This window comes from Solanum lycopersicum, chromosome 8, assembly GCF_036512215.1.
Source record: "Solanum lycopersicum chromosome 8, SLM_r2.1".
Lineage (NCBI taxonomy): Eukaryota > Viridiplantae > Streptophyta > Magnoliopsida > Solanales > Solanaceae > Solanum > Solanum lycopersicum.
The window spans coordinates 40,306,965-40,379,053 of record NC_090807.1 but is presented as its reverse complement, the minus strand read 5'-3'; the positions used below and the strand labels follow the sequence as shown (position 1 = coordinate 40,379,053).

Genomic DNA, 72,089 nt, shown 5'->3' with positions numbered 1-72,089 from the left:
TTGGGTTTTCTTTTAGATTCTAGTGAGAGTGACTTGGTTGGTGAAATTTGAGCATATAAAGCTTATATACTTCTTCACTAGGGAAATGATAAAACAATATAGTATCAAATTAGGGAAATAACAAAAGACCATAAGACTCCCACTTAAAAAATGCAGACATGCACGTTTTAGCTCGCCAAGTTGCCCCTTGGCTCACCGAAGTTTCCAGCATTCTCATCATGGAGTCATCCTACTAGGCGATGGGAGGAGCCTTTGGGTGATGCGCCAACAGTGTCGTCAAGCCCTAACCTAGCTCCCTCAGTTTTCCAGTAACTAGGCCAAGAGGGACTGCCCGCTAGGCGATGGTGGCTCACTTGGCTAATTGCCAAGTCACTTTGGCGATGGCATTGTCCACTCATCGAGTGGCCAAAGGAAAAATGTATTCCTTCACCCTTCCCAAGGTAATTTAGGCCCTTTCCCTTTTTTATGGCTGGCTATCCCCTTCACACTTAGCCCTAGTCTAGCCTACTAGGATCTTGGGTGTTACAAAATACCCCTAATGTCAACTTTTTGCTTAAAATTGCCCTTACTTCTAACGGTTCATGCTTAAAATCTCATAGTTTTAGAGTACTTTAGTCTCTTATCCGTTAAAATAATTTAAAATGATTTAATATGAGCTCATAAGATTGACCTAATTTTGTATACGATACAAAAATCACCACCCCCACCTACCCTTTTCTTTAACTTCCTCTCTCTTCTACTTTTTTTCCTTCTTGGATCTTGTCCACTTTTAAATTTTAATTTTCTTTAAACTTATGACAATACTATGGAGAAAAAAAGAGGAAAATAACGAGGACATTCTATATAAAAATATTTGGTTCGTTAGAAGATAATTTAATATCAATCTTTTTGTCTGTATCCAAAATTCATAATATAAGAATAATCCTTTTTTTTCTCCCCACCCCACCAACAATGGTAATAATATTAATTAAGAGAATATGAACTTGTAAGTTCAATTTAATTTTGAGTCTCTGATATCCTAATTAAGAATAAGAGATAAAAAAAATAAAGGAGGTAATGAACAAGACAACTGAATAATTAATAGAAAAAAGAATATAAATTAAAAAAAATATGAACATTCATAGTCGCATTTTATATGAATCCCAAGTTATGAGTTCAGTGATAATACATTGGGCATTGATTTAAAATAGGCTAATAAAAATATCTTGAAATGGTAATTTTTTTAATATTATTTTCAAGGATATCGTGTCAAAATATGAATTATATATGGTATGTATTATTTATTTGAAAAGTATTTAAATTTGGATCAATCATATTAGACAACATAATAAATAAATATTTAATTATTTAATTTTAGGGGAACTTTTAAAAATAATGGAAAATATGAGTCAGAGGGTTAATATTGAGGGTATTTCTAAGCCTAAAAGGTGAACCTAAGGGTATTTGGAGGCTGAAAGGTGGATGAAAGTAGTTTTGTACTAATTAAATAGTAAAGGGGCATGTTAGGCACTTTTCCGTCAAAAAATTAAAGAAAATGGGTTAGAGGTTTTTCTTTCTACTTTAATAACGTATTAACACTTAAAGTTCCCGCTAAATGCAATTACCAAATGATTTCATTGAAATATTTGACTAAATTTTAAGAAAATAATTAAGTAGAAAACTTTCTTTGAGTGTTTTTCCTTAAGAAAAGGGGAAATACAACTTAAATATTTGAAAATAAAAAGAAATTAAGATAAATACTTCAAAAAAATAGATTAAGATTAAAACTTTGAAAATAAATTTATGTACGAATTTATTTGAATCACTTTAAAATCGTATGTAAAACAAATTTGGTCAATAAAGGCATGAAACTATCTTAAATTAATTGAAGATAAGTGAAAAATTGGACCAAAGATATTTGATCAAGTAAATAAAGAATACAAGAGTTTTTAAAATAGAATTCATCAAAGTAACCAACACAAATGAAATAGTTCATCTTTTGGGGAAGCTGATTAAGCTAACTAAAAGATTTAAGAGTTAAATAAAATAAGTCAAAAACATATACATATAAAACAATTAGAAGAGAAAAGCGATAATGAATTTTGGCCTTTTCTTGGACCAAATTGTTGTTGTTTTGGGGGGTTCAAGCCCAATTCTCATTTGTTTGTATACACTTGAAATATATCATTGTATATGAAGTACATTATTGCAAATTTCCTACATATAGCTTTGCATTTCAGCTTTCGAGGCATGTAACAGCTTCCCTTTATAAAGTGATGAGGCCAATTCAAGAGAAAAACAACATCTGAAGCCTCCCGGACCTATGCAAGTGTAAGCGTGAGTCCACATGTGGACTCATGGAAATTACATAAGAGAAAAGAGAGTTTATTAGTATTCTACCGCAAAGAAAAATAATTAACGCATAAAAATAACTTTTAAATACCATTACACAACCAAATCATATAAGAAAACGGAATAAGAGGGATATAAGGCACTCTAGTGAGTTGTTGAAATTCATAGACAACATACATACTTAACATCATGTAAATTGTATCAAAATTCAACATAAAGCATTGAGCAAATAGTTAATGTTATTTCGAATCCTACAAGCGGATGACCTTTAAATGATGATACTAAGAGTACTAAGGAGAAGAGATTTGATAAACTTCTAATGATAATGCATCAAACTAATTCAAATATTATTATCAATAAAACACTAATATATTCAATGTTATCATCAAACCATTAATTTAGAAGAAAGAATTGAATCTAACAAAAGGGAAAAGGATAAGTTTTGAATGAAGGAAACTAGCACATTCCATAGTGCAAAACTTTTCCATAAGAAAATGAAAGTAAAAATGAGATATACAAATAAAAAATATCAAGAGAGCATGTAACATAGTGAAAATAACCCAAATAAATCAAGAACTTAGGTAAGTTTTTCTTCAAAATATTTGAGTTATTTCTGGACAAGAGATGACTTGCATAATGTTAGATTGTGACATACTTATTTTTAAACTTATCCATTACAGCGAGTCGGAAGCACAAACAAGCTATTGAAAAATAGAAATAATAAGCTTACAATTTGAGACCTTTTAAATGACAACACATTAAAATAGAGGTCGACCTGATTCAGTAACACTTCATTTTATCGCAAACATGTTCGGCTAAGAACTTAGTTAGTCAAAGCATAAACACAAAGCTCATAAAATTATACCTACTCAAAAATCAAAATGAAAAACTATAGAAAGACACATACTAAATGTTTTAGGAAAGTGAATACTAACATTGAACTAGAGGAAATATGAAACAACTAAAAAAACATTAGTAAAAGAACTTGAAAGAAAATAAAAAATTTGAGGCTCATGTTGGGAAAGACAAGGCACTAACAAAGAATGCCTGACAGGATAACAACGGAAGAATACCCAAGTCTATACTTTCCCTTCTCGATTTGAAACAAGAGAAGACAAACAACCACAAGTAATATAATAGTAAGGCAGCAAGTAATTCAACCAAACAAATATAACAAGACAATAATAAACCAATCACACAAGACACCAAGATTTACGTGGAAACCCCTTCGATGTGAAGAGTCAAAAACCACGGGACCAAAAGCTCCACTATAATCACCAAGAGTTACAATATTGTTCTCAAAAATTGGCCACAAAACAAGTGCCAAACAATGAGCAACAAAAAAATAAGATTGCACCAAATCTAGAGAATTAAAGGAGCAAAATCACCAATTTCGCAGCTACTATTCACGACAGCAAAATTGAAGCTGCAGGCCACCAAATCCAACTCTGTCAGTTCTTAATCAAATATTGAGATGAATATAATATGCTGTCCAAAAATCAGCTCAATCAGACAAGAAACGAAGCGGGAATCGCAATTTGAAGTTGGCTGTTAGGGCTGAATTTTGACTGCGAAAAACTGCTCTTTTTCTCTCTTTTTGGCTGCTGAAAAAACTCTCTGTGTATATGAAAATAAGACCTAAATAGGCTTATATTTGCCTAATAATAATGGGCCTATGGGCAAAAATGGATTGGTCCAAATTGAGCTTTTATTTATCCACATAGGAAGGAAAAAAAGACCCATAACCCAACAATTCTCCCCCTCACGACTATGTGGAGGAGACCGCCATTCCGGCGACCATGCAACAATTTTCAAAATTCCCTCTTGACAAAACTTTAGTCATCATATCGGAACCATTGTCATTTGTATGAATCTTTTCAAGCTCAAGCAACTTAGAATCCAACATATCTCGAATCCAATGGTATCTCACATCAATGTGTTTAGACCGACCATGGAACGTAGAATTCTTGACAAGATGTATAGCACTTGGACTGTCACAATAAAGCACATACCTCTCTTGAGCACTACCAAGTTCCCCCAAGAATCTCTTCATCCAAAGCAATTCTTTACAAGCTTCAACGATAGCAATAAGCTCAGCTTTTGTAGTAGATAGAACAACACATTTTTGCAACCTAGATTGCCAAGACACAGCTCCCCCTGCAAAAGTAACCAAGTACCCTGAAGTAGACTTGTGAGTATCAACATCACCAGCCATGTCTGAATCAATATAACCACAAAGAATAGGCTTCCCTGTACCAAAACACAAACTCAGACTAGAAGTGCCACAGAGATATCTCATAACCCACTTCACAGCATTCCAATGTTCTCTTCCCGGATTAGAAAGAAAACGGCTAACAACTCTAACAACGTGAGCAATATTCGGTCTTGTACAAACCATCGCATACATCAAACTACCAACAGCTGAAGCATAAGGAACTTTCTTCATATCTTCCTGCTCAATTTGAAGTGCATAGCTAAAGGTGTACTGACAACCTTAGCTTTGTCCATGCTGAATCTGCGAAGTACTTTATGTATGTACTTCTCTTGTGATAATACCAATTTCTTGGCCTTTCTATCATGGACAATCTGCATGCCAAGAATCTGCCTTGCTGGTCCTAAGTCTTTCATAGCAAAAGACTTACTCAACTCTTGCTTCAACTTCTGAATCCTGCAAGTATTATGACCAACAACAAGCATGTCATCAACATAAAGCAACACAATAATAAAGTCACCATCAGAGAACTTTTGCACAAGAACACAATGATCTGAAGAAGTCTTCTTGAAGCCCTGCTGACTCATAAAAGAACCAAACTTCATGTACCACTGCCTAGGAGCTTGTTTCAAACCATACAAGCTCTTCTTCAATTTGCAAACATAATTCTCTTTTTCCTTGACTTCAAAATCTTCCGGTTGCTCCATATAAATTTCTTGATCTAAGTCACCATGGAGGAAAGCAGTTTTAACATCCATTCGCTCAACCGCTAAATCTAGACTTGCAGCCAAGCCTAGAACCACACGAATGGATGACATCTTCACAACTGGAGAGAATATCTCATCAAAATCAACTCCCTTTTCTGATTAAATCCCTTGACAACTGATCTAGCTCTGTACCGTGGAACTGGATTACCATCTTCGTGTTTCACCCGAAAAACCCACCTGTTTTTCAAAGCTTTTCTGTCTTTAGGTAACTTAACCAAATCAAAGGTATGATTATCATGCAAGGATTTAATCTTATCTTCCATAGCATCAAACCACCTTTCTTTTTCTTCACTTTCCATGGCCTCATCTAGACTCTCAGGTTCTCCCCCGTCAGTCAAGAGTACATACTCATTGGGAGAATAACGAGATGAAGGAATTATCTCTCTACTAGATCGTCTGAGAGAACTCTCTGGAGCATCTATAATTGGTTGTTGGACAACCACATCATCTTGCACTGGAGCATCAACAACATCATGCCGGTCATTTGGAACATGATCACCATCTTCATTATCAACTTGATTTTCATCATTATGAAGATTTTCTTCCGGTGCAATAGTCAAAGGAACTGGATCAACATCAACTAAGCTCTCACTACTCTGAAAATCAGCCTTGTCAGCTTTGTCAAAATCTTCAATTGTTTGGTCTTCAAAGAACACAAAATCACGGCTTCTAACAAGTTTCTTCTCAACAGGATCATAGAAACGATAGCCAAATTCATCTTGACCATAACCAATGAAGATACACTGCCTAGTTTTAACATCCAACTTTGACCTTTCATCCTTAGGAATATGTACAAAGGCTTTACACCCAAAGACTCTAAGATGATCATAAGAAACATTCTTACCAGTCCAAACTCTGTCAGGGACATCACCATCTAAAGCAACAGCAGGAGATAAATTGATAACATAAGCAGCAGTATTAAGTGCTTCTGCCCAAAAGGAATCTGACAGCTTAGCATCTGAAAGCATACATCTAACCCTCTCAACTAGAGTTCTGTTCATCCTCTCTGCTAAACCATTTCACTGAGGAGTCTTTGGAGGAGTTTTCTGATGCCTAATACCCTGCTCTCTGCAATATCTATCAAAAGGACCAATACTCACCACCATTATCTGAGCGGATGCATTTCAATGTCTTCCCTGTTTTCTTTCAACCAAGGCCTGAAAACCCTTGAACACATCAAGTACTTGATCCTTGGACTTCAAAGGAAATACCCAGAGTTTGCGAGAATGATCATCAGTAAAAGTCACAAAGTAAAGTGCACCACCATGAGATCTTACCTTAAAAGGACCACACAAATCAGAATGTACCAACTCCAGCAAATCGAGCTTTCTTGAAGGCGGATGACTCTGAAAAGAAACTTTTTTCTGTTTACCGCCTAAGCAATGAACACATTTCTTCAACTTTGCTTGTTTCACTCCAGAAAGCAAATTTTTCTGAGCCAAACTATTAATCCCCTTCTCGCTCATATGACTCAGCCTTCTATGCCATAACTCTGATGAAGTATCATTCTCCACCAAATTTACTGAGTCTTTGGACATGGAGCCCTGAAATACATACAAGTTAGACAACTTGTCACCACGGGCCACAACCATCAAGCCTCTAGTAAGCTTCCACTAGCCAACACCAAGTGTATTAACATAACCCTCACCATCAAGATATCCCACAGAAATCAAATCCAAGCGAACATCTGGAGCATGCTTGACATTATTGAGGACTAGTTTGGAACCATTGTTACTTCCCAAACAAACTGTTCCAATGCCAATAACTTCAACTTCATGATTATTGCCCATTTTCAACGTTCTAGAATTACCTAGAGTATAAAAAGAAAATAATTCCTTCTTTGGCGTGACATGAGAAGTAGCACCAGAATCCACAAACCAGCTAGACTCATCATGAACAAGATTAATGGCATTTGCATCACAAGAAACAAGAAGATCATCATTAGCAACAACAACAACACGATTTTTATTATCGTCTTCTCTCTTTTGTTGTCTCATATCTCTCTTGTGCTTGTAACAATATTTCATGATATGCCCATTCTTGTGGCAATAGTCACATGTAATATTCTTGTATTTAGACTTTGACTTGCTTCTACTTTTACCTCTATCATTCTGACCTCTGGACTTGTTTCTCCCCCGATCTTCAGTAACCAAAACATCGGAGTGTGAAGCTGAAGAAGATGAGGCTTGAGATCTTCTTCTCATTTCTTCATTCAAGACACCACTCTTAGTATATTCCATGGTTACAACACCATTGGGAGCAGAATTAGTCAAAGAAACTAGAAGAGTTTCCCAAGAGTCTAGCAGAGTATTAAGAAGCCAAAGTCCCTGTATCTCATCATCAAACTTTACACCAATTCCGGACAGCTGGTCAAGAACACCCTGAAAATCATTAATATGATCAGAAATAGGAGTGCCCTCTTTATACCTGATATTCATTAATTGTTTCAATAGGAACAACTTGTTGTTGCCAGTCTTCGAAGCATAAAGTGTCTCGAGCTTGTCCCACAAACTTTTGGCATGTGTCTCATTCACAATATGATTTCTAACATTATCTTCAACCCATTGTCTAATATAGCCACAAACCTGCAGATGCTCAAATTCCCATTCTTCATCATTCAAAGACTGAGGCTTATTAGAAGCAAACACAGGTAAATGCATTTTCTTGACAAATATAAGATCTTTCATCTTGCCTTTCCAAATATGATAGTTACTTCCATTTAAACACACAATTTTGCTCATATTTGCCTCCATCATTCAAAACGACAATCAACAATAACCAATGCCCTGATACCACTTTGTTGGAAAAGACAAGGCACTAACAAAGAATGTCTGACAGGATAACAGCTGAAGAATACCCAAGTCTATATTTTCCCTTCTCGATTTGAACCAAGAGAAGACAAACAACCACAAGCAATATAATAGTAAGGCAGCAAGTAATTCAACCAAACAAATATAACAAGACAATAATAAATCAATCACACAAGACACCAAGATTTACGTGGAAAACCCTTCGATGTGAAGAGTAAAAAACCACGGGACCAAAAGCTCCACTATAATCACCAAGAGTTACAATATTTTTCTCCAAAATTGGCCACAAAACAAGTGCCAAACAACGAGCAACAACAAAATAAGATCGCACCAAATCTAGAGAATTAAAGGAGCAAAATTACCAATTTCGCAGCTACTATTCACGACAGCAAAACTGAAGCTGCAGGCCACCAAATCTAACTCTGTCAGATCCTAATCAAAGATTGAGATGAAGATAATATGCTGTCCAAAAATCAGCTCAATCGGACAAGAAACGAAGCGGGAATCGCAATTTGAAGTTGGCTGTTAGGGCTGAATTTTGACTGCGAAAAACTGCTCTTTTTCTCTCTTTTTGGCTGCTGAAAAAACTCTCTGTGTATATGAAAATAAGACCTAAATAGGCTTATATTTGCCTAATAAGAATGGGCCGATGGGCAAAAATGAATTGGTCCAAATTGGGCTTTTATTTATCCACATAGGAAGGGAAAAAAGACTCATAACCCAACAGCTCAAACCTTCGTGGGTTTGATTTTGAGGAATACTATTCTCCAATCTTCAAATTTAAATCATTTGCCCTAAATGACCACTAATACCATGTATTTATAGCAAAAAATAAAGGTTAGAATCGTTTGAGGGGGAGATGAGAGATTAATTGAAACTATGGAGGAGAAAACAAGTATGAGGAAAACATATAAAAAAATTGAATTCGATGTGATAGCTTCAGATTCGCATTACATTTGGCTGATATTTATCAAATCTAAAGTGAAATAAGTGTGAGATCTGTGATCTTTCAAATATACAGAGAGGGACTGACGAAGGTGATAAAGACGATGTCGTTTGGATGAAGAACCATGAATTCTTTGTCTTGATTTTTGTGTTTGGGGAAGAGGAAAGGGGGAGAGGAACGTGTCTTTGGTTTAAAGTGTAAAAAGAATATAGTGAAGTGTGTGATGACGTGTATATGTATGTAAAAATTAAGAGGATGGTTTATTTTATTTTAAACTTGAATATTTAAGTTGTTATTCTTACCAAATTGAATCAAATAACTAAATTTGGCCAAAATGAAAAAGAGATAAATTATTATTGATTAATTATTTTAAATTTTTAATTTAACCAATATAAAATAATTATTAAGTTTCTGGAGTTTATGAGATATATCCTTTCAAGATAGAACAATCTTATTCACCGGTGTATCGATATCTAAAATTACGATGTCAGCGAATCACTCAACAACGTACACTTATAATACTATATTTAGTAGTATGATATGTGCTTAATTAATGTGCCTTATCGAAAATGTCACAATCCTTTCAAAAAAAAATAAAATTCAAAACTCTTCTTAAAAGTTACAACCTATACACAAAAGTTACAACTTTTCATATAAGTCACAATTCTTTTGAAAAGTCACAACTCTTTGTAAAAGATATAACTCTTTACAATAGTCACAACTCTTCATTTTTTTTCATTCACTTATTAAAACCCAATAAAAGTGAGGAAAAAATTAATTATTTAAACATATAGTTTACAGGACAATATGTTTTAATATTTAATAACAAAAACAAATCTCAATAGATCATGCTACGACATGTACGTAAAAAAAATACCTTAAAAGTAGTATCTCATATTTACCTTTCATGCATGTCATGTATCCTAAGATACAATGGATAAAATTATGAGGACTTGCTAAGATTTATTTCATCTAGTTTAAGTAATTTATGAAATGCATAAGAAATTACTGATTAGTGAGCATCCATATGTTGAATTGTGTACATCCTTATCAAATAACGGAATTGAGTTAATACTTTTATTCCCAATTTGAATCTTTATCATTGTAATTTAGTCATATATTCTCGTGAATGTTTTGTAATTCAATACAATGTAATATTTTCACTAGACTCTCAAATGAAAAAAAATGACGAAAAATAATTGTAAACTTAAAAGGAGAATCATGAAATAATCAGTCTTCTATCATTATTATCACAAATTTGATCCATTGAATGACCCTGCCACAAGACATTCTTTTCAATAATGTTGTATGTCGCTTTGCGACAAAACAAACAAAACGCCAACAAAAGCAACTGTCAATGATAATAATGCTTATTAAAACACCGCCTGTAGTATCTTGCTCCCACATTGTGGGCAACCCACTTATTGTTACTCACCAAGACAATATATTGTATTTCAAAAAAATTAATATCACATCGAATGATCTAATAAGACCACACTCTAATACACCTGTTGGAATTTTTGATGGAATTCACTCAAGATTATAAGTAAATTATTAGACATAGATGAATAAACAAATGGAATACTAACCTTGTTCCATTACAATAACTTTACTGAAGAACTTGGTCTTTTAAACCTAGAAAATTGTTTTCGTATTGTCCTATTTCTTAGATGGAGAGAAAGAAAAAAGAACATATCTTCTGGTTTAGGGGACCAAACCCTTTTAAGCATTCTAAAGCGTCTTTTTAAGAAAGGTATTTTTTTCAAAAATGGTACCTCATCAATAAGTCTCCATCAAACATAAGGAAAATGATAACGAGTCTATTAAATTATCTTCAGTTTAATAGATATTTACTTTTCTTTCTAAATATTTTATATTTTATTAAATCATAAGTTGGACTCTGCTCCTTAAAATGACAATATATCTATATACTAACATACTAACATGTGAGTCTATGAAATAGAAATTACTAATATACTATGCTTCATGCATGTTATAGACTCTATTCTTCAAGAACACTCGATATGAGCATTTGCAACTATATATGAAATTAAGTTAGGATCAACAAATACGTCTAACATTTAACTTGAATTGTATTTAAATGATGATCATATCAGTATAATTCTCAACATTTTATTTTCTCTATGACAAATAAAAGAAATTAAAACAAAGAGAATTTCTTATCAATCTTCAACAAAGCAACGAGTAACATAAAAGATAAAATATCAAACTCAAAATCATAGAGTAACGTGCTGATAACGTGTTATAAAATCATAAGAATAGAAGAAGAATAAGAAGAGAAGGGACAAAAAATTGGGATAGTTTCAAACATATACAATAAAGTAATTAGTTCACAACAAACATAACTGTATTTTATTTACACAAAATATAGTCAAAGTCATAAAAGTTTATACATTGACTATACATTATGATACTCGAAAATTTGAAGATATCTTACCTATACATAAGGTATACACTAATTATACATTATGATATACTCAAAAACCAAATATAATTATATATGAATATACACTAACTATACATAGTAACCCCTATATAAAAATTACATTCTTGACTAGACTGTATTGCCTAAACAACTCAACAAGATCCTTCTTAACCCACTTTGGTAAATTCCCAATAATGATTTTTACTTTTATCCTAAATTCATTTTCTTGCAGTACGTAAACTGTCCAGGTTACTTTCATTTCCTTCAGTAAGTGCTAACAGTGGGTGAGATTATGGTGGTAAGAGTTTATTAGTGAGGCTTGGTGGTGGTGAAGTGTTAGGAAGGGAATTAAGTTTTTTTTTTTTGGATAAATTCAAGAATTTGAGAATGAGAGGTGGTATTAAAGAACTTATTGGATGTGAGGCGAAAGAGGCGGGAGAAAGTGGCGGTTTTTTCGGGGGAGTTGGAGGAGGATTTGTGGGAGGGGATGGAGGCAAAGGTAGTAGAGGGATAGTGTTTTCTGACAAGGATGGAGGTGGTGAAGGCTGGCAGAGATGGAGAGTAATGTGTGGGAGAAGATAATGCTAAATTGTCACTTCCAATAATAAATGATTTATTTTTTTAATTGGACTTTTGTGTAAGAAATTTAATCTAATGGAAGTTTATCTAATTTTTTTCACAGTTTCAAATATATACGATAAAATAATTAGTTTACAACAAATTTAACCATTTTTTTGGAACCCAGGACAACCAACAACCATTACAATCTCTACCACAATCTTTGTCCTTTAGGTGAACACTCTATTGTCACATTCGGAAAGTACCCCTAGACACAAGTGGCGTCAGCGTCCTCGAAGAGGACTAAGACTAGCCTCTTAACATTCAGCATTACATTAATAGGTTAAAAACACATAAAATTTAAAACTTTTCATCTACACTACTTCATGAGGTTTACTTAGACCTCTCGCTTACACATAATATATTCATATCGAGTATACATAGACCCTTTGTATAAGAAGAATACATAGTCTTCTACTTTTATGACATATATATATATAGCATATTCTTAAAACGAATGTCTCACATTAAACCATCTAAACAAGAGTATAGCAATTGGGCATAGCCCATACATCAATACTAAAGCCACATATAGGCTGTACAATCATAGTACTTCAAATGAAAGAGAATGAACAAAGTGTCTTTCAGACTAATCAACATCCAATGCTAGAAAGTGGTGTTGTCCTTAGAGTGGTGAGGACCTACCCACTTGGAGAATGAGGATCCAAGTCTTCTTTAAATGTCGTCATGAACCCTTCAACGATCGAAACCTAAAATGTTGGGAAATAAGGGGAAAACGGGGTTAACACACCACTTGTACTAAGTATAGGACCATCTAAACATCCAACATAGAAATCATGCTAAAAAGGACAATTCATTAAAACATGTTAATTTACTTTGAAAAGCATTATGCACATTCAACAACCAATACGAGTCAATAGCACATCTTCATTAAGTCAAGACCATGTTCATCACAAGACCATCAATACTAAGTCTATTCAAGTCAACATGCATATCAACGTAATTGAGTACATAATCAAGACAACTATATCATCAAGTTATAATATCAACAAGCATGTATAAGAGTTCACAACACCATGATCAAAGCAAGACCATTACTCATTAATCCCTATTAAGTCCACTAGTACAATGACTAAGTAAGGCCCATAACCTCACTCAACCAAGTAAACCAACAAGAACCATAAGAAATGCCCAACTTCACATACTATGTCACTTAGAGTAAACATCATCATAATTTATCAATAAAGACCAACCATATGTTCATAAGTGAAACCAACATCACATAGTATCATTAACATGTAAGATCAAGATATACATATCATTTACAGTTATAAGCATATAAGAATATAAGATCATCCTTCTAAGATTCCCCTCAAGGCTAACTAGTGCAATGTGTAGGTAGAGCCCCATACCCCTACCTAGACGAAGTCAAACCCCTACAGTCATCCTAGTTAGAGTCCACTTTATTACTTCATTTTACTTTCGGGAACATCTTGCCTTAACTGACAAAGACTACATGAGATAATGTGGAATCCGGTATCATGGAACCTTACACCGAAAGAAGGTGGACTACTTGTCAAGGTAGTTGCAAAATATGAACATAGCATCTATGTGGATCCACTAGCTGATATTCCTATGGGGCAGCATAGTTCAAGAACTAGGAGATGTAGTTGGGACCATTTTTATGCTACATGCATTATAGTCTCCAATTTCAGGAGTACATTAGTGATCCTACCTTCCCTATGTGGGAAGGGACACTCCTCACTCTAGTTTACTCGGTGCTAAGCTAGCCCATTTGAAATGTCTTTAAACATTTATTAATCATCATATCTTAGTTTAGGTCATAGGGATCTCTTATATAGTCATTATCATAGCTCGATAAGAATTGCATGAGTATTGTCCTTTCATTACAATTCACCCATGTGAGGTTAGCACATTTAAACATCCACATTATGATAAGACACATAGGTAAGTCATCACCATCGTTATATCATCACATCTTAGCCAATACCTCACAAGTCATAATTTAAGACATTCCAATTCAACATCATACCAACCTTAATCAATCTTATCACAAGGTATACTTCAATATAAACTTCATCACCAAACACAAGTACTCATAATTGAAGTAAATGTTTGAGATCACAAGACTTACCCCAATCTCCTTCACAAGCCATCATCAAAGTTTTACTATCAACCATGTCATTCAACCCAACAATACGTGTAATATCATCACACAATAGTAATAAACACAATAATTAAGTCAATTGAATCACCATACCACAATTCATCACTAGTTCATAGCCTAGGGTTAGGGACTTATGTCAAATTCATGATCTACTTCACAACCTAGGTTAATTAATCAAGAACTAGAATAATTGAATTACAATATATCATAATCTACTCATAATTATCCAAAGAAATCATAAACAAAGCCATTTATAAGATTCAAATTTGTATAGAAGAAAACCCACTTGAAACTCTTCTTTTTGAAATCAATTTGAAGGAACCCTTTGGGGAAAGGAATTCCAAAAGTGAAAGGAATAACATACCTTGTAAATTGATGGAGAATGATGAAGAAAATCCCTTGTTGCATCCCTTAGACCTTGACATAGCCTTCAACGGAGTTCTTCTATTTGGGAGAGAGAAAGAAGAGAGAAGGAAGATCAATTGATTTTTGGGAATTATGAGAGTTGGGTTTAGTTTAATTAGGTTTGGGGTCTTTATAGAAGTCATTAACTAACTTAATTAAACCTCCCTTAACCCCTAACTAATTAACTAAATACTTAATTAATTAAATTACACAACTTAAAACTTAACAAAAAAATAGTGGCAGGACCTACGAGACCTCAATCGACGGTCCGAAGGTCAACCTACGCCCTTGCCCCCCTCCGTCCTGCACAACCGTCAATTGGACCACGCCCCGCCGATGGGCATCGTTGGTAGACATTGTCCATTTGACAACCTTATTCCAAAATGCAAGGGTCCTCCTCAAGGACCCTTTGGTTGGTCCTTGGGGAGTCGTACCCAAATGTTTTGATCCTAAAACAACTCTAATACGTGTTAGACACCTTACCACCAATTTTCATTAAATTCCGACAGCTAAAACCTTGTTAAATAGGCTAAGTCACACTAGCACCTCTTGATTCCGGACGTCATGGACGTTTCTTGACTTCTTGATTCTAAAACTTCCTAAATGACTTATATACATTATAATTGACTTTACAACAATGTTACAACTCTTAGACTCTCATTTTTGACTATACATTATGCTTTAGACTTTGGAGTATTACATTTATGGTGAGCACTTTGTGTATACTAGGTAAAAATCCCCACAGTGTACACCACATAGAGGATGTAAACCGCACTAGGCAAACCCTATAAAATATGCTCGACTCATAAGGCATTGAGGGGGATTGATCCTGAGTCATTCGTGTGAATAATCACTCTCCAAACCAACTGAGCCATCCCAAAGGTCATAATCGTAATTTTACTCGCATAAAAAATAGGAAAAATTATACAAGGCAAAAATGCCAACATATTTATGAAACATAGCTATAATTTAAAAATCACAATAAACCAATATATGTTGTTTTTATAGAAAACTCTCTCTTTGCCTCCCTCTCACCCTTGTCAATAAGAATAAATCAATTCAAATGTATTTTGTATCAATCATATTCAATCAAATATATGTGAGATTTCATATTTTATACCACTTGTATATAAAAATTATATTTCTATTTTGTATTAGCTGTATTTGTATTCATACAAATATAATATGCATTCATCCTCTTTGTGAATATATCATGTGCAATGGTATCCAATCAAATATAGGTTAGAGATTTGTATTTTATATTAATTGTATCAAAACAATTAAATTTTTATTCATCTGTATTTGTATTCTATATCAATTGTCTTTGAAATACAATGAATACAACATATATTCATCTTCTCTCCTCCGCTCTCAATCTTGCTCACCTCTCTATTCACTCTTCCGATCTCGCTCGCCTCTTTCTTGCTCCTCTCAATCTCCTTTAGCTCTCTCATCTTACTACGTACTCATTATGATACGAATCATATTGTATTTATAATTTTTCTTCAAAATTCTTGAAAAAAATATAATAAATACAAATGAGTATATATTGACTATTCAAGTTCAACCAACTCAAAATCACTTCCATACAATCTCAAATTTTAGATATGAGATCATGTTAATGTTTTGAATCTTCTAATATAATATCTACTCGAAATGATTCACATTTGTGGAACATCAAATTTTAAAGAAAAGGGAAAGCAACGATGCAGAATAAGAGACAAAAGAAGAACGCTGAAGAAGACACAGGAAAAGGTTGGACAAAAAAGAAAGAAGAAGAAAAAAAAACGGGAGGACAATGAAGAAACATAAGTAAAATTTTAAAAATATGGCAAGTAGAGATTATGGCTGAATAGCCATTTAAGTAAATTTGAAAAATATGATAAAAAATAAGATAAGTAGAGATTAAATATGGAGATTTTGCATAATTTACATAAAATACACTTAAAAGGACTGTATTATTTATAAGAAAAAACTAATTTGATCCCAAAATTTACTTTCCCTAAGAAACATACAAGATAGATAACTAGTAGATAATATAAATATGACATTTTGATCTGTATTAAACTTGATCAAATTTGCATAGTAACAAAAGGATGCAACTTGATCACTTAACAATACTTTAAGGGTATCATTTTGTCAAAACATAATGTTTAAGGACATAATTTAAATAGTGAGTATAATTTAGGGATGTTTTTGGCAAAAAAAAGAAGAAAAAAAAACTCCGTTTACTAACTTGGGAGCCAAAGCGGCAGTATCTGCCGAGATTTTAAGGGAAGAGGGAAGAGAATAATTTTATATAAATACGAAATTGGGGAAGTTGGGACACTGATTCTGAGCGTTGCCTCTCTTCTTATATATATATATATATACTTGTTACTTGGTTCGCAAATCGGTGCAGTCATTTTCTGTTTTGTGGCATTTACACAAACAAATAACAGGTACTTTCATTCGCTCAAATCGGTGTTGTTCGTTTTTTATTTGATTTTAGCATCTGAACGCGTTTATAGGGTTTTTGGTGCTCTTCTCTTGTTTACATTGATACTGATACTGAAGAGATACAAATATATTTGTTTTTGATTGAGTGCTGTTCAAACGGTTGATCTTTCTGTGTTTTCAATTTTCATTCATGATATTTGCTTTGTTCGTTTGTTTTGGGTGTCATGGAAATGTTTTTGTTGCACCATAGAAATTTCAATGTGTATAGGTTTTTGGACTTTGTTTGATTGCAGAAAATGGCTAGTTTGGTGGAGAGACTTCGTGTGCGGTCAGATCGAAAACCTATGTACAAGTTAGATGAGTCTGATGATGAAACTGATATGATGCCTGGAAAATCTGGGACTAAGAAACAGGAAATTGAGAAAATTGTTCGAACTGATGTGGTATGTTGTTTGTACATTAGGAATTGTCTTTTACTATTTATGTACTTGGCATTTTCTATAGTAGGGTTCCTTCTTTTTTTTTTTGTGGATGCTCTTTCATCCCATTGAATCTACAACTCTAAATTTCATTTATAAATTGCTCTTGTATATTTGGTTGATTATTGCTAATTCTTTTACCATCTCTTTGCTTGACTTTTTTATTCCATAGTAGGGCTCTTTCTCCCAACTTTAGTATTGATTTTCATATGTTTACGTGTATCGTTTCAAGAATCCATTTTCAGCTCCAAGATATGACTTAGACTATACACGACTTGGGCTTTAGCTTGGTCATCATGGGGAAAGCCGTACCTCTTTTTTTGTCTGCTAAGTTAGGTATAGATAACTTAATCAAGCTTGGTGCGTATGCCTGTTGGAAGATAAATACATTTTTATTCTTCTTTTTTTTCCTTTTCAAATTGTTGGAATGGCAACACCAGAGTTAAGCTCAGTTTGAAATTTAGCAATTTCAATTTAATATGCTCGTCCTTTGTTTCGTGGTGTTTGTGAAAGAATGGGATCGTAGATTGATCTCTGGTTGCTTCCTTTCGGATCTGGTAAATTCCTTCTAATTGTAACTATTGCACCTTGATCTTCTATTAAAATACATGTCTTTGTGGTGCCTCCTGATTTCTTTCAGAAGGATATGCACTAGGAGAATACATAAAATACTTGCAGTAGCATTAGGGAATGCATCCTATCCAGCAATAGCATCCTCCAAGATGAAGAGTTAGGATTACTCCCTCTTATGATAATGATATAGCTGAGGACTTTCATGAAGAGGGGAACTGATTTTGAGGAACCACGGTCGGCCAATCTATTAATTGTTTGGACCATCTGAATATCTACAGTCAAAAATAAAAGAGCAGGCGCTCTTTCAAGGTTCACGGTTAATCTTGAATCTGCCTGGTAGTATGAAAGAGTTTTTGGTTAAAAACATCCCTCAACTATACACCAAACTTAAAATACATCCTTGTAATATCATATTGAACAAGGAACATCCTTCAACTATTGAAAATCTAGCAAGTTTTCACCCTTCTGCCAAGAACTGCTAGACATCTAACAGAGCATTTCGAAACTCATGTAACACCACTATAATTCCCCCATTTGCAACTAGGTTCTTTTTTTTAATCATGGTCAGGTTCTTTTTTAATCATAGTCAATCTTCTTCCTCCTTAAGCTGGTTAACTAGAAGAATCAACATCGATCATCTCTAAATATTAGCACTTCGTCTTTTTGCGGACGCCATTGAGTGCTCACAGTCAGAGCAGAAACAAAATGATAGATAGAAAATAGGAGAGCTTGTAAATAGGTATTATAATTTGAATGAGACGAGAAATATGTTTGCAGCATTACTAGATGAAATAGCACAAGATGTTGGATTGACATTTCTGCCACTTCTATGATTTTTTTGCCAGAGCATATACATATACATTAGCATAATAACAATAAGTTGTTAGCTCTTAGCTAAATTTTGATTGCTAAAACTAAAGAACCAAATTGAGAGGGGAAAATATTTCATGTTTTAGTGGAGAATACGAACACTTTTACCTTCATTAGTTTTGGACCATTATAGAAAAAACCCAACTATCTTGCCATAGCCTTTAGTTTACCTTCTTCTAATTGAGAGTAAAGACAGTGTGAACAACACATGTACCACGTACGAAAGCAATCATTCTTCATGTTCTTGAGGGGTACTGGGTTTCAGTATCTCAGTTTCTGCATGTTTGCATGATGGCATCACAGATTTAACAATAACCGGGGAGGATGGGTATGGAAAAGGAAGCGTACTTTAACAAATGAAAGTTAAATTCATTTTTCTGAGAAATTAGAGAATGTGGGTGCCAATGAAATGTTCAAATCTGAGGAGTTTTTAGTGATTTTCACCCAATCCTTTAGATTTTTAACTGTCTTTAACTAATGGATGGGATTTGTTAATGTTTAGATATTTGAAGGATGCTTTTTGTTAACTATGATATTACAAGGACGTGCTTTAAGTTTTTAGAGCATAGTTCAAGGATGTTAAACTCTAATATGGGATGCATGTTGAGTTTTTTTTTTGGCGGAGATATCTTGTAATTTGTAACTAAAAAGTGAAAGACTAAATTCTTTATCACAAAAAAGTGGAATACTAACTTGTGAATTTTAAACAGTAAACAATACAATAACATGCATTCCAAAAAAGAAACTGATAATGTTGTTCTTTTTTCGACAGTGTGATCAAAGTGTGGATTCATGAAAGGAAATTTATTATATTTAGATTGAGCATTTTTCTTTCTCGTATGTTCAATTTCGTAATCTTAGCTTCTCAAAAGAATCATGTAGCATATCTTGGGATTTATTTGTAATATCTGCCAAATCCAGTTTTTGAGGTCAGATATTACAACAGAAACTCTTCTAAGCAATTCTTGTAAAGTTGATGAATGTGAGACTTAGAAGTCGTGCTTACCTAATCAAAAAAAAAGTTTCAGACTTAAGATGGTCATTTTGGAATTTGATTAAACTGCCTCCAAGAAAAGTTTGTTTCACCTCATAGCCTAGAGCTTTCTTATTTTAGAGAAATCACAGTCCAAAGCTCTGGCTGCAAAAGTTTGTGGTTTAAATCATCTCTCCTGAAGGTATAAAGTTTTTATTCTCTTAGCTTTTATTTGTGAACCATGAAATGTCTTCTAAAGAAACCTACAGTTATAGATTCCAGAAGCTAGAGCTGGAAACTAAAGGAAGCTACAGAGCTTTTTAGTTTTTAGTCAACCATATATCATGCATGCTCTGCATGATAAGACTGGCAGTAACTGTTTTGTTTAGATCCAGACACAAATAGGCTTCTAGTTTACTTATCATAAAACAAATGGCCTTCTAATCCGTGCTAGTGGAAGTCTAAGATGTACAAATTTGTACATGTGACCTGTACTCAAATGTTTTGGCTTTGGAAAGTAAAGTGCGATACTAAAGAAGTATAGAGAATGATTTGATTCAGAAGATGCAGCTGTCACAGGATCATCTAATCTTAGTGCTTGACATGCCAAGGTACATCTTCTGTGTGTCCATACGTTAGATTTGGTTAAACTCTTATGAAAAATATAGAGAAATTGGGAAAAAATAGCTACAGTGGATAGTGTTGGAGACTGAAAGTAGCTTGAAGTAAAGGAAATGAACAGTAACTTAATTTATTTATCTTGATATTTTTAAAAAAGTAGTGTCCATTTTAACCTCCAATTTGTTTTTATGATGGGTGTTATATGGATGTTATTGAAGAGAAACATAACAAGTTTTGTAACTGGGAAACAGCACGATTTTGTAATACTATATATACAAATTCAGATGGTTAGAAAAATCATTAAATGTTTCAGTTTCAGAAGTTCCAAGCATCTCTAGATACTGAGAAACAATAATGGATGTAGGACCATACATTTTGGATACAGTGAGATGTGAGTATATCTTTTAGTGTGTCATCTCTTACTATGTCCTCACTTTTTGTTAAATTTCTTTTTGTACCAATTTATCAATAGAAGAAACATTTCTTCACAAAGATAATTGATGTTACTCATTACTTGAGACTATCCCGCGTTCAATGCTTTGTGCACTAGACTCTTTCTTTTTTTCGTTTGAAGAGTAAAATGATTTTCTAATTTTCCATCGATATTTTGATTTATCAACATTTTACCTGAGATCTCACCACGTATAAATTTTTTCCACGCATAACAACGTATTTTTATGAGAAATTGATAATTAGTAAAAAGTAGAGTACTTTCTTTCTACGATATAAGATATTGTACAAGCAATACACCAATTAATGATACAATTAACTAATAAAAATGCATTTTTGTCATTCAGTGCATCTGTGAGACATTCCATATTAGGTTCATGCATACACAAATTATTTGTCTATTCTTATTTTGGATCTTTCTACCAACAGGTTATGCTTGTCACATAAAACATCTAATCTTTTTCGCTAAGACCTTTTTTATTTCACTTACATATATATTATATCGTGTCATGCACCTGCTATTATATATAGATTAGATAAAGTAGTAACTATTTAACTGTAATCTGGACAACTTTCTTTGTATAAACAGAGGACGTATTTAACCCAGGAAAAAGGATAAAGAACGAATATATTATAAGAGGATATTTAGTGATGAATCCACAAACCACTTACAAGCTATCATCACTTTACATAGATGAGTACCAAGTTTTCGATAAGAGTCCTCATAGCCGTAGGGTTTTCTTCTGCACCTCTAACGCTTCTATTCTTCCATTTTCGTTATGGCTACTAATGATCAAGTTAAAAAAGAAAGAAGAAAGTTTTTCTTTACTCATGGAATGGTAATGTACCCAAATAGGCCGATGAGGAGGAGTACTACAGAATATACCGCCTCTGGTTAAATCTACATCCTTTCCGTTTTTCCTTGATTGATTACTTCATATGTTAGTTTCTTTAGGGAGTTTTGCTCATATTTTAGGAATAAACAACGCAAGATCCATTAATCATAAACACGTGCCAGTACATAACAATACAAGTCTCTCATGGTTGCATTAGCAGCTTTCCGGAAACATGTTCTCTTTTGTAGTGTTTAGTTGTAATGACCTTTATTTGTTTTACTTGCATCAGAAATAATAATGCAAATTGCTTCTTTTGATAGAAAGACGACTCCTGTCAAGCTTGTGGAGGAGATAGTAATCTTTTGTATTGTAGAACATGTAACTATGCTTACCACCCCAAGTGTTTAGTTCCTCCACTAAAGGCTCCTCTTCCAAGCAGTTGGAGTTGCCCTGAATGTGTATGTGCCCATCCTCCTATCAAATTTATATATTTAAACATGGAATTCTGATATTGTCGTCAGTTCCCTTCCCTCCCACCTAGATTTACGCTAGATATTGCCATTTTTCTGTAGGTGAGTCCCCTGAATGATATTGACAAAATATTGGACTTTGAAATGCGCCCTACTGTTGCTGAGGATCAGGATGCTTCCAAGCTAGGGTCGAAGCAAGTATTTGTTAAACAGTACCTTGTTAAGTGGAAAGGATTGTCGTATCTTCACTGCACATGGTATTTATTTTTAACTACTACTTTATTTGCTCTAGATTCTCTTTACACCTATGACAATATAGCAACAAAGATCATCTTGTAGTGCTTATAACTGTCTTCTATGCTCACCATAATGCTTGTTTGTGTAAATGATCAGTTCAATATGTTATGTTATCTCTTTTAGACCTTTTGACATCTTGTATTTGAAGTCGTACTGCGCTTTAACTATTGCAGGGTGCCAGAGAAAGAGTTCGTAAAAGTTTACAAAGCATATCCCCGTTTGAAGACTAAAGTGAATAACTTCCATCGCCAAATGTCATCAATGACTAACTCTGAAGATGAATACGTCGCAATCCGACCTGAGTGGACTACAGTTGATCGAATTCTTGCTTGCAGGTGCTATTAAAGAACTAACTTGTAGATATTCAGTTGAGATGCTTTATTTAAAAAATATGGGGAGTTGAGCTGTCCTCAAATTTTTTTGTTCAATGCTTTCTTTTTTGCTTCCAAAATGTTTAGTTACTTCCCCCTAATGCATGCAAAATTGATAATATTAGTTAAGAGTTGTTATCCTTAGCTTAAGGTTGAGCTGATTTAATCATCAAGTGGAAATCATTGTTGAGAAGTAAGCTCCATGTAAACAGTTGAAACGTTCATGAGCTGTGGATGGTAGTGGTGTAGGATACAGAAGTCCAACCACCAACACTGCCATGACAAAACTACAAATCTCCAATCTCTTCTAGGAAGTACATGTATTGCTCCATATTTTCAATGACACTGCTTTTACACCAAAAATACAAATTCAAAAGACAACATTCCCGGGATATATGTTGCCCTTTCACTTTAAAGTAGATCTTATTCGTTTTTTGCCAAATTGTCCATAAAATGCAAAGAGGAATTGTTCTCCATACTGCTTGTTTACTTTTTGCCATTTTAGAAATAATGCCCCATGTCTTGAACAAGCTCCTAATATTGGGAGGCATTACCCATTTGATACCATACATATTTAGAAAGAGTTCCCAACATTGCTCTCCATCAAATATTTAAAAGAACTCTGTCAGTTAGATTTGATGGCAATTGTGAAAAAAGCTTTTAGCAGGAACTCACATTTGGAGTTGAATTATTTTTAGTTTTTTGCTATGTCAGGTGATAAGAATCCTATAGAAGTAGAGGGTTTTCTGGTGGGATCCTCACCGACAGATTAAGATTGCAGTCAGTCTGAAAATGATTGAGTGACATTGTGTTTTCGACCCGATCCAATAACTTGATAAGGAAAAGTCAAGAACTTAAGGAAAATTAGGAAATGCGATGAAGCTAAAAATAAATATAAAGATATGAAACCAAACTGAAATTAAAGATGGAACGATTTCAAGAAAGTGTTCCTGAATTCAAGTTGGATCAAGAAGGTCAAGAATGATTTCGAGAACTTCAGGATAATTCTATCTTCAAATTTTTTTTCCTAACAACACTTAATAGTCAGAAAAAATGCTTTTGGGGAGAAGTAATTTAGGAAATAGATAAAGGATCTGACCTCTTTTAGAGTAACAACAACAACAATAAGTTGCAACTTACACCTTTCTTGAATATCTAAACATGATCTAAGATTTAGTAAGAATATTCTTACTACTTTTAAGTTGATTCTTGAAGGTTGAAGAATAAATCCAAGAGTAACCCATACAAAACTTAAAGGAAATATTATTTTTAGATAAATGGTACTATCGTATTCCTCAACATTAAGGAATGCTGGCTACCTCAAAAAGTGTTACAAGGTGAAGTAAAAGTAGAATCTAGTTTACAGAGAGCCTATGGAATCTACTTAACAATTTCATTTACACCAAAAAACTGTGTGGATAGACAGTTCCCTTTCACAACATGGATGTACTTTGATTTGTTACTAGAAATATGAGTAACAGCACCCAAATCAAGAATCCATGGTCCAAATGAAGAAGATTGTGTGACACAGGCAAACAAGTTACTAGAGGTCTCAAACGCCTGAATCTGAGAATGAATGATTAAAATGTTGTAGATTTGAACACTGAATGATTAAAACGGTATGTTTTCAACATCTGAATGTACATAATCTATATATATGTACATAATAAAAATACAGTTTCAAATAAAAATTAATTAAATATTAAAAATTAAAAAAGAATCAATAAAATAAAATCATTACTTGATGAAAAAATGAAATACTTATATTTGCCAGTGATGGTGAAGATAGTTTGTAGTGGTGGTGGTAATGTTAGTAGTTGTTAGTGGCTAGTAAGGTTGGTAGGATAGTTGCGATGGTGGAGGTGGTTGGTGTTGTGTTGACTGTCATAATGGTGGCGCTTGGCAGTGGTGTTTGGTTGTTGTAATGGAGTTACTTGATGAGTAGTTTGCGGTGCTGATGGTAATGGGTGAAGAATGTGTGGTGGTTGGTGATGTGTTTGTGGTAGTTGGCGGTGATACTAGTGGTGATGATGGAGGTGGTTGATAGTAGAGATTGACCATAATGGTGGTAGTGGAGATGGCGGCGGTGGTTGTGGTGATTGAAGAAGTTGCCATTTATTGGAAGTTCTAAACTCACATCCAACTATATTTGTGAGACATGACAATCTAGATGGAAACTACACAACAAGGGGGTGTTCACAGTGAAATCATGTTATTGGAATCTTAACACACTACTAACAGAGCTAGACAGATGGCCTTGGAAGCTAGTTTGGAAGATCAAATGCCCTCCAAAGGTGGCTTGTTTTACATGGTTGGTATGTAGAAAGGCATGCCTAACTCATGAGGCTTTACAGTAAAGGGGCTGGCAGATTTGCTCAAGATGTGTCATGTGTGAGAAGGAAGAAGAAATCGATGATCATCACTGTAAAGCAGTTTTGAGCCTATGGAACATGTTTATTTTGTTTATTAGGAGTTGGTCATCACTGTAAGGCATCTTTGCGCCTATGGAACATGTTTATTTTGTTTGTTAGGAGTTAAGTGGGTGATGCCTAACATGACAGTGGAACTCCTAAGCAGTTGGAAAGGTATTGGCAACAGAGGAAGAAAAGGATTCTGGTGGAGAACTATCTCGGCATGCTTATGGTGGACTCTTTGGAAAGAAAGGAACTCAAGGTGCTTTGATGGACAAAAAAGCCTTGCAGAAAATTAGAATGAATTGTATAAGCCTTTTCTTTTTTTGGTTTAAACAAAATCATATAAGGGAGGTAGTAGAATTAGTTGATTTTATAGGAAACTTGTAAAGAATACCTTATGTGGGATGTAAGTCTCCAATTCATCATTTTTTGGATGATGAATCTTTTGGTTTGAATACAAGGTTGTTTTCTCAAAAAAAGTGTCCTAAAAAGTAAAGAAAAGTAATTGATATTCCTAATTACAAACATGATGTCGATTCTAGTGTCTTTTGGAACAAAAATAAGGTAAAAAACTTTTTGGCCCGAAATTCATTTAAGTTGGTGTTATTTTCCATGTTAACTAGAATATGCTCTTGCCATATTAACAAAATCCCTTATTCTAAATAATTTTAAAACTAGAGACCCTTATTAAGAAATATGATTGTGTTAATAAAGCAAGCATATACATGTCAACGGCCACATGGGGAGGGGGAGAGGGTATTAAGTGGCATGTTAGTATAGTAATTGATTGTTAAATACCTACTAGTTGAGTTTTCTATTCCTTAAATTGTTCATTTTATTTAAGATTTACTATTTTGGGCCTACAAATGAAGTACAAGTCTCAGGGTAAATTGCATCTAATAATAATATGCTCTGATGTTCTTAGGGGAGATGGTGAAGAAAAAGAGTATCTTGTTAAGTGGAAGGAGCTTCCGTACGATGAGTGCTACTGGGAATTTGAATCAGACATTTCTTCTTTTCTGCACGAAATTGAAAGATTTCATGTAGTTCAGTCTAGACGTAAAAAATCTTCAAGTAAGCAAAAGGGAAGGCCTATAGAGACAACTGAATCTAACAAGAAAGCCAAAGAGTTTCAACAGTACGAAAGCAGTCCTGAATTTCTTTCTGGAGGTATATATGGTACCATTTTTAATTAGTCTATGTATGTTATATTCATCTAGTGAAGTTCCTTAATCTTCTCTGTGGTTGAAATAAAGGATCACTGCATCCATACCAGCTTGAAGGGCTGAATTTCCTGCGTTTTGCTTGGTCCAAACAGACACATGTCATTCTTGCTGATGAAATGGGGCTAGGTAAGACTAATTTTGTTCTTCTACTGCTTCAATTTTTTTATTCTTGTCTTTTCTCTCATTTGCTTTATCATATACAACTGCATAATGGTCCTTTCCTGTATTATTTTTCTTTGTTGTCCTTATTACATATAGTATATTCTGCAATACTGCTAGTTCTTTTTTGCTGATGCATTTTCAATCTTGCAGGCAAAACAATACAGAGTATTGCACTTCTAGCCTCTCTTTTTGAAGAGAAGGTCTCTCCACATTTAGTAATAGCACCTCTTTCGACATTGAGAAATTGGGAGCGTGAGTTTGCCACTTGGGCTCCTCAAATGAATGTGGTAAGTTTGAGGTGATGTAATTCCTACTATGAATAGCAGAATAATAATTACTAAGATGAATATCAGATTGTTCTTCTCTGAGGAGAATTAACATCCATAGGTTATGTATGTGGGAGGCGCACAAGCTCGTGCTGTTATTAGAGAATATGAACTTTTTTTCCCCAAAAATCTTAAGAAGACCAAGAAAAAGAAATCTGGTCAAATTGTTGGTGAAAGCAAGCAAGATAGAATAAAATTTGATGTCCTCCTCACATCATACGAAATGATCCTCATGGATAGTGCCTCTCTGAAGCCAATCACGTGGGAGTGCATGGTAATTTCCTTCAAAAAATCCTTAATTGTGCCATTAGCTTTTGTTATTCCTTTTGCCTCTAAAAGATGCTTGGCATCTGCATTTAGATTGTTGATGAAGGTCATCGTCTTAAGAACAAGGATTCCAAGTTGTTTTCATCTTTGAAGCAGTACTCTAGCAGGCACCGTGTTCTTTTGACTGGAACTCCTCTCCAGGTTTGTTACAATAGGTTGCTTTCTAGTCCCATTTCATGTTTGGATATCCTGTTACATAGAATCATAAGGTGTATACAGTATACCCGTGTATTTATCCTGATGTTGCATCTGCCATATTAAAATAGTTGGTACAAAATTAAACACCTACTTTTCTCGGAATCTCATTATGGTTCCATTGGTTGGACAAGTATATGAGTATGCGTATTTGACTTCTCATAAAGAAATACACAAGTATCAGTAGTAGAAACTGCTTTGCATAAACATGTGAGTGCACATAACCACTTTGAATGCTACAGTTTTAGACGAAATTCTATGTTAATTTTCCATATCACTGCCTGCTGGGGCTTATTTAGGGGTAAATATGTTACTAACTTAGCTTGTGAAATGAAGTTTATTCGTCTTAAGACAACTTAGGAAGGATGTGTAATGGTTGGCTCGGAACTGAGGAGACACCAAAACACCTCTGGTGGGCTAGAATCTAAGTCAAAGGCCCCCCAGATAAGAGTACAGTAAGGAGATTTGATCTTTAAGATCTCTCTTTGGGTGGGAAAATACGACAGCTTTCAGTCCTAAAATGGTTGGAAAACCTCCTTCCAGATAGTGCGACCTGAATCTAGGATCCTTTGGGTACAACAAACTTGTGATGGGCATGCAGCGGTTGTGGGTAGGGTGGGGGTTTAATATTTGAATTTCAAAACGATAAAGTTAGGGAGATGCGTGGCAAGGATTTAAAGACATTGCAGCTGAAGCAGACGAAACATTATCGGGCTAATCCCTTTGGCCTCTGTTAAAATTACAAATGCGAGAGACAAAGGCAAAAGGAGGCTAACAGGTTACAGGTATATGGGCAATGCAAAACCTATAAATAAAGAAGGAAATAGATGTAAGCTGCCTGACAATTTTTATATAAACCCATGACCAGATTCGGGCCTTCAATCAATAAAAATAAAAATAACCCAAAGTTTGCTGCTGAGACTGCCCTTCCTGATTTTGGGTCGTCATCTTAACCTGACAAAGTCAGTTTCGAACAAATATTTTGGTTCTGACAAAATAGGCATTAGTCCTAATCTTTGTTGAAATCAAAGGTGCTACCAGAGAGCTTGACCCGTGCTTCCTAGACCTCTTCTCTTCTTCTTCTTCTTCAAAATTCTCCCCTTTTTTTTCCAGAAATTTGCTGAGTTTATGGAACCCTTACCTGCAAAATAGAAAAGAGATAATGAAGTTACTATTTTCAAAAAAAATAAATAATAAAAAATAGATAAGAGATGATGGGGAGGAGAAACCTGAATGATTGGGAGATGAACAGAATGATTTGAGTTTTTCAAACAGCTGGATAACTTCACATGAATCCAGGATGGAGAGGACACACTGAAATGTCAAGGACATAGCAGTAGAAGAGTCAGTGCTAATGCATCTTATAAAAAATAAATCAACCTCAACCTCAACCTCAACCTCAAGTAAGTAATTGCTCTGGAAACATATCTGAAGAACAAAAGATCTTTTTTTTTTGAACTGGTAACTTTTTCTATATATGTTAGAATCCGAATCTTACAAAAGTTGTAGCTGCCCCATATTTACAAAGTACTACCTACATCTATGATTCTATGATCCTATGTCTATAATGAGTCTAAAACATCAATGATAGAGACAGGATCATTTAAAAGTAACTGATTACACCAAAAACACAGTAGCAAGATGCAATTAAGCTTAATCTGTTGCATCTTGTTCTCTATGCTCTCAAAACACCTAGAATTCCTCTCCTTCCATATTGTCCACCAAATGCTTGCTGGGAACGCAGCTTGTTCCCACCTTGTTAAGGCCACTGTAATTTTCCCAGGCATGCTCCATGCTATTCCTCTGAGGTTCAAAAACAATCTCCATAGTTGTCCTGTGATTCTACAATATAGGAATAGATGATTCACAGTTTCTGCCTGCTCCCCACAGAATAAGCACCTGGGGCTTAAATTATCCCTCTTTTCATTAGGCTCTCTTGGGTAAGCACTGCTGCCTCCTTTGCCAAATGCCACACAAAGCATGCCACTTTATATGGTATTTTGGTTTTCCTAATGTTCTTCCATGGCCAACTGTTTGGCTGCTGGTTGTGGTTCATTTTCCTGTACGGTTTGCTCACTTTGTATGTGCCTTTTTCATTTCCCTTCCGCCATAGTTCATCTTCATCTGTTCCCAACCCACCCACTGAACTGCTCAATCTTGTTGATGAAATCTGCCATTCTTGGTATTTCCCAATCATCGAATTGCCTTCTGAAGTTGAATCTCCATCCCTCTATTGTCCATAATTCTGCCATGGTACTCTGTTGGTGTAGAACTAATGAGTAGATATCTGGAAATAACCTTTCTAAATTGCCTTCTTCATGCCATTCATCTTTCCAGAGCCTAGGTTTAGTCCCATTGTTCACCTTGATCAAGCACAGTTCATTCCAGAGATCTCGGGTGGATCTCCATAAGTTAATCCATAAGGAGTTGTAATTTCCTTAGTCATCCATGTGTCTTCCTCCTCATACTTAGCTTCTATGACTCTTGCCCATAGAGTTGTAAGACCAAAAGACCTTTTAAGATTGCATGTTTCACATGGTTACTGGCAAAAGAGGCTGAGCTCACACAAGAAACTCTAATCAAGACAAATAGATTTTATGTTAAAGATGTTCTTTTTTTTTAAATGTAAAAAGGAACTAGAGACAGTGGGACATCTGTTTTTACTCTGCAATGCAACTGATCAGTTATGGAAGATCTTCATTAATCTCAGAGGCATAGCATGTGCAAAGCCTAGAAAGATTACTAAAGCTCTCTTTAGTTGGGAAGCAGCTGGAGCTGGAGCATATGATAGAGGCAGATGAGGATGGTCCCTGCATGCAGTTGGTGGACTATTTGAAGACAAAAGAATGCTCTGTAAACAGCAGCAATACAGTCAAAAAATCAAAGTCAACTGTATTTTCGTTTTCTGTTTTTGGTGCAACCAAACCTACCCGTAAGATGCAATATCTATCCTAGACAGATTAGGTTCATGTTAGGAAGGAAGATTTGTTTGCTGACTTTTGCTCACAGCTCACTTGTATATAAGGTTTCAGTACTGTTTTGTAGTCAATATATACAAAATGTTTTCTCAAAACAAAGTTAAATAGAGGAGCCGTAGGTCCAACAAGTCCAAGAAGGGTTGGGAAAGTTGAAGTACAAAAACTAGTGATAGGTAAACTTTATGAGTAACAGTGGGAGTTGCAAGGGAAGATTACTGACTTACAGGGTAACCATGGAGCTGAAAATATTTAGCTGGAATGTGAGGGGGACTTAATAATAGGGCGAAAAGTACTGTTCTGAAGACATTGATAGTGGAATGGAGGGGTGATGTTTATTGCTTGCAGGAAACAAAACTGGATGTCATGATTTCATCATTAATCAGATAACTATTGCCAAACAGATGGTGAATTTCACATATGTAGGGAAGCTGAAAGTAGCAGTGGTGGTATCCTGATTATGTGTGATATACAATTATGGAGTCAAATATTGTGCATCAGGTCAATATAGTTTAACTGTGCATCTTCAAAAACTTTTTCAGAACTATAGCTGGTAATTAAATGGGATTTACAGACCCTACTGTACTAGAGTCTCGAGATAAATAGTATGTGTACTTTGAGATGGATGCAACAAGGGTTGTATGTCATGGTCCGTGGGCAATTTTTGGTGATTTTGATATCACCAGATATGTGGGAGAAAGAAAGGGCAGCCAGAAGAACTAGTGACATGTTTAACTTCTCTAGATTATTGATGTCAGTATGTTTTGATTCTGCCATCTATCTGAAACAGTCAACTCGCTTATAACACTTCGTATTTCCGAATAATTGTTTCCTTCAAATAGACAAGAACGAGCTTTTTTGACATGCAAAAATTGACTTGCACAAGGACACGACTTTATTCTTTCTTTCTTTTATTTCTGTTGGCTGTAGTAATTATTCTTTCTATGCCTTTCAGAACAATCTGGATGAACTTTTCATGCTGATGCACTTCCTTGATGCTGGGAAGGTCAGCCCACAACATGTTTCTAGCAAAATATACAGAACTTATTTACTTGTTGAGTTATCATGTGCTGTTTTGTGAGACCTGTTGTCAAATGCAGTTTGGTAGCTTGGAGGAATTCCAGCAAGAGTTTGCGGACATTAGTCAGGAGGAACAGGTTTCAAGACTTCATAAAATGCTGGCACCTCATCTGCTCAGAAGTACGATTATGAAACTTTTTCCTGTGCTTGTCTTTGAATATTTACATGATATCTATTGGTGAAATGTACATTTTTGCTACTTTTCCTTGGTATAGTTAGTCATAATTTCCATTATTGATTTCTTGATGAATACTAGCTATATTCTTGTAAAAGCCTCTTTCCAAATTGTAATATAGATACTGTAGTAGCATGAAGCTTTTCAGTGTGAACACAAACTTCTGGGGTTTGTCTTTACTGTAAACTATGCCTTATTGTGTTTACATCCTCCCAGGGGAAATAGTTGGTAATAGAATAAGCATTGGCAATTTGTAATTATTCAAGTAGGATATGTCAAATTTCCCCTTTATAATGTCATTAGAAATTCTACTTTGGTAGAGCTTTTGCCTCCTCCTAAATCAGCTGCCTATATTCATATGATTTGAGGTAGCACTCTCTCTTGATTATCTTTATTGGTCCAACGTACACAACTGATGGGACTATATGAGTTATGATCGAGCTTCTTACAATTCACATATATTTTCAACAAAATGGAGGGAACTTATGACGAAAAAAAGTAATCCCAGCATGTAAATTATTTGTTGGTGTTGGCCATAGAAATCAAAGATTGTTTACTTCATTTGAAAATTTTGAAGATGGTATTGTGTTTTATCTTTTTGATCAGAGGTTGAATCGATCATCAGAAGAAGAATTAGGCCAAAAACTAGGATACATTCTGGGAAAATCAAACTTCCATCTTTGGTTATATTTTTTTTACAAAGGAGAGGAGGGCATTTTATTTGGATTTATAAAGATGGAGTTGGAAAACAGGTTATAAGTTTTTCAATTTTGGAATCCAACTTCAAGTTGAATTTGGAATTTTCATGGCCAAACACTGATTTTCCATGAAGTGGAAATTATTCCTGAAAAAATGAATAATTTTATGATTAAACAGGTCCTTAGTGTAACTTAATTTGTTTTTGTAGAGATTCACGAGGCAGTCGATTGTTTCGAGAAACATGAATTTAGGTAACTTACATCTATTTAAAATAATATTGTTGCATGTTTGATATTTCAGGACTCAAGAAAGATGTCATGACAGAGCTGCCTCCTAAAAAGGAACTCATTTTACGTGTGGAACTGAGTAGTAAGCAGAAAGAATATTACAAAGCTATTCTGACTCGTAACTTCCAGATACTGACTCGCAAGGGAGGTGCTCAGGTGGGCCAATTTCTTGTCTGAGAAACCTTTATGCCACAGTAGGAATTCTGACCTCACTGGATGTTTGCGTATCAGATTTCGCTTATAAATGTGGTGATGGAGCTGCGCAAGCTTTGCTGTCATCCATTTATGTTAGAAGGTGTTGAGCCAGAGGACAATGATGAGTTTACCAAGTATGTCATGATTCTTGATAGATCTATATGATTGTTAATACTTGTTTCTGAAGATTGAGTTGTCGAGATTTTTCGTAAGGGATCTTTTCTTTTTGAGCATCTCTTTTGGTTATGCAAAGTTTTGTTTTGTCATCTGTAATTCTAGTCACATTAAATATCACATGCCATGCTTCAAAATGGCTCTTTTAAGTCCATTGGTGGTAGAACTGCACATAATCTCTTACACTTAAAGGTAAATTAAAGTTCATTTTGACAAAAATATTGAATTTTAATTTCTTACTATTTCTCAAAAAGGGAAATTCCATGGGTGAGTGAGATGTTGATAAAATCCCACTTAAGCCCTGAAGCTAAGGTGCAAACACACATTGAGTTTGTCTCACATAGATGGAGCGTTAGGATAGGCACCACATCAATTATTGCTATGCCCGTGAGCTCCATGTTGCAGAGTGAACCATTAAGCAGTAAGTATAACTAGCAAAGCAACAGTCCTTGTTAAGGCCAAGTTTTGGATGTATATTTAGTGAAAGGAATGAAAACTAAACAATTTACTATGATAAATACAGTGATTAATGTGTATTAGAAAGCTAAAACCACATCTTTGCATATAAAAGTTTTGAGATACAAAATTGTGTTTGAACTTGATTGTTATAGTTTTGCTTCATGTATCTTATTTTTTGTCGACTTTTCAATTCCTTGATCCATATAATTATTGTATATGTATCGCTTCTTCCATTTCCTTTTATATGTAGGTGTTTGACTAGACATGTAGTTTAAAAATAATTTTTTTTGGCACATACAAAGACTTGTGTCTTAAGCATGCCATGCCACTTTTATGGTATAAAGAGCATGCTATTAAGGGTAAGATGAGAAGTTCAAAATACATGAGTTTCCCAATTAACCGAAGTATCAATTCTCTTGGAATAGTCTAAAAAGGAAAAGAGTACTATATATATAAAACACAGGGAGTTGTTACTTTTTTGTTATCTTTTTATATGTTTTCTTCATGTACATCTTTCTCGATTAAAGTGCCTTCAAATGCACTTTGTGTTTGAAGTTTCAATAGAACATTGATGCCTTTGGCAACACTTGGTGAGTGGAATTTGGCATTGTTAGTAAGGGTTGAGAGTGGAGTAGGGCTGATATGAGAGGAGGGGAAGGTTCTACCTTGAACTATAGAAGGGCAAATGTAGAAGGAGGCTACAAATTTTTGTAGATGTTCACAAACCTCAAAAACATTGCCAAATTAGAGAGGCTGATAGCAGCCCGGGAGGGGTGAAAGACATGCAGGGTTTGAGGGTGGGGGATCATGAGGAGCTGTGGTGGGCTAATGATTGGAAAGGGAAAAGTTGGATGGGATGAGGGTGGTGAGGAAAGTGAAAGGTCGTCCCGCAGGTGGTGGTGCCAGGTGGCTGCTTTTTTGTAGGGGAAGAGAAGATGAGTGGAAGTTAAACTTGAGAAAGTAGATTACTATGAATTTTTTCTCGTTCTATTTCTCTATTATTTCTTTTTGGGTCATGTTAGAATAAGTATATGAATAGTATATAGAATCCTACTTGGATATAAATTTTAATATAATGTCTATACATAGAGACTAGAGTTCGGTGTGGTAATGTAGATACACAATTAAATAAACTATTTTTCTTTAATATTTCTCAAATGGTATCAGAGCCAAGTTGAGAAGCATCCGAGACAAAGAAAGCCATTATCGTGCATCTTTCTGCTGACCCCTAAGATCTGATGTGCATAGTTCCGCTTTCATCAGTTTTGTGCAAAAACCAATACCACTAAGTGGTCTAGTATCTCCCTGTGACATAACCCAAATAGTGCTGCCGCAAACTGACCTCCCATGCGCTACCCAAAGGGTTGTCACCTCCAGCGAGATCTGATTGTGCACCAACAAGTGAGCCTTTTCTAGCCATTCATACGATCTTCTTTTGGAGATTTACTTGTCTCTTGATTTCGAGATGACCTATATAATTAATACCAAATTCTAAGCACATCTCGACGACAATCACTTTTCTGGATGCCTTCTTATAATTGGAAATTTGGAATGCTTTTCTCCACGGTGATCTTGAGGAAGAAATTTATATGTAGCAACCACCTAGATTTATTGCTCAAGGGGGAGTCTAATATCTTTGTATATCTGCTGTACTGGGCACTCTATGGTCATAATTATCCTAAAGCATGGTTTGGGAAAGTCCAGCACCTTAATTCAAGAGTTCGGCATGACTCCTTGTGGAGTTGATTATTCTATGTTTCATCAACATTCTGCACCAAATTTTGTGTATTTATTTGGTTACTTATGTTAATGATATTGTTATCACCAGCAATGATCAGGATGCAAAAGCAGAATATAGTTATCATGTCCAATGATCTAGTGTCTTAGAAGAGTATGAAACAGTGTGGTTGCTTGATCCGATGCAAAAGCAGAATATTGAGTAATGCCTATAACACTTGTGAAAGAGTAAATGCCCTCCAAAGGAAGCTTCTTTTACCTGGTAGGTAACTTGGTATGCATAAAGGCTTGCCAACTCATGAGGTTTTATAGAAAGGGGTTAGCAGTTTTTCTCAAGATGTGTTGTATGTGAGCAGGAAGCAAAAGTTAATGATCATCTATTCCTTCATTGTAAGGCATCTATGAGCCTATGTAACATTTTCTTATGTTTGTTAGGAGTTAACTGGGTGATGCCCAACACAATGATGGAACTCTTAAGCCTTTGGGAAGGTATTGGTAACAAAGGAAGAAAAGAATGCTGATGGAGAACTATCCTAGCAGGCATGTGGTGGACTCTTTAGAAAGAAATGAGTTCAAGGTGTTTCGATGGACACAAGACTAATTTAGAGAAGAGTAGATTTGTATAAGCCTTTTGTTTTTTGGTGTAAACAGAATCTGATAGTGTTGGTAGTAGAATTTGTTGATTTTATAGGAAACAACAACGACAACAACATACCCAGTGAAATTCCACTTGGGAGGGTAGAATGTACATAGACCTTATCACTAGCTCGATAGGTAGAGATGTTGTTTAAAGACCCTCGACACAAAGGCAGCAATCACATATACAAAGAAGAAAATATAGAAAGTCACAAGGAAATAGTGCCAAGTCTACTAAAGGGGAGCAACAACAAGGAAGTAGTGCAATAATCGAAACACAATAAACAACATACTAGGATAGAGTATTAAAACAATATTAAATAATGATAGATATCAAAAACAAGAACTACAATGATACAACTACTATACTGGTAGACACCAAACATCTAGTCTTATCACTTCTCTTCAATACTTTTTCGGTCTACCATTGCCTCCTCTTGTATGCTCTACAACCAACCTCTCGCAGCTCCTCACTGGTGCATCCATATATCTCCTATTCACATGCTTGACCATCTCAGTCTCTTCTCTCATTTTATTTCAAATATCCCCATTTTTAATATTATCTCTCCTAGTAAGACCACTCATCCAACTCAGCATCCTTATATCTGCAACTTGCATTTGCTGAACATGTGATCTTTTAACTGGCCAACACTCCACCCCATATAACAATGTTAGTCTAACACTACTTTATAGAACTTACTTTGAGTTATAGTGATACCTTTTTATCACACAAAATTCCAGAGGCAAACCTTCTCTTCATCCATGCTGCACCAATATAATGTGTGGTATCTTCGTCGATGTCCCCACCCCCCTTGGAGTATAGATCCAAGGTACTTGAATCCATCTCTATTGGGGTACTTTTTGTGTCAAGCCTCGCTTCCACGCCTTCCTCATGCGTCGCGTCACTAAATTTACACTCCACATACTCTGTCTTGGTCCTGCTCAACCTGAACCCTTTAAGTTTGTCTCCACACCTCCAGCTTCACATTAATTCCATTGTTCGTTTCATCAATCAGTACTATGTCATCCACAAATATATGTAAATAAGAGGCCCTTCATGTCTCATCAAATCTAGTATTTAATGAGAGGACTAAGCACATTGAGATTGATTGTTAGTTTTTCAAAGAAAATATACTCTTAGCAGATATTGTTATAAAATTTGTGAAATAGTGTGATCAACTTGCAGATATCTTCATCAACTCCCTCGCCGGTCCTCATATTACTTACATCTCTACCAAGTTGGACACTTATGACTTGCATGCCTTAGCTTGAGGGGGAGTGTTGGAATTGAAATAGTATAAAGAATCCTACCTTGACAATGATGGTAATGTACTGTCTATAAATAGGGCTCGGTGTAATAGTGTTGATACCCCGTTCAATAATACTTTTCCTTTATATTTCCACAGGTCAAAATGTTCTCTCTTTATTATTCAGTCGCTTACTTTCTATGGATTCTGATGTTCCCAATCTCCCTTAAAGTGACATTTAAAATTCTTGTATTTCCTTATGATACCATCAAGACTGTGACTGAAGTGCTACCTTTGGAAGAAGAAAATCCTTTTTTCTTCTGACCTTGGGTATCAAAATGGAGTTACATGTTGTCAGTTGCCCTTAAGTGGAATTATCCATAGATTGAAATTGCAAGTGTTCTACGAATTCTCAACAGTGTGACTCTTGATGACCTGGGGAACATGAAAGGTTCCTTCGTTTAAGAAAGTTCAATGTGCTCTTTCTGTTGACCTTTTATAAATCTGCTCTATGGCTTATTTTTATTTGACAGAGAGCTGCTGGAATCATCTGGAAAATTACAACTTCTTGACAAGATGATGGTTAGGCTTAAAGAACAAGGACACAGAGTTCTTATATATTCTCAATTTCAGCATATGCTTGATTTGCTGGAAGACTACTGTAATTATAGGGTATGGACTCAAACAAGTTCACTAAATTATATTTTAAATCTAGTTCAATGTCTGTCTTCACTATTTGGAGTTTGACACACCTGCATGTTAATTTTTCAGAAATGGCAATATGAAAGGATTGATGGAAAAGTTGGCGGAGCTGAGAGACAAATCCGAATTGATCGATTTAATGCTAAAAATTCTTCAAGATTTTGTTTCCTGCTTTCAACAAGGGCAGGGGGTTTAGGAATAAACCTGGCAACTGCTGATACAGTAATTATTTATGACAGGTAATTTTATTGTTCCACTGGACCATCTCTATACCTCAAAAGTGGCTGCTTTTTTGCTTTAGATTGAAATCTTTTCATAATTGTGGGAACCTAGATACACCCATGTGAGGTTTTCCTCCTTGGGTCATTGAAATTAGCTATGAAAGAAGCATCATCCTTGGATGATGGCTTTTGTCCCAAAATAAGAAAATTTATTTCTTTACCTCATGAATAAACTCTTCGTCAATTTTCTGAGGGCTAACAGGTAACACTCTAAATCTTATAAAACTTAATCGTGCTGAGCAAGTCTCCTATCTTTCTCTCTTTATCAGCTGTTTTGTAGAAACGGAAACTACCTTCTTCTCCTTCTTCATATCTAACTTTTTCTACAAACGGTAGTTCTCTTAATAAAGATTTTCAGTCTCAGGGCTAGAAATGCAAGAGATACAACATTATTATCCTTTCCTTAAGCTAAACAATTCTGTATCTTGTTTCAAAAAGTATTATGAGTGACCACTATAATTGTACTTTCCATTTTCAATCTAACAACAACATAATGAGTGTAATCCATTTGCATTCCCCTTTTTTAATTGTTATATTGTAATTGGCCTATATCATTTTTTCTTGTATATTTGATTCACCCTTGCCATGCCAATTTGACGAGCTTTTTGCTTGTAGTGCTGTGGATCAAAAGTCATGTTACTCATTTCGTAATCTAGGATCATATGTGCATTTCCAAAGTTAACTGAGACAAACTTTCTTATGCCTCTTTGGTGAAGTTTTTCGTCCACTTTGCTAGAAATGAACTTTGATTCAGTGGTGTTCATTTAAATCTTGCTTAGTCAATGGGAGAATTAGTTCCACATTATGGGACTTTGGGAGCACCTCATTAATAGGAGAATACTGCATGCACCAAATTGTTCCATTATTTTTGATAATCGAGAAATCCCAATTAGGCACAAGTCAAAATACGATGGATAATTCCCCCTTTTATATTCTTCTCAATTTAAACTCTAGGCTTTTGTTTGTGTTAAGATTCGGACTCATGAAGATGCACTCAAACCACACATCGCTCATGCTCATACCACTAGGCCAAACCCTTGTGGTCGTTGCACCAAATGGTGTGTGGTAGGCTTTTGTTTTGGTTCTTGTTATTCTTCCCAAATTTTGTCTGAGAAACTAAATATCATGTGTTTCCTTGAAAACCCTAGGGAGGCATGACCAAAGCCATTTTCGACCAACTCAGGTAAAGAAGCAAGTGGAATCTCGCTGATTTACTTTCTTTGTATTACCTTACATCATCCATTCTTGTCCTACTATCCCCTAGCTAGTAAAAACACTATATTCTACCTTCTTCTTATATATATATATATATATATATATGTATGTATGTATATATAAGAGAGAGAGAAACCTAGGCCCGCCTACGAGGTGTCATCACAAACCTGGATTTTCTTTTAATTTATTTATTTCCAAAACTTGCCTTCGCATTTCTTGAAAAATTGCGACTTCTGTGAAAACTTGCGACTTTTATGAAAAGTTGTGACTTTTATGAAAAATTGTGACTTATAAAGAGTTGTGATTTTTGTGAAAAGTTGTGAGTTTTATGAAAGGTTGCGACTTTTATGAAATGTTGTGACCTCGTCGATGGGTTGTAACTTTTCCAAAGAGTTGTAACCTTTTCGGTAGACACAATACTCATATTTTTACACTACCCTTTGTCCTTTATAAATAGAGGACTACATTGTGCATTTAGTGGGCTTGATTTTTTCATTCAGCTATTGTTGCTTATCATGGTATATTTTTTACAATCATTAGTTTATGCTTATATTATTAATTGTTGTTTTTGAATATATGCTTTTAACTTTGTTGTTTATATTTATGCAAAGTTATTTATAAGTATTTTTTAGTTCAAATAAATAACAAATGGTAATTGAATTTGCTTTTTAGTACAAATTAAATAACAAATGGTAATTGAATATCCAAGCAAACTTTCTCTACTGAAATTGTTGAAGGTACATTAAAAAGCCCTTACAAATCTCAATTTCTTCATCAACAACATTATTTCTTCACAAACAAGGATGTGATTTTGTGTTCTTTAGTAAATCCTCTGAGAGTTAATAACTTTGCATGTCTTTTTTTCTTTTTGGTTTTTATGTTGTCTATATTTACTAAATTTTATCAGTGGATATTATGTGTACTTTAAGGATTAAAAGTTGATTGAAGTGTTGGTCAATTTTTTGAGGTATCTTATTTCAAAACATAGTAACTTTTCTGGTTCGAATGATTTGTTATCATATCTCATAGTTTACTCCTTTTAATGTATTTTTTTCATGCTCTTTTGTTGTTTCCTTACAATTGTATTGATTATTTTTTGTTTGGTATGTATACGATCTCACTATGACAAAGATCTTCATCCTTTTAATGTTTTCTTTTCTTTTCTCATTCGGCTCTTCTAAATATTTTTGGTGTAAGTTATGGCTATTTTAGTCAAGCTTAATTTGAAGAATATGAAACAAAACCTACTCTAAATAAAAGTAATATCTTAAGCTACAAAAGATATGTCATAACATAGATTTGTTGTCCTTCATGTCCTAAGTCATAACTAAGCGTTTGAATTATGTAGGTTAGACTCATTTTTAATTTTATAGTGTTCGAGATTAGAATAACAAAGTAATAATAATGAAAAGTGGTGATATTTGACCTCAGACAAGTAGATTGTCTCTAAAAAATATTATTTATGTTGTTGCGGTGTACATTTTTTAACGGTCTTAACTTATTTATAACTAATATTGATTATAAAAAACTTTCACATAAATTTTTTTACGCAAGGAGTTATGATAAACCATAAAATTATCAGAGTTTATATTTTTCATGTATAAAAAAAGAAAAAGTGATGTTCAATCGCTACATAAAAACATGACTCAATTTTAACCAGACAATTATATATATAATATGATAAATTATGTAAAAGATAAAAAGAATTAGATATCAAGATATTCAACATATCCTTAATGGTGAAGAATACAATGTTTACAAATTCTCAAAAAAATAAATAAATTAGATATCAAGATATTTTTAATCATTACAATTTTTGAGATATGTGATAATGTCAAATCATTTAATTTCTCTAGAAATGTTCTAAAAACCTACAAAAATTTACTTTTTTTCTTCTTATAGCAGTCGATGATTGGTAAAGATGTCCAAAAGGTTAGAAAGATTTCGCGCGGGTAAATTACCTAGTACCTTCAATAAAAGTGTTGCTCAAGAATATTAGAGCTATTTGAGCAATTTTTATTGCTTTACATTCACTTGGTGATCTTTTTAGTCGTTAAATTAGGAATATGGTTGTGAGAAGAATGATAAGATTCTATTGGTAGGTGTGTTGTTTATTGTGATAAATGTCTATTTGGTAAGCATGTACAAAGTGAATCTGCACGATAGGATTTAACCATGGGGGGGGGGGAGCAGGCAGCGAAGAAGAGGTAGAAGACCAAGGCACAATGAAGCAAATAACTCTCCTGGGGGATCCTACTCCAATTTGTTCTGATGCCTCTGGGTGTAGCAAATCAGCAGGGGGAAAAGCGAACTTGTGGGTTCAAAAAAATATCCTCAGGTTAAGTCAAGAATTTGGGGTTGCTTTCGATGGGTGTATAGAAAGAGGCCACAACATTGTTCCTCAAAATTGATCAAAGGAGAGAGAAGGAAGCTCCAACAATTGAACTCTCAACAAAAAATTACAACAAGCAGATGGTCCCAAAAGAGCTCAAAAACCTTTTCTTTGATAGAAAATTTAGGGATGCGGAATCAAGGAGCGACTCACGACGCAGAGGGAGGACTCAATCCATTCAGTTGTTATGAAGCTGAAAATTCTAGCATGGAATGTTAGGGGGTTAAATAGGGAGGAGAAAAGAAATCTAGTCAGGAGCAGAATCCAACAGGAGGGAGCAGACATTATAGTCTTGGTTGAGACAATACTAAAAGGGACAGTGGGAAGCTATATTCAACAATTGGGTGGGAAAAGATGGATGGGGGGAGTATGGATGGTAGCTCTAGGGACCAATGGAGGAATCATTATCATGTGGGAAGGGTTTGGAGGGGGGAGGAAGTAGAGAGTGGCAGCCAGATGATTACTTGCAAACTGTGTGGGATAAATCAAGACTTAGACTGGTTTGCCGTTTGTCACAGGTGTCTACGCATCTTGTGATAGGATTGAAAGAAGAGATTTATGGGAAGAACTAGGAGCAATGAGGAGTTTGTGTGAAGGGCCATGGGTGGTTTGTGGAGATTTCAACACAATAAGAGATTTTCTTCTGAGTAAACTAATTGTGTTAACCTATCTGGAGCAATGTCTGATTTTACCAGCTGCATTAATGAGCTGGAACTCATAGACCCTCCTCTTTTCGGGGGATCCTATACTTGGAGAGGAGGGGAAAATTACAGGAATGCTTCTAGAACAGACAGGTTTTTGTATTCTTTTCCTTGGGATGAAATGTTCACTCAAATTAGGCAAAGTTCTCTTCCTAGCCTGGGGTCCGACCACAACCCCATTCTTTTGACTTGTGGAGATGGTAATTTCAAGAAGTCTTACTTTATATTCGAAAAGTGGTGGCTTAATGTGGAAGGTTTCAAAGAAAAAGTTCAAGAATGGTGGCGTTCCTTTATCATATCTGGTACCCCTGACTATATTCTAGCAACAAATTTAAGCATGTTAAAGGCGAAACTCAAAGAATGGAGCAAAGAGCACAAGGTGAACTGGAAGGCAAGAAAATACCACATCCTAGATCAAATAGGGAGCTTGGAGACCTTGCAAGAAAGCAGACCTTTCAATGATGTTGAACAGTTAATAAATTCTCATTTAGCCATAGAATATGACGAAGTAGCCAGGAATGAAGAAATATTTTGGAGGCAGAGATCCAGAGTCCAATGGATCAAATGTGGTGATAAAAACACTAAGTTTTTTCACAGAATGGCCACTGCACATAAAAGATTCAACACTATAGATTCCTTGTTGATCAATGGAGAACTAATTAGTGATCCTGTGGCTATCAAGGGCTCCATTGTGGATTTCTATCAAGATCTCTACAAAGAATCAGAAAATTGGAGACCTTTTTTGAATCTTTATGAAGTACAAAGCATTTCAGCAGAAGAAAGAAACAATCTTGAGAGAGTTTTTGAGGAAGAAGAGGTACTGGCAGGGATAAAGATGTGTGCTGCAGAAAAAGCACGTGGACCAGATGGCTATATCATGACCTTCTTTCAAGCTTTTTGGGAAACAAAAAAGGAAGAACTGATGCAGACGTTCCACAGATTTCACTCTCACTACAAGTTTGAGAAGAGCTTCAATGCCACCTTTGTATCTTTGATTCCTAAAAAGGTTGGAGCGAATGATCTAAGAGATTTCAGACCCATTAGTTTAATCTCCGGGGTCTACAAAATCATAACAAAGGTGTTGGCTGAGAGACTAAAGAAGGTAATAAGCAGAGTTGTAAACAACCACCAGATGGCTTTCATTAATGGGAGAGAAATAATGGAGGCTGCTCTTATTGCTAGTGAATGCATTGACAGCAGGATTAGAGGAGATGTGCCTGGAGTTATGTGCATGTTAGATATTGAAAAGGCCTTTTTTCACCTGAACTGGAGTTTCTTGTTGAACATTCTCAGGCAAATGGGATTCAGAAGAAGGTGGATTAAGTGGATAGAATTCTGTATCAAAACTACCAGGTTCTCTATTCTAATAAATGGAGATCCTGCAGGTTTTTTTCCAGCTGAAAGGGGTCTGAGACAAGGGGACCCCTTGTCACCTTTCTTGTTTATTATAGCTATGGAAGGGCTAGGCAATCTGATGAGAACGGCTGCAACGAACAACTGGATAAAAGGCTTTAGCATTAAGAACAGGAACAATGAAATCATGGAGGTGACTCACTTATTATATGCTGATGACACTGTGATTTTCTGCGGAGCTGAACAAGAACAAATATGCTACCTAAGGGTGATGCTGGTGATCTTTGAAGCTTGCTGTGCGTTGAAGATTTACTGGAGGAAAAACAATATTTTCCAGTGAAAGAGGTGCAACAAATTCAACCTCTGGCAGGTATTTTGAGGTGCAGGATAGAGGAGTTGCCCACAATTTATTTGGGTATGCCATTGGGTGCTAATCATAAAGCTTTAAATATATGGGATGGAATAATAGAGAAAACAGAAAAAAGACTAGCTCTTTGGAAATCATAATACTTTTCCTTGGGAGGTAGAGTTGTTTTGATCAATGCAGTCCTAGATTCTCTGCGAACATATGTAATATCTTTATTCTCCATCCCTGCTGAGGTGCTGAAAATCTTAGACAAGTTGAGAAGAGATTTCTTATGTCAAGGAAGCAAGATTTAGAAAAGTTTCAAACTGGTAAAATGGAGCGCAGTTCAGCAAAGCAAGAGTTTTGGAGGTCTGGGAGTGAGGAACTTAAAGCTTCATAATAAGAGTTTACTTACCAAATGGCCATGGAGATTACTCAAGAAAATCAGTCCTTGTGGAGGGAGATTATCCTTCATGAGTATGGTCCGGACGGGAAATAGTGCACTAAAAAGTGACTTAATACATATTGGGTTGGGGTTTGGAAATCTATCAGGAATCTATGGACGACTCTCAAGCTAAACACCAAAGTTAGAGTTGGTAGGGGAGACAAGATACTTTTTTCGAAAGAGGACTGGAGTGATCATGGCACACTTCAATCCATTTTTCCTAGACTATTCTCAATAAGCTTGAATATTGGATGCCGTATACAAGGAATGTTTTCCCTCAAGGGTGGAACCTCACTTTCAGAAGCCCCTAAATGATTGGGAAATACCATGGTAGTAGATTTTCTAAAACTAATAGAAAACTTCCCGGGCATTAATACAGATTCAGACAAACTCATTTGGAGGCACCACAATGATGGAATACTCACTGTTAACAGATTATACAAAAGGGAACTGAGTGTTGCTGGAGGCAGGTCAACTGGACCTTGGAATACTATATGGAAAAGTGTGGCTCCTAATAAAGTGAAATGCTTCACTTGGCTAGTAGCTAGGAAAGCATGCTTGACACATGAGGCACTGCAAAAAAGGGAGTTCATCATAGCATCTAGATGCCTCCTCTGCAAGGAGGCACTAGAAACCAACAAATACCTATTCATGCATTGCAATGTAACGACACAAATTTGGGCTATGTTCACTGCCATTGCTGGAATCAATTGGATCATGCCTGAACATACTGCAGACTTGCTTAGCTGTTGGATCAGAAAGAGGAGGAAGCAAAAGCCAAAAATTATTGTGGAGGACAGTCCCAGCCTGCATCTGGTGGACCATTTGGAAGGAGAGGAACCAGAGGATATTTGAAGGAAAAGAATCCTCTATTTTGAAGATTAAGTGGAAAGTAATTACCTCACTAGGTTTTTGGTGTAAAGAACGGAGTATAGAAGATGAGATCCAATTAGTGGATTTTATAGGCTTATTGTAAGTATCTCTCTTTTCTTTTTTGTAAACTATTTGGAGGTGGCCAGCATAGCCTTAATGCTGAAGGAATACAATTCAACAATTTTTTTTTTAAAAAGATCTGCACGAAGCTAAAACAGTATGGACAATTGTTTCTAGTCCATTTCAGGAATTCTCCCTGAAACAGAAGAGTTAGTGGAGGAACACATTCCTGCCACTTTAATTTCCTGATGCCTCCGATTACTAGCTGATCTCTTACTTGGATGTTAATTGCAGTGATTGGAATCCCCATGCTGACCTACAAGCAATGGCCAGAGCTCATCGGCTTGGACAAACAAATAAGGTTATATGTCTTGCTCCCCCAAATCCCACCTCACACCCAAGTGATTAATAAGCCCTTTAGCCCTCATTTCCATGCCAAAATGGAGATGGTCTGAATATGCTTATTGAATTCTTGACCCATAGATGAATTGATAGCTGATACTTGTCTGTTGCAGGTGATGATCTTCCGACTCATAACAAGAGGAACAATTGAAGAAAGAATGATGCAGATGACTAAGAAGAAAATGATTTTGGAACATCTCGTTGTTGGACGGCTTAAAGCTCAAAACATCAATCAGGTAAAGCTTGAATTAATGTACATCAAGACTACACAAATATGCATTGGTATATAAGGTTGATAGTCTTAGATACCTTAGAATAAGATCCTACGCTCCCTCTCAGTGAAGCTGTGATTTTCAGTACCTGCTACTATTGCAGTCTGATCTTCACCAGTCACAATGTGCTGAGGGAAGTTGTATATCATCAATCAGGTAAAGCTTGAATTAATGTACATCAAGACTACACAAATATGCATTGGTATATAAGGTTGATAGTCTTAGATACCTTAGAATAAGATCCTACGCTCCCTCTCAGTGAAGCTGTGATTTTCAGTACCTGCTACTATTGCAGTCTGATCTTCACCAGTCACAATGTGCTGAGGGAAGTTGTATATCATTGTAGCTCAAAAAGCTCTAGTTTTTTTGCAAAAGTCTGTTTTGGTGGTGGTGGTGGTGGGGATACAAAGACACCTTTGGCCTTGTTGTCAATGAAGTGGATTGAGAACTATGAGGCCTCATGTTCAAAGCCAGACAAAAATAACATAACCAGGTGATTTCTTTTTATGTGTCCTAGTCTTGTTCCTTGTTTGTGGGAGGTGATAGGTATCCCACAAAATTATTTGAGGTGCGTGAAAGCATGCCTAGCCACCAGTCACCACGAGTATCAACAAAGAAGAAAGGCGCCCATAAAGTAGTTGCTTTTCTGGTCCTTGTTAATCAATCAGAATGATATTTTAATGCAAAGTTAGTACAACGGAAGTTATAAAGAGAATTCTGGGGCAGTAATGAAATTACGTGGAGTAACATGCAATTCGCATTCAAACTGAGTTGTATTTGACATACTAAGTATGAGGTTTTCCTTTTAGGTTTGTCTGAAAGATTAAGCCCTGACTGTAATTCTTGTATTTTTTGTGGTACCCAAACACTTCAGAAACTAAAAAAGTTCTTAAAAGCCAAAAGTCACTAAAAGTTATTCAATCCAAACACCCACTAAGTCTCTTTTGTAGTTCTTTTTGTTTCTGTTGAAAAACCTTCGCTTTGCATGTCTTATGATCAGACATCCCCTTTCCTCTCTCAAAAACTGTAGAATGTTCTTCAACGTGGTCTCCTACTTCTCTTGTTTTTGGATGGGAGATCGATTGCCATGCAGAAACTGTGAGTTTCTAGTGAAGCTGTAATGTATTGGAGACAATTAAAACTTATTGGAGTCGGCAATAGATATGCTGCTGAAACTATGCAATCTTAACACCTAAGCATAACCATTTGAGGAAGTAGTGCAGTCCTTATTTCAGCTTTCTTCTTTCCCCTTTTCTGTGAGAATTTTGATTCTTTATTGACGAAAAATTTGGGAAAAGATTGGGAAGTGATGTAAAAACTTGATTAGTTCCTTCCCATGTTTAGTTTAGTCCTACTCCTTAAGCTTTCCCTTCGGAAGCTTTCACTTTACTAGTCAAGATGTAGTCTAGTCTGCCATCCACCTCTATAGAGTCCCACTAAATTTTCACATTGAAACCATCACTCTTCCTAACCACCAATTTTAAAATTTAAAGTAGGATTTGCTGTGGTCCAAACACTCACTCTACAATGATAAAGGGAAGTGGTCTGAAGCTATCCTCTTCAAAATAGACTGCATGCCGCATTTGAATTCCTCATCCCATTTAGCGGAAGATCCACAATCTCAATGTCATGTCATCTATGATTTGTGATAAGTCAGTCATATGCCGGAGAAGGAAGTGCAATTCTTCTTTTCTGAAATGAATGTGGGAGTGCTAAAATCTTTTCTGAGGTCCTGGATGCTCCAATTTCCTCCTTGTTAGAACTGGAATAGGTTTATAGAATCCTAGTAGAATAAGAATAGGTTTATGCAATTCTATTTGAATAGTAATAATAATAGTAATAAAAATAGGAATACTAACAACAATTCAATAATGTTCTTCTCCCATATTTCTCACATTGTATCAGAGCCTCTACGATCTTTGTAAACAATCAAAGAGCTTCCGTTGACGAATATTATCCATATATATATATCATCTGTCCAACCAACGATTATGTTAGCAAAATTTGGTCACCGTGTATCTTTCCAGTGACTATTTTCTCATATCTATTTTGTGTAGCACCGTGCCATTATTCCAGTGACTACTTTTGTATATCTAATTTGTAGCGCTATGTCATCATTCTGGTGACTACTTTTTCATATTTAATTAGTGTAGCACTGTCCCATCATTCCGGTGACTTCTTTTTCATATTTAATTTGTGTAGTACCATGTCATCCTTATGGTGACTTGTCTTTTTTTTTTTGGCATATCTTATTTGCTTTTTTTTTTTGACGACAAGGGAAACCCTCAGCCGCTACCCTTTTGGGTGCGCACAGGGTAAAACCCCGCTCCTATGCAATAGCTCGCAAACCACATAGGAGAGGTAACCCGATTAGGTAACCCGATTAGGCAAGCCTGGTGCGACGAGCTCGACCCAGAAGGCAAACTCATTGCTTTCGCTGGCAATGGTTTCAAACTTGAGACTCCAACATGGAAGTCCCAAGCTCAAACTACTGCGCCACCCCGAAGGAAGCATATCTTATTTGTGTAGCAAAGTGCATCTCTCCTGATTACTTTTCATATTTAATTTGTGTAATATCGTGGATTTTTTTTTTGAACTATTTTCTCATATCTGAGTAGTATAGCATCATGTGTCTTTTCAATGACTCAGATTTGATTTGTATAGTTCCATTCCTTTTTACGGTGACTCTTCAAATCTGATTTACGTAGGTCTGTGCCATCATTCCAACCCTACCCATATAATTTTTCTTTTTTCAGTAGGGTCTTGCCATCATTCTGACCCTACCCATATTATTTCTCATTTTCAATGGAGTTGTTCCATCAATTTGAACTATATTATATAATTTCTATTTTCTAGTTGGGTCGTGACATCATTCTGACCCTACCCATATAATTTTATTTCTTAGACTATGACCACTTTTAATCATCAAAACTAATACTCTGGCAGATGAGTATGTTTCGGCCAGTTTTTCTTGGACTTGTTTAGTATGATTCCAACATGATCCACATACTTATAATAGATTTTCAGCACTTACAATGACCACTCCATTGTGAAGAAGTCTATATGGAGCAACCACCTAATTTTGTTGCTCAGGGGAGTTTAGTAGTCTTGTATGTTGATTAGGTAAGTCACTCTATTGTCTGAAACAATATTTGCAAGCTTGGTTTGGAAGTTCCATCATTGTAATTTATCACTTTGTGTTTTATGGGCATTATACATCAAGTTCAGTATTTCAATAAAAAGACCAACCACATTGAGATTGATTGTCAATTTCGTGAAGTCGAGTGATCAACTTGCAGATATCTATCCAAGCCCCTCATCGATCCTCGTGTTAATTACATTTGTAACAAGCCAGGTACATAAATTGTACGCACTAGCTTGAGGGGGATTGTTAGAATAGGAATAGGTTTATACAATCCTATTAGAATAAGAATAGGTTTATACTATTCTGTTTGAATAGTAATAGTAATAGAATTAGGAATACTAAATATATCCTACTTGGTAAAGGATTGTATTCTAGGGTCTATACATATGGTTTCAATGTAATAATTTAAACAACAACAATTCAATAATATTCTTTTCCAATATTTCTCGCACTCCGCAATATTATGTCTTTGTTTTCTGTTGTTTGGTCCATATACCCTTGTTATATTCTATGTAAAATCTTGAGTCAGTGACATAAGCTACCAATTAGGGAATGGAACCCAGTGGAACAACTTTCCCTTTTCCATTTTCTCCTATCCGCATTTTGCTAAAATCCCCCGTTAGTGCCACTTGCCTGCCAATATTCATACTTCACCCATCTATTTGCTAGAAGTTGCTTCACATATTCATCTATATTCTTTTTTACTTTACTTTCTTGTTGACAGTAAATATCATCCACCCCCTTGTGTATTTAACTATGCAAAATGCTCTTTTCTTCTCTGAAGAAATGGATCTTGGGCCTAATTCAACCACAAATGCTAGCTCATGAGGGGAAGATTGCTCAAGATCATATAAGGAGACCACTCATCCTATTAACCACAAATGTGGGACTTCTTCAGACCCCCCTCAATGCAGGGCTGAACATTTGGAGTGTGATATGGGACCCAACATCAGGTGAAATGAGTACTGTTCTGATACCCACGTAAATAAATTAATTATGGGCCTAACTCAACTCCTAAAGCTAGTTTGATAGGAGGATTACCTAAGACCATAAAATGAGACCATCCATCCCATTGACATGGTTATCAGCCAAAGGCTTTGTTCTATTACCTATGTTGTGAGCTTTCCAGTCATTGAAGTAATGTTCAATGCTAAGGAAATGGTGTTTAATGACTCCGCTTAGATTTTCTCTTTTTTTAACAATTACTACACATCACTTGCCTAGCTTGGCCGCTTGGGTTGGGTTCAATTTACATTAAGTGTGGCACTTCTTCATATCCTCCTATTTGTTTATCCCCCGAATGTTCCATGAGATTGTATTCATCTTCATGGACCAAGACTGTAACTTCTCCCTGTTGTGGTCCCTATTGCTTCTGAATTTGACATTAAGAGCAACTAAAGTCATACGTTCTTGTGAACCTTTCCATCTTGGAATTGTAAGCATCTTTGGCACTAGATTGTTAATCTTCTTGTTGCTATCAGTTTTCTGGAAAAATAGCAAAGGCCTCTTTTTCATATCCCTTGACATCCTCTCGAAATTGATTGATCAATTTAATTATGTCGCTATGCATCCTGAGAGTTGCATCCATCTCAACAACTACAACAACATACCCAGGGAGACCCCTCGTAGGGTAGAGTGCACAGTCTTGCCAAGAGGCTGAGGGTTGCATCTGTCTCATCATCTTGAAAGTTGAAATTAAAAATTTATTGGTTCTGCATGTTCAATCACCGTTGGATGTTCCATCGTAACTTTAATTAGTTGCATTATTGATGTCGCCTGGGTGTTTCTGTGAGAAATATTTCCTTCTTCGATGCTTGTTACACAGTGTGATCACCTTTGCTCTCGTCTTGTACTGTCCCTGAGGAATCGAAGGTAGAAAAGGTTGAATTTGAGTTGTGATGTTTCCTGTACTGTTCGCAGTGAGAATAATGAATACTTATATAGATATTTGGTGTGTTTATATCTCAAGAAGCATGGAATCAGGCTCATATAAGATGTCAAGAGGGTTTATTAGTCCTAATTATCATAGGATCAGTCGGGCCTGATAAATAATGGCCCAAAGACTTGTGGTTGAGTGGAGCATCGGGTATTGGCGACTTCAAAATGTTATGTGCCTCCTCACGTCGAAATTGTTTGCTTCCTTCGATGTGGTTGCGTGATCTAGGGTCTATATTTCGTAGCTACTATAGAGATTTTATCACCAAGTTTGTCTCCGACTGCTACTCATGTCTGAATTTGCTCACCAAATCAGAACAGTGTAAACATATCCGTCGCTTTCAACCTCCACTTACTTTTGGAATGTTTCCTCCATCTCCCTTCAGTTTTATTCTCACCCATCGCAAATGATTGTCTAAGCTGGTTTCTTTTTCAGTTTCGATACATCCACCACAAAATTTCTTTTTCTTGGAAAACCTTTAGAGACCACAGATTCTGAGGAAGCCCCAAAAGATGAATCCATATCCAGCTTCTATCTGTCGTAAGTATAGCATTAATGAATCTTTTGAATCTATAATGCAATCTTACCCCATCCTTTTTTAAAGTCTCAGGAATAATTGTTACTGCTCTGCTTCCTCCCTGTACAGCAATAATGCTGATGTAGGAAGTTCATCAAAAAGATCTAGTCTTCGATTCCTGGTTGTATTTTCATCGTGTTTGTGGATAGAGAGAAACAAAAGGTGTTTTGATGGCATCCCTACTTCCATTTCCTCTCTAAAGGCTAGGTCTTTGATCCGTCTTTTTAGTTGGGTTAACAACTCCGTGGTAATTACTGTTGAATATTTCCTAGAATTTATGAGCTCCATCGATCTATGTTGATAGTTGTGATAGCTTTTTTTTCCCCCTTCCTAGGAGCTGATGATCTCTTTGTAATGCTTGCATATTCTTGATGCTTTTTGTTAATGATTTCCTTCTTATTTCATCAACAAATAAAAATGCTGATGTACCTTCCTTCTTGAGTGGTTCCCTAATGCAGGAAGAATTAGATGACATCATAAGGTATGGATCAAAAGAATTATTTGCTGATGACAATGATGAGGCTGGAAAATCCCGACAAATTCATTATGATGATGCTGCAATAGATAGGCAAGTTTTGTTTACCCAGAGATTCCTTCTTTAGTTCCTCTTTTTAAACATAACTAGTGAAATCGTTCGCACTTCGCGCGGCAATACGAAATATTTATAAGATAATAATATGTATTATTTATATTTATGTTAGTATCAGATATATAAGATTATTAATATTCAATTTGAAACTAACACTTTGAGTTGTTTCTCCGTCATATTCCTATTTTCACCTTTCGTTCCAAGATGAGCGTAATAGTTTATATTGCTTCTAACTTTCTATATTGATTCTACAGTATTCTGTACTGCTTGGTGTTTCACATTTTAAACTAACTTTTAGCATGACTTCACATTCAATGTACTATTTTTTTCTCATGCAATTTATTCGGAAATTACACACAGGTGAAACTGGGTCTGATTATTTGCGTCAGTAGAGTATCTAAGCACTACTCCCTTTGTTCCAATTATGTGACACCCTTTCCTTTTTAGTCTATCCTAAAAAGAATGTACCTTTTCTATAACTAGAATATTAAACTTTCAGATTCTCACTTACCTTTAATGAAATGATTTATAGTCAAGCAACCATCGGAAGTTTGTATTGGATCACAAGTTTCAAAGTCTTCTTTTTTCCTTGAACTTTGTGCCAAATTGGGACAGAGGGAGTATATGTTTATAATAATATAAGTCAAGTAATTTATTCATTCTATTATTTTTTAGACTTCTTGACCGTGAGCAAGTTATAGATGAGGATGCTGCAGCAAATGATGATGAGGAGGATTCATTTCTGAAGGCTTTTAAGGTTATTATCTATTTATCATTTTATGACTGGAAACTGATTTTGTGAATCTTTTCTTGCAATATACTCGAATTATAGCAAAATTCACTAAGGGTCTGTTTGGAATGCCACCTGGTAATTGGAATTGGTGGAATTACTAGGGTAGTAATTACCAACCTAGTAATAACACAGCTGGTAATTATGCTGACCTGTTTGTTTGCCACAGTGTAATAGTGTAATTCCCTTTGTCATGTTTGGTTTGACGAATGTAATTACACAGTTAAATTTTAGTATAAATCAGATTTTAAATAAACAATATTACTACACAGTTAAAGCCACGATTTATAAGAACCAAACAGATCCTGTTACATAACCAGATAATTGTCATTGTAGGAAATATGTATAACTGATTGTTAAAATCGATTTTCTAGTTTATTATTATTATCAGAAATTAAAGAAAAAAAATTCAATTCTCATATTTATTTTAATCTCAAGAGCTAACAGGAGAAAATACAAAGATCAAATACATAATCTAACTAGGCATCAAAATTTGAAAGTAAAATAAATCAAGAAAGAAGTCTTACTTGAAAGAAGACGCACACGGTTTGTTGTTGTGCCGTTGTATGGACAAAAAATGCCCAGACAAAAAGAAAGAAGTGACTTTTGGTAATTCAAATTAAAATGTATTAAAAAAGATAATATTAAATATTTATGTATTACATGGTGTAATTACACTCAATTACCCTCTTACCAAGTAATTACTTGGTCTACCAACAGGACAAAGAGAGTAATTACACCAATTCCCAATTCCATTGTGGCCTCCCAAACAGGCCCTAAAGTAAAGTGTTGCGCCTTTGTTAGATGCTTGAAAAGCTTATGAAGGTAAATGAGAAAGAAAGGAAATTGCTACTGGTAATAGATCGTGCAAGTATCTTAAACACAGTTTACAACCAATATATTTGTCGAATGAAGTGAACAAAACACCCAGAAACATATATCCAATCCTCCTTATAATAATTCTAACTAGGTATTTGTACGATACATATTGTCTACAACAAACAACTAGAAAACTGCATTACTGTAAAGCCTAATCTGATAGTAGTTGTAATATTGGTAAGTGGTAACTACTGGATAATATCTAGGTGGAAGGTCCTTAATGTTTGGCTGACTCTTTCCATTTGCAGTTCCATACTCTCTAATTCCCTTTTCACGCTTTCTTTTTCTAAAATGTGTCCCCAAAGGTGGGGTCGTATCAGTGCCCCCCCCCCTCCAAAAGATGCCTTGTCCTCAAGGCAAAAGGAAGGAAACTGACCAGCTAGCAAGTCATACTCTTCCCAACTAGATTCTTCAATAGGATGATGACGCAATTGAATGAGTAATTTCAAAGTTGAAATCCCAGGTAGTGAGGAGACAACTTCTTATTAGGACGTTTGGCCAAACCTTTTTGACGATAAAGTTGTAGACTAAATAGAACAACATCGCCCATATTAAAAGACAATTCACGTTGCTTTTAATCTGCTTGGTACTTAATACGAGATTGAGCTTTTAAGAGATTGGACTGCAGTAACTTTTAACATCTGGTCACCTGCAAAAAGTTGCACTTCAAGATCAGCAAGTTTAGTTTCACCAAGAACAAAATGAGGCAACGGTGGTGGCTCCTTCCCATACTCAACCTGAAAAGGAGTCATATTTGTCGATGAATGGTAGCCCTTGTTGAAAGGACACTCTAGGCAAGCTAAATATTGACCATTATGTAGGCTTTTCATGAGCAAAACAACGCAAATAAGCTTCAAGGCACCGATTAGCCACCTTTGTTTGGCCATCAGTTTGGGGATGGTAAGAAGTACCATATGCAGACGAGTATGATTAAGACAAAAAAGTTCTTGTCAAAAAGCACTCAAGAAAATAACATCATTATCTGAAAAAATAGAATGAGGTAAGCCACGTAATTATACAAAACAAAGCAGCCAGTGTTTTGACAGTGAACCAATGAGATAAAGCTAGAAAATGATTATGTTTGAACCTGTCCACTACCACAAGGATAGTGTCATAACTATTTGTAGAAGGAAGCCCACAATGAAGTCTAGGGAAATATCTTTCCGAACTCGGTTTAGAATCGGCAAAGGCTGCAAAAGACTACTTGGGGCCAAAGTTTCATATTTATTTTCCTGTCAAATTAAACAGTTTTGCACAAACAACTTAACATCCTACTTTAAACACGGCCAGTTAAAATTTGCAGAAACTCTTTTGAGAGTTTTCAAATATCAGCCATGACTTCCTGTTGGTGAATCACATGCCTCATTTAAAATCTTGGTTTTAAGCTGAGGATAATCAGGAATTAGAACCTGGATTTGCAGTAAAGATGGCTGGAAGACGGTGGAAAATCCGAATGAGAAAGAGGGTCAGTAGACAGTTGTTCTAAAAGCTGCCGGGTATTTGTATCATCTTCAAGTGCTTCCATTAAAGTGCTAAAATCCCATGACACCAACATTGCTAGAGTCAAAAGATTTGTATATTGAGGGTGAGGAGACAAAGGATCAGCTCCTTTATTTTCAGTACTCGCTTTATAGACAATAGTGAAGTAAAACGACATTAGCTTCATAAACAAATGTTGTTGTTCAGCAGTAGTTGTACTCTGATCCAGGAGATATTTTAGGCTGCAATGATCAGGTGTGACGACAAAATGTTGAACCAATAGATAGTGGTTCCATTTTTTTAATGCAAGTACTAAAGCTAATAACTCAGTCATATGTAGATTTAACACGATTAGAGAAGGAAAATCCCTTACTGAAATAGGCTAGAGGATGACTTTGTTGAAGTAGAATGGCACCAACACCATCAACTAAAACATCACATTCAACAGTTAATTGTTGAGTCAAATCGGGTAGAAGAAGAATGGGAGTTGATGTGAAGAGTCCTTTAAGATGCTGAAAGCCGCTTCTGCCTTTGGATTCTTTACAAAAGCATCCTTTTTTGTCAAATATGTCCAAGGATGAGCAAGGATACCACAATTTTTAAGAAACTGTCGCTAATAATTCGTTAGTCCTAAAGAACCTCAAGTTCCTTCACATTCTTCAGAAGAGGCCAATCCAAGACCACAAGATATTTTTTTGGTTGTAAAGCTACTCCCATTCTAGAAATTACATGACCTAGGAAGCCAATTTGTGGTTGTGCAAACACACTTCTTGGGATTAGCAAAAAATGAATTTGTGGAAACAAGGTGAAGAACTATCTGGAGATGGTTTTGGTGTTGTTGAAGGGTAGGACTATCAAGAAAACCAAGATGAATTTTCTGAGATATGGTCTAAAAAGGTCATTCTTAGTGCATTGGAAAGTGATGGGATCATTAGTGAGTTCTAAAGGCATTACAAGGAGTTCATAATGCCCTGAAAGAGTTGGAAAAGCTATTCTGTGGACATTTGCTGGCTGGACATGAATTTGATGGTATCCTGAACAAAGATCTATCTTTGAAAAAATATTGGCCCCATGTAACTCATCTATGTTGAGAATTAGATATATATCTGCTTACAATGACCTAATTGAGGTTCCGGTAATCAACACAAAACCTCCACAAATCATCTTTCTTTTTCACTAGCATTATCGGACTAGCGAATGGACATGACTAGGATGAATGAGACCTGATTCGAGCTACAAAGAAACTTGCTTCTCAATTTTAGTGTTTTTGCCATGAGGGTATTGATAAGGTCTTTTGTTAGGAGGTTTGGAATTTGGTAACAAAGAAATAACATGAGAATGTGCTCTAAATAGAGGATGAGATGTTAGCTCCGAAAACATAGCTGAAACTCATCTAAAAGTGTCTGAATTGGATTACTAGGATTTTCTACCAATTTATTAAGAGATTGAAGGGAAGCCGTACTGGAATTTGTTGATCTCACCCCTTGCAGTTTGTAATGTTTTTCTTTCCAGTTGAAAATGATAAACATATCCTTCAAATTAGCATGAATGGTGTTCAAAGAAGCCGACCATTTGATAATAGACCAAATCAGCCCCTCCAATTGCAAATGGGTAGTAATCTTAAGTGATCGTAAAACTTGGTAACTTAATTTGAAGATTTCGATAGGCATTTTTTTGATAACCGAGAAATCTGTCGATGACCCAATCTTTGGACCAATTACAACCTTCTTACTCGGTGGATAATGGGCCTGTCCCTCTATCTTTCTCAACCTAAATATCATGTTTGGTTTTGCGTGATGTGGGGCTTGAACTTGTGACCTAAGTCACAAATCCTCCACCCTTTTCCACTCGAGGTAGGCCTTGGTGGCCATTCCGATAGACTTTATTGCAATGGATAATGTCCCTGTTCCCTATTTGCACACTCAATGTTGGAACTGTATCCACCGGAAGTTTATGCTCCTTTACAATGGATTCTACCACAAAATTATGTGTAAAACCATTATCCACAAGTAGCAAAACCTATCTTTGATTGATTACAGACTAAATTTTCCAAGATGGCATTGAAAGAAATTTTAGCAATATTTGTTTCTTTGAGGGTCACCATCATCACCACTTGTAGCAGTGACTTTATCAACATCGTCCAATAGATCTCTTTCTATTATCTCCATGAGATACAATTTTGTGGATTTGCATCTATGATCGGGTGCTAATTTCTCATGGCAACGATAACAAAGCTCCTTTAACATCAGATTTCTCGGTGTCCAATGATCATGTTTGAGAAGGTTGGGATGTGATTAGATTGGAAGAAGTGCTACTTTGTGAATTATGATCGGTAGAGGAAAGAAGTAGCATTATTCTGGTATTTTTCATAGGATGCGACGAGTTTTTCAACGTGGGTCTACTAGTTGGGGTCCAATTGGTTTCTCTTTTGCGGTGCATTGGGCTTAATTTATTTTCAAATTCAAAGTTCCAAACTCATAGCCCTGTAGATTGTTCTAGGCTTGTGAATCTGAACATCATATTTAAGTTTCTCTCTTAGCCCATCGATGAAAACCCCTAGAGCTAGTGTTCTGGCCAATCTGTAACTTTAGATGAATGTTTTGCTAATTCTTGAGGGTACTCCTGTATCGAACCTGTTTTTTGGATGTTATAAAGATGCTAGTTTGAATTTTGGAATTTCTTGCAATGCTTTAAGAAGTTATTATTCCCAATAGAGAAAGTTCGATCATGATTAATCCAAGAGAAGAGATCAAGAGCATCACCTTCCAGGTACATAGCAACAATGTTAACCTTGTGTGCATCTTGAATTGGTTGTAGCAAATATATTTTTCTGCCTTCAAAATCCAACCTATAGGGTCCCCTCCTTCAAAGCTGGAAAATCCATCTATGTGTATGACCTTCAGGAAGTATCTTTGAATACCTTGTAATATAGCTGTCGTCTTCTTCTTCTTGTCGATCATTTGTGTTTTTTCCTCTATTACGAGTTCGGTAATTGGTTTCCTCTTGTTGGGTGAGACCAATCTGGGCTTTTATTGAAGCAACATCTGCTGCCAATGAATCAGTTGTATTTAATTTTTTGATTTTATGGCGCGTAGTTGTTGGGCAGGGGATTGAACATTGGGAACATCTTTTTGAGAAGTAGAAGATCTAGTATTGACCATGTCAGATTAGTCTGGTCTTATACCAAATTGTTAGATGCTGGAAAAGCTTATGAAGGTAAATGAGAAAGAAAGGAAATTGTTACTGGTTTTTATTGTGCAAGAATCTTAAACACACTTTACAACCAATAAATTTGTTTGTATGGAGTGGACAAAGCTCCAGAAATTGATATTCAAACATATATTCAATCCTCCTTAAAGATAATCCTTTCTAGGTATTTATTGGATACATATTGTCTACAACAAACAACTAGAAAACTCTATAGCCTAATTTGATAGGATTTGTAATATTGGTAACTGCGGGAGAAAATCTAAGAGGTAGTTACTTAATGTTTGGTTAGTTATAGTTCCAGACTCTCTATTTCCCCTTTAATGCTTTTGTTTCTAGAATATTTCTTCAAAAGTGGGGCTGTATCAAGACTTATTTCTATATTGTGTTTGACAAACTGAAACTGAAACATAACTTTGCAATTCAAAAATTTCTTCTGTGAGCTTGTTCTACTTACATATTAATGACATTTGAGTTGAGTTGGCATCAATATATTATTATGTATTAGGTGTTTAAAGTAGTAATGATGGTTGTACTACTAGTGATGATGTTATAAGCGATTCATATATTTTTAGGTATCTTTTGTACTCCCTCCGTCCCATTTTATGAGTTAGTTTGACTCAGCACATAGTTTAAGTAAAAAAGGAAGATTTTTGAAACTTGTAGTTTTAAAATAAGTTATGGAGATTTGTGTTGCTATTGTGAGAAATATAGGAAAAAAATGTTATTGAGTTGTTTTTGTGTCTATTGTTACATTGAGACCGTATTTTATAGATACTAGAGTACAATCCTTTACCAAGTAGGATACTATTTACTATTCCTATTTGTATTTCATTCCTATTCTATTTCAAATAGGATTGTATAAACCTATCTTTCTATTAGGACTGTACAAATCTATTCATATTCTAATACTCCCGCTCAAGCTAGTGCATACAATTTATATGCCTAGCTTGTTACAAATGTAATTAACACGAGAATGGATGAGGGGCTTGGAGAGATATATGCGAATTGATTAGTCGACTTCAATCTCAATATTTTGTCTTCTCATTGAATATTGGATTTGATGCATAATGTCAGTACACGCAGAGATAAAATTCCATTGTTGAACTTCCCAAACCAAACTTGCAAAGACTGCTTCAGACCATAAGGTGACTCACATAATCGACATACAAGGTTACTAAACTCCCCTTGTGCAACAAAGTGCTCAATATCTATTATTAAGTATATGGATCAGGTTGGAATTAGTAGATCAGTCGATAACTGTCGGTTCCCTGTGGCTTGTCAAGCTTTTATATTTAGCTTCATGTGAATTTCAAAATTAAATTTCAATTCAGATCCTGAACTGTGACTATAAAAACCAAAAAAAGGTCCAGGACAGTGAACTTTATGTTTCTGCATTAAATTTTGGGGATTGGCAGTGTTGACATGATTGGGTCATTTTATTGGGCTGATCAAATATCCCTTCCAGGTGTTTCATTGATGTTTTCCATCTCGGATAAAGGAATTTTGATATATACGGGCTTGCTGTTGGGAGTTGTGGATGGCCAATAGCCATTCTATTTAGTACAAGCTTGATAGATTTTTTTTTTTTTTAGAATGATAACTTTTACAAGCTGATAGAGTTAAATGCAAATGCTTATAATTTTTGACTTTTTGGTGTAACTTCTTAAATATATACGAATTAGATTCTCTAGTTCGGTTTGCTCAGGTCCTTCCAAGTTTGATGTGAACCTTAACTTATGCAACAGTACATATTCATCACTTAGTGCTATTCTTGGACGGACTTTTTTGCTTGCATGTAGAGTATTTTTTTTTACAAATATTTGGCTTTAAATAAGAAAGAAATTAGCTTGATGGTTTAGATGGTGTTTTGTAAGGACTAAGGATAGCTAATAAACAATGCTATCACGATTGATATACTAAATTCCTGATTGAGTTGTGCAAGTGCTATCATTTTGAAATTCGTGATATACAATGTTTGCCATTTTTCTTCATTTGCTGATATAAACTGATGAATGCCTTAGGTTGCTAATTTTGAATACGTTGAAGAAGCAGAAGCAACAGCAGAGGAGGAAGCATCAACTGCCCCTGTGGAGAATAAAGCAACTGTAAACAATTCTGAGAGGGCATCTTATTGGGAAGAACTGCTACGAGATAAATATGAAGTGCATCAAGTTGAAGAATTCAAGACCATGGGGAAGGGAAAGAGGAGTCGTAAGCAGGTGAAATTCTTTTGCATGTTAATTCAATTTTTTGTTTGTTCTTCTGAATAAGTTTGATGGGCTATTAGACACTGTCATTAGTTTATCCTTCACGTTCTTTGATATTTTCTGGTGAGTGCTCTTTCTTGGACACGCTAGTCTAGTAATTTCTTGATACTTTCCCTTTTTGATTTCCATGTTTCATATCTTATTCATTTCCTAGATGGTGTCTGTTGACGATGATGATCTTGCTGGTCTGGAGGATGTGAGCACCGACGGAGAGGATGACAGCTATGACGCTGAAGCTGATTCCAGTGATGGTGAGACAGCTTCACTGGGAGCGCCAGTTTTGAGGAAGGCTCACAGAAAGAAAGCCCGCGGTGGGATATGGGTTCTCAATCTCATTTTTTAGTTTCAGTTGCGAATAATGGAAAACAATATCTTAGTGAAGAATATATTTTCTTTTGACAGTTGATTCTGCTGAACCACTCCCTTTGATGGAAGGAGAAGGAAGATCATTTAGGGTACTGGGGTTCAATCAAAGCCAAAGAGCAGCATTTGTCCAAATTTTGATGAGGTTTCAATTTTTCTATATTTTTTTTCTGCTACATTTTTTCTTTTTATTTTCCTCTCACGACTTCTTACCATGAGTTTGATACTGGAACATAGTTGTTTTTGTTGTAAATGTGGTAGTGCTGATTTCCTACTATTCTGTATTCACATCTGCTGTGCATGCAAAAATTTAAAAATGTTGGAGATAACTTCTTATCTTTACAGATTTGGGGCTGGTGAGTTTGACTGGGCAGACTTCACTCCACGATTGAAGCAGAAAACTTATGAAGAAATTCAAGAGTATGGGCATACATTAACTTTGAAGTTGTCTATTCCCTGATTATTAGTACATTTAAACTCTCTGTTACTCTAGCCTGTAGCTATGTCTCAGCCAAAGGTACACGTAGATCAAGCGTTCCTTCTACGTTGAACCACTACCACTTTCTGTTCTCTAAAGTCACTCATCATGCATCATCTTACACTTCTCCTTCTATCTGGCTCTCTCTTTTATTTTTTATGGATCTGAATATACCAATTGAATAATTGAGATATTTGTGGGTGATTTGATGTCGTGCCTTCGCATCAATATGAATCTGATAAATGCTACTCCTTCCATTTCAATTTGTTTGTCCTATTTTCCTTTTTGAGTCCGTTTAAAATAAGAATGTCTCTTTCCTTTGACAACTCTTTAATTCAACTTTCCACATGACATGCTTAAGCCCACAAGATGAAAGGGCATTTGGTACATTCTACATATCTTTAATTTAAGACCACACGATTGAATAGTCTTTTTTACTTTCTTAAACCCTATGCAAACTCAAACCCAGAGAAACAAATTGAAACGGAGAAAGTGCAATTTTTTATGCCATATCAATTGCAGTAACAACTTGATAGGTATTACATCTTTAATCTATATATTATGTTAAAGTTATGGTAACTATAAGTAAAATTACACCTGTTAAAAGTGAAGAAACATCACTGTGACAGTATAACTTATCCCCCCCAAGACACAGATTCTTATCATGAATCTTTATTTTGACAAATTCCTAGTATTGTACGTCTCTTATTGGACAGGCATGGTAGATCATATGTATTGACACGTTCTAATCACTGTTATACAGTTATGGAGCTCTCTTTTTGTCACACATATCTGAAGAAATCACTGACTCACCAACATTTTCAGGTTAAGAAATTATATTGATTCTCAAATCATTTATGATTCTAATTTATAGGGCTTCAAGTCTCCTTTTCCTTCTGTCGGGTCAGGCAACGTTTAAATATTTTTATTGCAGATGGTGTTCCAAAAGAAGGACTTAGAATACCAGATGTGCTTGTTAGGATAGCTGTCTTGCTTCTTATAAGGGACAAGGCAAGTTTTCATACCCCAGTGTCCTTTGTAGCTTTGCAGTATCGAACTCTCACTTGGTGTGTGGTTGCAAGGGGGGTGTATCTCAAACAGAACCTTTGATAGTTTGTATTCGATCTTTTCCGATATTCATGTCCTATCTGTTCGCATTGTCTTATTATTTACTTCAAACAACTTTTTTGTCTATCGTGGCAACAACTAAATCAGAAATATCAAACTTAATATTCAGTTTGGAATTTGTTTCACGTCTTTATCAATTGTGCCAATCAGCATATCTTTTGTTTCACATCCAACACATCATTTGCATCCTCACTTGTGCTACTGCCACTGCCACTTGCTCTTTTGGCATGAAACACAAGATTCTGTTCTCATGTTTGAAAAGACGAAAAATGGAAGTGTCTTATTTCATGGCTAGTGCTATTTTGCAATGTGGTTGAGATATCAGACAGGTATAAATATAATGTAACTTGTCCAAAAATAGAATGGTAAAATGCAGTGCTGTTTGCTGAATTTCTTCTGCCTGTAATGTCTAAAATAATTTAGAACTATGACTTTTGCTCTGTTTTCGTGTATTCATCGTGACACCGTCAAATATTTATTTGAGATCTTTAATTTCCAGTTAAAACTGAAGCTTTGTACCATCAGTGGCGTTGTCAGATGACAGCATATCTTCATTAAGCTACTACTATAGAGATGTTTCATGGTTTAAAGGTTGATAAGTATGTTCTGTTGTTTCAGGTGAAGGCTTTTTCAGAAATGACAGGTGGCTCTCTTTTTGCCGATGATATTATGTCTCGGTACCCTGGATTGAAAGGTGGAAAACATTGGAAGGATGAGCACGATCTGCTGTTGCTACGGGCCTTGTTAAAGTATGTAACCTTTATCTCTTCTGATCTGTACAATGAATTTAGGAATCACTTAACCAGTTGAAATAAGGCTGTGGTTCTGAAATTGCGCTTTATAAAGAAGGACTTTGACTGGAGTTGTGTAGGTTGCATTTACCAGTAGTGAAAAGCATGTGAAAGTCTATTGAATTAAAGAGATGAAGGCTCTGAATAGATGATCTTTTTAATTAGCCTACTTTCTTTTCATCTATCACAACTACTTGAACCATTTTTACTGAAATTCTAAAAAAGCGAATACGGTAGGTCAGACAAATCCACAGTAAAATATATGAAAAAGGGTAAACATGCCCTTAAACTATGTGAAATGAACAAAATTGCCTTCCGTTTATAGTTTGGATTAAAAGTTCCGTTGCCGTCAGTACTTTGGTCCAAAAATGCCTCTATTTTTACTAAATGGGTTAAAAATGCCCGTTTTGGATAAATATATTATTTCTTTTCCTATTGAACACTTCTTGTTCCTCGTAAAAATATTACTTTTAAAGAACCTTATTGTTGTTTTCTTTATTTTAAATCACTTTAACTAATAAAATTTGGAAAGAATCTTTTTCTTCTTAATCTCATTTTATCAATTAAAATTGAATGACTTAATGGATCCTTCCAAATATAAAAATCATAGTAAGATATTTCTTTCCGAATTGAAAGAGGATAAACATTTGCTAATAAGAAAATATTATTACGAATAAGAAGTGTGCAAAAAGAAAATAAATAGTATATTTATTTGGCAAAAGTGCATTTTGACCCTTTTCCGTAAAATATAAGATACTTATACCCTTTAGTTCAAAACATGATTAGAAAATTTATCCTGTAGCTTATGAAAAGTAAAACTTGTGAAAATGCCCCAAATCTTTGCTGATTAACAGAAAAAAATTTGCTTTCATCAGTTCATGTTTCATATCAATATTTTCACTGATTGACATCTAAGATTGCCATGCAACTCTTTTGCATATGTTCTAGACTGAACTTGTAACTATTGCACTTTGTCAAGTCCTGACATTTGCTTACTAATCATCGTTCGATAATTTTATGTGTTCATACCATGCAAACCGTCATTTCACATTTGCTCCTTGAAACACAAGTTAATGTATTTAGGGTCACGTCTTTTTCACTGTGCATTTTTATTAACTTCATCTAAGTTGATAAGTTCATCTCTGGATTTCGGGAGCTGGCAGCACAAACATTAAATTCAATAATTGCGGCAAATTGTCAAGTTCTGCTGATTTTATTTTTGATTTTCTGGGTCTATGGTTGTGCAGACATGGTTATGGAAGATGGCAGACAATTGTTGATGACAAGGAGTTGAGCATCCAAGAGATCATCTGCAAAGAACTGAATCTTTCCGTCATAAATTTACCCGTTCCTGGAGCTTCTCAACCACAAGTTGCTCCTGCTCGAGGACCTTCACAGGATCTTCCAGCTTCCGGAGTTCCCCAAGCAGAATTTACTGTTCCCGGAGCTTTTCAACCACCACATGGTGTAAATACAGCAAATGCTGGGTCTGTTGGAGGTCAGGTGAAAGCTACTGGTGATGGGAATACCTGTGGAGCTGAACTTTCGCATGGGACAAGTGATCCTTCAAACCGACAAGTTATCCAAGATTCGTCTTCATTGTATCATCATTATAGAGAGATGCAGAGAAAACAAGTTGAATTCATCAAGAAAAGGGTGCTACTTCTTGAGAAGGGCCTTAATGCAGAATATCAGAAAGAAGCCTTCGTAAGTTGTCTTATTAAACTCTTAAAATACGTGATGTTGGATTGCTTATTATCTGTAATCTACATGTCCAAAGGGCTTTTATTGACCCCTAATGTTTCTGTCCTTCAGTGTATGTCAAGTCAGTATCAGAAAACTAATCAAAGGAATTTCACATCCAAGTATTTTTTTCTCTCTGAGATCCAAGTATTTCATGAGCTAACCTGGTTTAGCTCATGAATGGAATTGCATGTTCTCAGCTAATTTGCACTTTAACTAGTATAGAACCTTGTGGATTCCCAACTGTATATAAGGATATTCTCCTCTATAATTAATCAGGCCTTTATAATATGACCCTTCTCTTGAGGAACAGCCGTTGGACATGTTTGGAACTCACTACAATTCATGGACTTGATTAATTGCTTACAATTCTGTCAGTGAACTAGTCATTTTATATATATATATATATATATATATATGTATGTATATATATATATTCACAATTTAAGACTTTTAGTTGCCCTTTTCAAGTCATTTTAATGACTCATTATATTCAACCCACTTTTGAGTTACTTCCATCTTCCAATGTTATTACAAAGATACCATTATTGACAATTCATTGTTATTAATTTGTCAGTTGTTCTGTTTGCAGTAAGTGTTTGTGTTTTTAGTTACGGGTATTGCTTCAAAGAAAAAAGAAAACAGGAAGAGGAAAGACCCAAAGTTACTTTTATCCCCAGTAATTGTGGACCTTTCAGTTCCTCTTCTTTAAAGAATCAATTGTTTTACTTATGTATGATAGGAGTTGTGAGAAATATAGGAGAAAAATATTATTGAATTGTTGTGTCCACATTATTACAGTAGAATATTGTCCTTTATCAAGTAGGATATTATTTATTATTCCTATTTCTATTTGTATTCATATTCCTATTATAAATAGGATTGTATAAACCTATTCCTACTCTAGTAGGATCGTATAAACCTAGTCCTATTCTAATATGATTATATAAACTTATTCATGTTCTAAAACTCCCCTCAATCTAGTGCATACAATTCATGTACTTAGCTTGTTACAAATGTAATTAATACGAGGAACGATAAGGGGCTTGGTGAGATGTCTGCAAGTTTGATCAGTCGACTTCACATAAATGACAGTCAATCTCAATGTGTTTGTCTTCTCATTAAATACTAGATTTGATGTATGATGTCGTTCAATTTCAATGTGCTTAATCTTCTCATGAAATACCGAATTTGATGCATATTGCCAATAAAAAGACAATGATAAAATTGAAGTGCTGAATACAATTCTTATTGAATTGTTGTTGTATCCACATTATTACACTAGAATACAGTCCTTTACCAAGTAGGATAGTATTTACTATTCCTATTTCTATTTGTATTCATATTCCTATTATAAATAGGATTTTATATACCTATTCCTATTCTAATAGGATTATATAAACTAATTCATGTTCTAACACTCCCCTCAAGCTAGTGCATATAAAATTCATGTACCTAGCTCGTTGCAAATGTAATTAATACGAGGAACGATGAGGGGCTTGGTGAAATGTTTGCAAGTTGATCAGTCGACTTCACATAAATGACCGTCAATCTCAATGTGTTTGTCTTCTCATTAAATACTAGATTTGATGTATAATGTCAGTTAATTTCAATGTGCTTAATCTTCTCATGAAATACTGAATTTGATGTATATTGCCAATAAAAACACAAAATGATAAAATTAAAGTGTTGAACTCCCCAAACAAGGCTTGCAAAAATTGTTTTAGACCATAGTGTGACTTACGTAATTGACATACAATGCTACTAAACTCCCCTTAAGCAACAAAATTAGTTGATTGCTCCATTTAGACCTCTTCACAATGCAACAAATTTTGAAATCCTTACACGAATTCATATACCTCTTTCGCGACTTCAAATTTATTTTTTGGACTGTTGCGAGGCTGCAACTGCTTTGCCACTGTTGTTGTAAGTTTTCTTCTTCTCTTCTTCTTTGCGACTGCTTTGCGACTTTTTTTTTTCTATTTTTGGTTGCTGCCAGGCTGCCACTGCTGTAAGTTCTCTTCTTCTTCTCTGTGAGGCTGTTGCAACTGATTCTTCTGTGATTTAATAATGTTTTTCTTTTTTATATGTTATGACTTATGAGGATTATTGACTAATCTATTTACTTTAATCTTGGAATATATTACCTCTATTTAGTTATTTAATTTATATTTTTTATACTAAATATCACTTTATTTGAAAAAATAAAAAGTGTGCTTCGCTTCTGTGAAGTGAGCCCTCATCACTTTTTTCCGCTTTTTGCTTCCCAAAACACTTAACATCATCGGAAAGTGCTAAAAATCTAGTATAAAGTATATGGATCGTGTTGGAATCAATAGATGGGTCGATAGTAAACAAGCAAATCATTGAAAAATTGGCCGGAACATGCTCATACACTGGAGTATTATAATTGATGGCTGAAAAAGGATCACAATCTAAGAAATAAAATTATATGGGTAGTGTCGGAATGATGTCACGACCCAACTAGAAAGTAGAAATTATATAGGAAAGGGCGGATTAATGGCGCTACCCTATTAAAAAAGGGAAATAATATGGGTAGGGTCAGAATGGTAGCACAATCCTATGCAAATCAGATTTTAGGAGTCAACGGAAAGACGAATGGAACTATACAAATCAAATTTGAGGAATCATCGAAAAGACACATGGTGCTATGCAACCCAGATATGAGAAACTAGTTCAGAAAAATCCATGGTACTATGCAAATTAAATATGAAAAGTAGTCCAGAGAGATGCATGGTGCTACACAAATCAAATATGCAAAAAAAGGTAGTCACTGGGAAGATGGCACGGTGCTACACTAATTAAATATGAAAAAATAGTTATTAGGAAGGTGACACATTGCTATACAAATTAGATATCTAAAGTAGTCACCGAAAAGATGGCACAGTGCCATATAAATTAAATATGAAAAAAGGTTGTCACCGTAAAGATGACACGGTGCTACACAAACACCGATGGATATGGGGTTGACACAAACAACCCTAGAAAGTCGATTGACGCACGTTGACCTGTCTGACTGTGTTTTCTTCCCTTGAATATGTTCATATATCATTTATCATGCTTTTGTAAAATAATCATTGGCCAAATGGGCAACATATATGGGTAATAGCCACCCTCGGTAGCTGAAGCTCTATGATTCTCTACCAAGATCATAAATGCTCTGATACCATGTGAAAAAATATAGGAGAAAAACATTATTGAATTTTTGTCGTGTCCATATTATTACATTGAGACCCTTTTTATTGACACTAGAATACAATCATTTACCAAGTAGGATACTATTTACTATTCCTATTTCTATTTGTATTCCTATTCCTATTCTTATTGAAAATATGATTGTATAAACTTATTCATACTCATAGAATCGTATAAACCTATTCCTATTCTAATAGGATTGTATAAACGCATTCATGTTCTTACAGGATTAGTATCAACTTCTTATATGATGCACCTCCATCCTTAATTAGGAGGTTTCTCACGTCTGGTGAATGATATCTTCTTTTTTCTATTGATCAAGTCTTCTCAACTTCAAATTGATTTTTTTTATTGCATGCATTCTTTGATGCCGTGAGTCAGATTCTTGGAATTAGGTTGCCAACTTAGATTATTGCCATTCATGGTAAAAATAAAGGTTTGGCTGATAGCAAAGCTCATAGCCTCTCATAGAATTCAATTCGACATTTGTAAAGATACATATTTTTCATTGTTTTCCTTATTATATTGTTAAGTTATTTGTTATGTTGTATAACTTCGAGATTTGTTTTGTTATTTATTATTTTTGGCTTTTAATTTATTTATGTTTCAATTTATTTTTTTAATGAATTCTTTTCTACTTGATTTATTTAGCCTAATTTTCGCTACTTATTCCAGGGGTTTGTAGTTATAGTATTGATTAAATTTTTGTGTTGTTATGTTGTATGTTGTGTTCTTGAGCATTTTTCAAAATCTTATGTTATGCATCATCACACATTGTTTAATATTTTTTTTCTGTGATTTTAATAAAACTTAAACAAATCTTCTACTTCATATTTATTTAATATGAATATTTTCCCTCTCTTTTTTTTATATCATTCCTTAAGTCCCATAGGTTTGATCCTGTAGAATTTGACCCATTTTCTCATTGAACGAAAGGTACGAAATAAATATAGGATACACATGCGACGCTCGTTTTCAAGAAGTAGTTTATGAAATCTAGGTGACTAGGGGTGGCAGCTCGATTGTTTACTTCTGTGGAGCTACACTTGTTCATGTGGTATATTGATCGTTGTGCCTTTTCTATAGGATGATGAAAAATCTCATGAACTGCCCAATGAAGGGATGGCGTGTGATACCAAGGTTGTGGATGAACCAAATCGAAATGTTGAAGAAGCCAATACTGAAATGACTGACCATTCCCCAAGACTAGTAGCAATTTGTGAGTAGTCATTTGCCTCCTCAAGCTTCTATTGTATTTCATGTTGTAAATGTACTGACCTAGCAGCTAATGATGGATTTCTCTGCATTCAGCTCCACAGGGAATCTCTCAAGTTGCTTGTGATAGTAAACCAGACCGTTTAAGTGTTGCAGAGCTTTATAACAAGGTGAATAGTTCACTCCAAATCATACTATATTTTCATCTATGCATAATTGCTTTCCAGTATAAGACAATAAAACCACATTTCTCAGGAAAGTATTCTGAAGATGATATATTTAAACATTTTCTGTCTGTTCTGCAGATGTGCCTGGTACTTTCTGGAAATGTCCAAGACTCATTTAATGAGAGTCACCCTAGTTCAGGGATGAAAAAGAACATCCTTCCGCTGGAAGCAATTTGTCAACAGATGAACCAAATTCTTTCTTCTCCTCAGCAAAATACTCCTAATTTTGGGAGGAAACTGGTTCAAGAAGATCGGAATTCTGAAGCTAGTAAATCCAGTTATCCAGTCCCTTCATCTCAAGTAGATGATAGGGTGCTCAATGCTGAGAAAGAACATGACAGTGTTCTAAAAAAGCCAGAATCTGGATCCAAGAGTGCTAGCAGTTGTACAGTTGCAAGTATGACTGAGAACCACCACAATGTTACTCCTGCAGTTCTGGAGACTAGACCTAGTAGTACATCAACTGGAGATGATGATATAGAAATGGTGGACATTTCTACTTCAAATGCCTGACCGAAAAGAAGATAGGTTCTTAGGTTGTTCGTATAGATGAAGGTCAGTAAGTACTTTTGTTGGGTAGCTCCTAGACTCTGTTGTAATCGAAAAATTCATTTTCCAAGTTGCTAAGTGGGTTATGTAAAATGAGATTCAGCATTATTGCAGTCGAATGAAACCTTAATGGAGCTCAAATAGTTTTGCTGTGTGTTCTCAAAAGATCTCTATTTCGTCGATTTAAAATGATGAAAATATTTAGTTGTCTTTTAAGTTTCCATCTTCATCGTTGACATGAAATGTTCTGCTTCGTCAAAATAAGGACCAACTCTTTTGGCCAAATTCCTTTCGTTTAAACTGATGTTATGTGTATCATAGGCAGTCTATGTGCTTGGGAAGCTTGGCAAAGCTTTGGATGCCCCATATTCACTTGTAACAAAATAGTTTCTCTTGCACGTGCGTTACATGTTACTTCCATCTTATATTTTCAAGAATCTATTTACTTAAAAGTATTTAATACATGGATGGAAGGATATTTTATTTAGTTATAAAATATAATATAGAAAGATAGCACTCGAACAATTATGCTTAACATCATACTATCAATTAAATTTTATATATTTCCTTTCTATAATCTTTAGATAATTATAAGTTAAGCTCTTTAATGATTCAACCCATAAAGTGACCATAAGAACTTTGTCAGCAAATTAAATTTAGAGAGTATAGATGATGGGACATAAATTCAGGTAGTACAAGAATGAGGAAGGAACAGTCTTTATTTAGGAAAAAAAACAACATAAAAAAAATGTAATCATTTACTGGAAGTTTGTTTTCAAGAATAAAAAATGTTAAGAATATTTTTTTGACTAGTTGTCAAGAGTGACAACACATACACATAACGAAATAATTGTCCAAAGCCACAATGTATCTATGCAAATATGTCTTCAATGTTGGTAGTGAAGAACGAATAAGTTGGTTAAAAAGAATGAATGTAATTGTTTTGGAGACTGTTTGGTATTATTGTTACAAATTACTTAATTTTAGAAGTATTTAAAAAAACAGATTTTTAGAGAAGTGTTTTTACAAAAATAATAATTTTTGTTTGACTAATTTATTTAATAAGTGTTTTTGATTGACTAACTCTT

General features: G+C 35.1%; 1 protein-coding gene across 2 annotated transcripts; it reads left to right on the top strand.

The window, feature by feature from the left end:
• Nucleotides 1-16,921: 16,921 nt before the first annotated feature.
• On the top strand, nucleotides 16,922-71,217 carry LOC101263831 (CHD3-type chromatin-remodeling factor PICKLE-like). 2 transcript variants are annotated; one of them, XM_004244843.5, is made up of 31 exons: nucleotides 16,922-17,125; nucleotides 17,417-17,566; nucleotides 22,246-22,383; nucleotides 22,498-22,652; nucleotides 22,866-23,027; nucleotides 26,403-26,647; nucleotides 26,734-26,829; nucleotides 27,016-27,152; nucleotides 27,253-27,465; nucleotides 27,552-27,659; nucleotides 31,644-31,694; nucleotides 31,789-31,888; nucleotides 32,943-33,085; nucleotides 33,161-33,258; nucleotides 37,911-38,049; nucleotides 38,149-38,318; nucleotides 46,040-46,106; nucleotides 46,261-46,383; nucleotides 52,536-52,645; nucleotides 53,342-53,423; nucleotides 61,046-61,243; nucleotides 61,446-61,602; nucleotides 61,694-61,799; nucleotides 62,000-62,074; nucleotides 62,896-62,957; nucleotides 63,067-63,143; nucleotides 63,879-64,009; nucleotides 65,299-65,758; nucleotides 70,097-70,229; nucleotides 70,322-70,395; nucleotides 70,531-71,217. In XM_004244843.5, exons 2-31 carry the CDS (start codon nucleotides 17,420-17,422, stop codon nucleotides 70,963-70,965), a joined length of 4,392 nt encoding a protein of 1,463 aa, XP_004244891.1. In that variant the 5' UTR covers nucleotides 16,922-17,125; nucleotides 17,417-17,419; the 3' UTR covers nucleotides 70,966-71,217. The 2 variants fall into 2 exon arrangements, with proteins under 2 accessions (XP_004244891.1, XP_025888348.1); XM_026032563.2 differs by lacking the exon at nucleotides 22,246-22,383 and having other exon boundaries at nucleotides 16,945-17,125.
• Nucleotides 71,218-72,089: the final 872 nt, after the last annotated feature.

Excerpts from the sequence above, each read along its gene's own strand:
- LOC101263831 (XM_004244843.5), top strand. The coding sequence starts at position 17,420 with ATGGCTAGTTTGGTGGAGAGACTTCGTGTGCGGTCAGATCGAAAACCT. Across the intron at positions 63,144-63,878 it reads TGCTTCTTATAAGGGACAAG|GTGAAGGCTTTTTCAGAAAT; the intron begins GCAAGTTTTCAT and ends CTGTTGTTTCAG. Across the intron at positions 65,759-70,096 it reads AATATCAGAAAGAAGCCTTC|GATGATGAAAAATCTCATGA; the intron begins GTAAGTTGTCTT and ends CCTTTTCTATAG.